The sequence below is a fragment of the Lathyrus oleraceus genome, chromosome 6 (genome assembly GCF_024323335.1).
Source record: "Lathyrus oleraceus cultivar Zhongwan6 chromosome 6, CAAS_Psat_ZW6_1.0, whole genome shotgun sequence".
Taxonomy (NCBI): Eukaryota; Viridiplantae; Streptophyta; class Magnoliopsida; order Fabales; family Fabaceae; genus Lathyrus; species Lathyrus oleraceus.
The window spans coordinates 53,699,811-53,771,899 of NC_066584.1; the positions used below are offsets into that span (position 1 = coordinate 53,699,811).

Consider the following 72,089-nt stretch of genomic DNA (forward strand, 5'->3'; position numbering starts at 1 on the left):
ACAACGGACGTGAGGGGTGCTAATACCTTCCCCTTGCGTAATCGACTCCCGAACCCGAATATGGTTGCGACGACCATTATTCTATTTTTTTAAAAGGTTTTATCGATATTTTCCTATTCCTTCATTGGGATAAATAAAGTTCGGTGGCGACTCTGTTTCGAACAACATTTTTTTCCGCGTCCTATCGCGAGGGATCGCATTATCATCATTTTTTGAGGTGCGACAGACTGGCGACTCTGCTGGGGACGTTTGCTCCAAGCTAGAGAGAGTCAAGCCTAACTTAGTCAATTTGCTATGAATGTTAGAATACCGCTTTCATTTGCTTTTGTATACCTTTATGTATTATTTATGTTATATAATTTATTCTGCTATTGTGTTGGGTGATCTATGGTACTTGGCATATGTTGTGAGATAAGCTCCGTACCCGAGCTTTGAGAAGAACTTAGAACCCGGAGTTGTGTAGTGTTGAACCGGGGGGTGTACACCTCATTGGGACAATACGAGAACTCCACCTAGAGTAGATCTGTTCAAGGTTTCCATCATAATATGGCTAGCCCATCATTGCGAGGAAACGTTGAACATGGTCCATGACTCTGGGAACCTCATCTTAAACTGAAGTCCGTCTTCGTGATTGGCGATCGTGTAGTATTGAACCGAGGGGTGTACACCCTGTTCGTACAATACGAGGATCCCACTTAGAATAGACCGATTCAGAACTTCCATTTCAATGTGGCTAGCCCATTATTGCGATGGAAGACTGAACTTGGTCCATGACTCTAAGTTCTTATCATGAAAATGGATAACCTTAGGAGCCATCCTTTGTGTGTGGGGTAGAGAACATAAAACCTCTTTATAGAGTGTACCACATGATACTCGTAATATCCTGGATCCTAATTATACCTGAATTACATTTCCTTTGCATACCTAAATACAAAATTCCATGCATTCTCATCTCATCAGCATGAATTGCATATCATTTTCATAAACAAAAAAAACTCATCCCATCCTTTGTCCATAACCCGCAGTTGAATTCCCGACATTCGTATCAGACTTGAAGTAGCTCTGAAAAGATTATGGATCTGTTGGAGCAAAACCACATTGCTTTGAGAGGAGACGTGGACTCAATGAAAAACCAGGTAGACCAACTTGTGGAGGCAATGATAGCTTTAGCAAAGAAGAAGGACAACATTCAGCAGACTGCAGTGGTTGAGAATGCGGTCTTAGCTCCAGTAAATGATCCTACCCAACCTCAACTTGCGCGAACCCCAGTTGATAACTCTGTTGTACAAGAACGTCATGTCGTTCGAGATAAGGGTTCCTCATATCATGATGATGTTGAGTATCATAGCTTTGCATTCTCTGTGCCAGATTCTCATGGGACAAGCCTTGTGGTTAATACTGAACAATCACAAGATGATGAGATTGCTAAAAGATGTTGCGTGCTAGAGAAAAGACTCAAGGCCATAGAAGGACAAGATACTGTTGAACAGAGTGCCTTAGACATGTGTTTGGTACCTGGCTTAGTTATACCCCCAAAATTTAAAGTACCGGAATTTGAGAAGTACAAAGGGGATAGTTGTCCAAAGCACCATTTGGTGATATTTTGTCGTAAAATGACCTCTCATGCCCACAATGATAAGCTAATGATTCACTGTTTTCAGGACAGTTTGACTGGGGCATCATTGAGTTGGTATATGAAGTTAGAAAGGAATCATGTTCAGTCATGGATAGACCTAGCTAATGCCTTTTTGAAGCAGTACAAATACAATTTGGACATGGCTCCCGATCGCATGCAGTTGAGAGCCTTATCTCAGGAAAGCAACGAATCCTTCAGAGGGTATGCCCAAAGATGGAGAGAGTTAGCAGCTCGCGTTGAACCACCACTCTTAGACAAAGAAGTGATGGAATTATTCAGGGATACCTTGCAAAGTCCTTACTTCGAAAGGATGATTAGCAGCGCAGCATCAGACTTCGCTCACTTGGTGTCAATTGGGGAACGCATCGAGCATGGCCTTAAAAGTGGAAAAATCCAATGCGCCTCAAATAGCCAGAGCATTGAGAGTGAATCTATTGCCAGTTCCCCAAAGGAAGAAGAGGTTGAAGTTAATGCAGTCTGGGAAATCCCACAAGCTCCATATCAGAGACCACCCTCTCCTTATGGTCAGTATCCTACAAGTCAAGGATCTCCTCAGTATCAACAACAGATTCCACCTCAGCAGCCATATAAACGACATAACACTCCACATCAGCAACGCCATCATGCTCAATAAAGGCCAAGGAAGCCAGAGAGACATATCGATCCGCTTCCAATGCCATACAGTCAAGTACTTCCATACTTGATCAAGAGAGGGTTGATAATGCCAAAAGAGCTAAAACAAGTAAGTCCTCCATATCCACCAGGCTTTGACGCCAACTCCCGATGTGACTTCCATGCTGGGGCACAAGGGCATTCAACTGAAAACTGTAAGATGCTCAAAAGCAAGGTACAAAATCTGCTTGATTCCAAAATGTTCTCATTTGCGCCTCGAGGCCTTCACATCAACAATACTCCTTCACCTAGCTATGCGGGTCCATCAGTCCAAACTGTGGAAGAGATTTCCGAGAATAGGTCTGAAAATGATTATCGTACTAGTCTCGATGAGGAGAAATGCCACTACTCTGAAGAAGGCTAGCCCAGCAGTGAACCAGGCACGAGAGAGATTCCTCTGCACTGGCAACCATTTGGCTATTCCGTGCACTTCATCTGTATTTTTCTTTGCATGTCAAGTACTTATCTGCTTTCAAGTATTGTTGATTTCCTTTAATGGTAATATTAATGAAATGATTATGCATGTTTTGAACGAATCCTTTCGTATCCACTCATTTTTTCCATTGATATAAAAATATTTCTCCCATTCACTTATCAAACTGTTGTTTTAGCAAAGATTGAAGGGAGAATGACGAAAACTAAATACCCATAATTGTTGATTGTATGCTTTCAGATAAAACCTTGCTGATGATGTACAGGCATTGTTTCAAATCCCCAAACACTGGAGAGATAAGGAGTTAATCCCTAGTCAACCACTTCGAGCCTAGAAGTAGGAGTTCTTTTGGATTTACAAACCCTTATGTTTAACCCGGGGTAGGGTAGTGTTCAGTTAATCTAACTACGCATTCAAATTACAAGATGAGATATCCCTTATGTGGATCAACTACATGCCATTCTTCGCACACATCCTGAACTGTCGAAGGAACCTTGAAAAATACCAAAATTATGTCGGTTGTTCTTCAATGACCAATGACTTGGCAGTCATAATCTTCCCAAAAAAAAATCAAAGAAAGAGCCCGCTAAGTCGAACACCCAAAAAGGAGACTTAGGCAAAAATTAGGGCGATCCCGGTGGACTAAAAAGCTTCAAAAAGCAGTCTAGGCAAAAGTTAGGGATCAAAGCAAAAATCAAAAGAGGTCATGAAAAACCTCAACAAAATAAAACAAGATTCAGTGACCACCATGTCAAGAATCAAAGGGTCACCAACGTCCTTGAAGAGCAAAATAGGGTGACTGCCATTTCAAGAGACCTTGAATCACCATCTTTATCCTTACACCTTCAAGAAGACGAATGTGTATGATGTATTAACTGAATGTAGGATTGGAGATCATCAGGAAGAAGGGGTGGGTTAAAATAAAATTCGAGCCTTACATCCTTTGTTTCAATAACCATGAACCAAGCCACGTTACAACCCCTAAAAAGACCTAATTGAGGTAGGGTTTATTCTGAAAGCATACTACAGCAAGGTTGCGTAAACTGACTCCTAAATATTTGCTAATCACCTGTATTAGCATCATATTCTCACTGTATCTTTCAGACACTAGCTAAATCAACAATGCGTTTGAACTAATGGTTCATTCGTCACACACTATCACATCACTTCAATAAATGATTTTTCAAACCTGCATGAACGTCGCATTAAAATTACCATTGATTAAATAAACAATTTTAACTGCAAGTAATGTACTTAACATCAAGGAAGCTTCAAAGGAGCAATCAGAGAAGAACTTGATCATTCGTCAATGCTGACCCAAATCAAAACTACTTCCTAACCCTATGGATCAGGGGCATGGTATCCAATGAATGTGAATTGGTCACTCAAAAGACAAACTCCAAGCATCAGTTGATCAAGGAGGCAAATAAAATAGTTAGTCCATCTGGGGCAAGCCTTTAAAAAGCTCAACTTGGGGCAAACTACTGAAAGACTCATACACTGGGGCAAACTGGTTCAAGCCATGGTATAATCATTCCCAAGATTTCCTTTCAAAGTTTAATCCCTGCACACTAGGGCCGACAAGTCGCAAAGAGCCTTAGGGCAGAGCAAGAGCATAATCATCATGCATTGATTACGTCGCTACGCTCACAAAATTATTTGTAAACCATCGAGGCATATCAGGCAAAGAAGTTGAGGTTCTCTCAAGAACAAATCCACAGTCTATCAGCAAATAATCAAACTTGGGGCACCAAAAGCATCCACATCTATCTTTTGATCATCGCATCGTCAAAATACAGAATGTCAGGAAGTCAAAACCTTTCACCAACCAAAGTCCAATCCAAATTGGCAATTACCAGAAAAAACAAAGTCCAATCCATATTGGCAACTACCAAAAATAAAAGTCCATTTTGTTGGCATCCTCCAAAACCAAAGTCCAATCCCTATTGGCATCTCCAAAACCAAAGTCCAATCCATATTGGCAACCACTGAAAGTCCACTTTGCTGGCATCTTCATAAACTCAAATCCAATCAACATTGGTACCCAGAAAGTCTCACCTTCAAAAGGGAGATCAATCCAAGAAATAACCAATATTCATCTTGCATTACCACATGCACTGCATACAATAAACACACATGACTTTCCTTCTAAATCAGGAATTTGCATATCCAAAAGCTTTCTTGCAAAAACGAGAAATTTCCATTAACATGCATCATACGCATACACAAAATCATAATTCTTTCCCATCAACCCTTTGATGGACATAACCTGATCTTTCTTTTCCATCAGCCCTCTGATGATGACCATTCTTTCCACCAACCCTTTGGTGATGCCACTCCATAGTGAGGTTTCTTTTCCACCAACCCTTTGGTGATGCCACTCCCTAGTGAGGTTTCTTTTCCACCAACCCTTTGGTGATGCCACTCCCTAGTGAGGTTTCTTTTCCACCAACCCTTTGGTGATGCCACTCCCTAGTGAGGTTTCTTTTCCACCAACCCTTTGGTGATGCCACTCCCTAGTGAGGTTTCTTTTCCACCAACCCTTTGGTGATGCCACTCCCTAGTGAGGTTTCTTTTTCACTAACCCTTTGGTGATGCCACTCCCTAGTGAGGTTTCTTTTCCACCAACCCTTTGGTGACGACATCATTTACTTTTCCGTCAACCCTTTGACGATGACAGTTGCCTTTCCATCAACTCTTTGGTGATGATATTCCCCAATAATCTAAAAAAATAAAACCCTACAAAAACATCCTAAATATCCCCAACAATTGCATTCCCACATGCATCACATGCATCATTCCATGCATAATTTTCCTGCCAATTAGGAAGATTCATCAAACACAATCCTATCAATCATCAGCATACCCATGCATAAGCACTCCCGTCAAAACGGAAATTTCATAAAAAATGAATAAAATTACTCGCATTCATACATACACATCATAAATATCCCCATCAATTGCATACTTGCATACATCTCATGCATCATCCCATGCATGATATTTCCACCCAAAGTGGAACATCATACAAACATCAAACTTAAAATATCAAGATCCAGGGTCGTCCATATGTATCCTAGACTTTCCTCATTTAGTTCAATAAAGTTATTACCCTGCATGTGCTCGTGGAATTATTTCCCAGCCAGTCTTTCTTCAACTTTGTGATTAATAATGATATTCCCCAACATCTTTGCTATCATTGCTCCCCAAGCAGAGGTTACCCTAAAAAGTCTCTTATGAGCTTTTCCACTGCAGAGCATTTATAGTAAATCTCTTCCAAAAGGAGTCTTTTCTAAAATATTTCCCCCAATAGATAAACATCTGAGATACTGCTTCATTTATATGGAGAATCTCAGTTGTCTGTTTGAGATGCTGCTTCATCAATATGAAGAGTCTCATTCAGTTTTTAGAGATACTGCTCTAGTATTCTCGAAGAGTCTCAGATTCAATTAAGGTATCATTCCCTTGTTCGGAATATCTTAATTCTATCATATGAGATGCTGCTTCGACTCGATACAGAGAATCTCATCTTTTGCTGTTTGAGATGCTGTCTCATCAATATGAGGAGTCTCATTCCAGTTTTTTTTCTTTTGAGATACTGCTCTAGTATCCTCGGAGAGTCTCAGATTCAATTAAGGTATCATTCCCTTGTTCGGAATATCTTAATTCTATCATATGAGATGCTGCTTCGACTCGATACAGAGAATCTCATCTTTTGCTGTTTGAGATGCTGTCTCATCAATATGAGGAGTCTCACTCCAGTTTTTCTTCTGAGATACTGCTCTAGGTATCCTCTGAGAATCTTAGATACGGTTGAGGTATCATTCCCTTGTCGGAATATCTCAATTATATCATATAAGGTACTGCTTCGTTGATCCTCAGAGAATCTCGTGCGTTCAAATTGAGACACTAATATGCTAATTATCAGAAAGTCTTAGATACAGTTGAGGTATCATTCTATTATTGGAATATCTCGATTATGACATCCAAGATACTGTTCTGACAATTCCCAGAGAGTCTTGACTGTTTCATTTTACCTTCTAATAACTTTTCTTACTGTATTTCTCACTGCATTTTCCTTCTGCATTTCTCCCTTGCATTCCAAAGGACAAAATTTGGATCTTCTTAGTATTTAATTACCTTCCACCACGAATGTATGAAGACCGTTGTCATTCTTACCTTCTAGTTCAAGATAATTAAATAGGGGCAGCTGTCATACCCCAATTTTGTCCGGACATATTTAATTTTTCATAGAATTAATTTCATTTTTTAATTTAGCATCATATGCATAACATGACATATATTTGTATCATGAATAAACACCTAAAATGTCTGCCAAAATGAATTTATTTGAGAATATAGAAAAATCGGTTGAATCGTTAAAATTTGAGGAAAGACTGTATTTTTTTAAATAATAGGTTTTGTGCTGACAATTTTAGTGTGATTGGCTTAATTTTCTGAATAAAATTGGTACTCGATTTCTTTTTTTAATTGGTCAAATATTTTTTTAGAATGATTTTAAACATTAGTTAGATTTTTAAAAAATATTAGTTAGTTTGTTTATAAATATTAATTAGTTTTTTTTAAATATTAGTTAGATTTTTCTAAAATATTAGTTAACTCTTTTTTAAATATTAATTAGTTTTTTTAAATATTAATTAGTATTTTTAGGATTTGTTATAATAATTATGATATGTATATATTATACATTGGATTCTAATCCATAAAAAACAAAATTCAAAATACCCCAACGTCTCTCATTCTCCTCCATCCACTGTCTGCTCCACTACCATTCCACTACAACTACCTCCTCTCTCTCGTACGAAAGAAAAAGAAAATGACAAAAAAAAAAAGGTAATAAAAGTCATTCACTATTCACTCAGTCTCACACTCTCACCCTCAAAAAACCCTAGCCGCAATTGCCTTCTCCCACTCTCACGCACCTCCGCCGCTCCCTCAATCCAGCGCCGCCGCTTCAATCCGTTACCTTCATAACCAAACCCTCCATCGAACACCTCACAACCTTCAACCATTTCATCTTCTGCTCGCCACCATCCTCCGCCGAAAACCCACCGGCGAATCCACGATCCCCACCGTCACCTTCATTTCCTCGAAACCCTCATCGTCCCTCAAACCTCGCTCGATTTCGAACCACCGTTAACCACCTCTCAGCCACCACAAAAAAAACCTTCGCCGCTAGCAACCATCATCAAACCCTCACCTTCAAATCGCGTCACCATCACCACCACAACCAAATACTCCTCCCTCAACCGACACACCACCATCATCAACCGCCGTCGATTCCATCGCCGCCCACGACAACACGAACCGGCCATTACTCCGACGAAGTTCGCGATTCAGATTGATGTTGAAACGGATTGGAGCACAAAGCCAAGGTGCAAGCGCGAGTTAAAGATTGTTGGTTCCCGAGAAAAGCGCAAGTCGACGCTGTAGATACGGTAACCCGCACGGCAGCAACATCAACAGCAAACTCGGCTCGTCATCGTGGTAACGATCTCAAAGCTTTCTTCAAACCTGTCCCTTATGTCATTTCGGTTTGGCTTTAAACCGTATAGTTGTGCTGGTTAGACCGCTACGAAATTTACTGTCATATACCTTGGTTTTGCTAGTAAAAAGCTGTTTGTCCTGTTGTATATCTGTTGTGGATGTTATGGTTTTCGATTCATGATTCTAAAATAATTACCTTAATGTACGTGACGGCGTGTGTGGGCTGTGTTTGTGTGCCGCTACAGTTTCATTTCAATTGCAATTTCATTGAAATCACAGGTTTTGAAAGCTAACACCATTAACCTGTTTTGATTACGTTAATTATTCTGGTTATGTGGGAAGTTGATGTTGAGAGTCGAGTATATTGGTTCCTTAATCTCCTTACAAGTTTGTTTAAATGTTATTCTGAATTGGGAAATCATAACAACATGTTTCTTCTTTAAGGTTAACATTTCAAAACCAGTTTTTGTAATGAATGAGCTTCGATTTTTGACGGATTTTTGACTGTTTGTGGTTTAGCTTTGGGATCATTGAGTTAATGTTGGCTGATTCGGGTTTATGTGCTATTTTAATTCAGTAAAAATGTTATGCTCAGAATATTGATGATTGTAAAGTTAGGAACATGAGTTTGCTCTGTTGATTGCATATTTCCTGGATTTCGGTTATGGAATTTTAGGGTTGTTTATGTTTTGGTGCCGGGAAAACGGTTTTGTTGTTGTATGAATTCTGACGCATCATGAGCCAAGGGTGGGGACTGGGTGTTGTATTACGAGTAACCTGTTTGTTGTTGCCTTTTCATTTTGCCTTTCATAGAAATATTTGGAAATGCTTGGAATTTGTTTGGAACAGTTGAAATGTATGTAACGTTTCTTGCTGAAATTTTTACAGTAAGTTGATTTTAGTGGCAATGTAGTATAACCATGCATAAATACATTAAACTGTAATTTTCTCTTTGAACTTAATTAATCGATTAAAATCTTTAATTAGTTTAATTTCTATTAATCAATTTTAATTAACTTAATTATTTAATTTAATTAGATAATTTTGATAATTAATTTTAATTAATTTAATTAATCAATTTAATAAATTTTAATAAATTAATTTTGTTTTTAAAAAAAATGGATTAATTTCTTCCAATTACAAACTTCAAATCATTTCAAGCTAAATTACTTCACAAATCATCTTTTCATAAATCATTTATAATTTCATTTCAATTTCAATTCATCATCCAACACAAAACCAATTTCAAAAAATGCACAAATCACAATTCTCGATTTAAATGTCGAGCCCATTTTTAAAACACCCTTGTAAGTCGATTGCTCTTCGCATCGCCATCAACCTCACATAGCTTACTCTTGGGCTTCCTTACAATGAGACCTATTTGATTATTGATTAATCGAGTAGATGAAATAATACACTAAAAAATCTTTCATTTCATTAATAAACACAAATTCAAATCATTTTTCTCAAACCATTCAATTTCAAAATCATTTCCTCTTAAAATATAACTTGGGATGAAAAGGAGGTAGGAAGCGTACGCTTCATTATTTCTCAATTACTCGAATAATTGGCGTACGCCATATTGCACGAGTTTTTGTCACCCGGTTAAATCTTAAAACTTACAAATTCAATTACTTTTCCAAATCAAATATAATTCCTAAACTCAATTTATTTCCAAACCATAACAATTTAAATCATTATTCCAAATTTCTTAATTCTAAATCTCCGATAATTAAGGATAGGAGGCGTACGCCTCGCTATCTTTCGATTATTCGAATAATTGGCGTACGCCACATTGCTCGAATCTTCGTCATCAAATTAAACCTTAAATCATGCGACTTCAAATCATAATGTTTCAAATCAATTACAAATCCTAATCCTTTTAACTCCACATTTCAGATGAAAAGGAGAATAGTAAGCATCCGCTTCATTATCTCTCGATTATTCGAATAATTGGCGTACGCCATATTGCTCGAATCTTCGTCATCAATTCAAAACCACAATCGAATAAACTCAAATCATCTTCAAATCCAAACCTACCAATTCAAAATACAAACTATCTACGCAAATCATATACAAACATCTAAACATATCTTTTACAATTTAAACCTCGGATGATAAGAGATGGGAGGCGTACGCCTCACAGTCTCTCGATTAATTGGATAATTGGCGTACGCCATATTGCACAAATTATCGACTTCCGACTAAAACACATTAAATAAACTTGGATAAGGGAATAGGTGGCGTACGCCTCATTATTCCTTGAATAAGCAAGTAGGGGGCGTACGCCTCACTACCGTGCATATTCAACATCCATAAACAAACTTTCAAAATAATTCGAACGAAAAGGGACTAGAAGGCGGACGCCTTATTATTCCTCGAAAGAATTGGACGATTGGTGAACACCACATTGCTCAACCTTTCGTCGTTCTCCAAAAACATCCTCAAAAAATCAAACTAACTTCTCGCCCCCGCGCGATCGAAACCAAATCAACACCCAAACACATCAATTCAACTTGTCACCCCCGCGTGACCAAAACCTCATCAAAAGAACACTGTCAATCCTTTCTAATGCGCATAACAAACCAGTGCTTAAGCCTCCCCCGAGAGTAGACAAGCCAGCGTTTAGCCTTTAGAACGCCGACCTACACAGTCGTTCATCAAAAACAAAACCAACCAAATATTCGTAGTTGCCCGAACTACGAATGCTCTGATTTCCTTATTGCACCATAAGGATACGTAGGCAGGAGATTGCTGTATCTTCGCGAGCACACTAATAAAAAACCTCCCATTTTCCCCTCTGAGGTCTTCATCCATATTTATTATCAATTTTAAATTACTCGAAGAAAGCGAATAACATTTAACTAACATTCAAATAGCAAATTAGACTAAAAGGTTCCCGTTGAGTACAACGGACGTGAGGGGTGCTAATACCTTCCCCTTGCGTAATCGACTCCCGAACCCGAATATGGTTGCGACGACCATTATTCTATTTTTTTAAAAGGTTTTATCGATATTTTCCTATTCCTTCATTGGGATAAATAAAGTTCGGTGGCGACTCTGTTCGAACTAAATTTTTCCGCGACCATCGCGAGGAATCGTATTTTTCGAGATGCGACAGTACCAAAAGTATTGGCCTCTAGGGCTTACACCAACAAAAACATCTATACGTCACCTGCTTCTAAGGAGGACGTGATGGGATTCGAACCGAGAAGGTGGTGAAAGTTCCATAGAGTCAAGGGACACCATACTGAGGATTGCTATTATATGAAAAAGAAAACTGAGAGGCTGGTCCAGAAAGGGAACCTGAAGAATATGTGATGCGAAACTCCTTCCATTTTGAAAGGAAATTCTAACTCGGGAGAGTGAGATGACGTTGGGAGCCCCTGGCCAGCAAAGCCAATGAGGTGCTTTAGAGAAAAGCTAGTAAAGTTGTGAGCTACATGCTCAACACCATAGCAAGAGGATTCGTCGGGGATGGGGAAACTAGATTCGCCCAAAGAAGGTACGCTCTCCAGGTCCTGAGTGTAGAAAACCTCTTTGAAGTCGAGACCCTCACGGAGAGACTCAGAGGGCCCCTAGCAGACATTGAACAAGCTAGTGGTGGACGCATTTCTATGCTTGTCAACAGAAAAGTGTTGCACCATCTTCCTGGTCAGATCCTGGTACACAGTGATGGAGAATATTGGAAAGCTCATGTACCAGCCTAAGGCTACATATTTGAACGTCACTGCCATGAGTTTTCACTTTAAAGAGTCTGAAGCACTGACTATTGCCATTTGATTGTTAATTAAAATTATATACTTCTATAGATCACTTTTTCCACCAAACGACGACAAAGGTGGTGGTTTGAAATTTTCGGGGACTTGATCTCCCCAAATTGCTTCTGAAAGAGGTTAAGGATCCAAAAGTTCCTCTTTTGCTTCCTTCTCCCTAGTGCTTTCTGTTTGTTGAAGTGTGTGACCACTCTCTTGCAAGGACTTATTCTGCTGGCATAAAATCTCTGCGATTGTTAAAAGTTGTGCCATGTCTGGTGGAGTGCGAGGTTCACTCCTACTGAGAGACGATCCAAACATGATGTTATTATGATGTAGATGGTGTTTTTCTGTGGCCTGGGAAAGTTTTACCGAGGCCCTACAGTGGGCACCAAATTTTCATTATAAACATTTTTGGATAATCTCTCTGAGGCGAGTCAGATGAGATCACAAATGCACTGTGAATTTGGTGTTACTTTGCCATCCCCTTTCTTCTTACTAGGGAGTCCTTTTTATACTCGTCTCACTTCCAAAGATCATTTAAGAAATGTCCCTTCAGTTTTCCTGATTAAATGATGATGATAATGTTTATCATTGTCGTCATTGTCATATAACATCTTTTTCATCACCTTTTGTAACGTCTCTGCAACCATGGAACTGCCACATAGCCGTTACGCCGACCACACACATTGCCGCCCCTCTGAGAACCATGGAACTCGAACTCTTACTTGTATCACATTTAGCAACTCGGTAACCATTTACTTTTCATAAATACCCGACATATCAACTCAGTCACAATGACTGATAACTCGACTATTTAGAATTTCTAGGGTGTATACTAACCATTCTTGTAAACTATGAAGATGATAAAGTAGAAGGGATAGTAGAAAACATGTGTTCACCATGGGAATATTATATGAAAGACTCATATAATATTTTCACAGCAAACACAAGTTCGCAACTCATTTAGATCCATGTTCACACAACCAGTTGCATGAGTGATAAGTAAAGAACCATAACCACTTACTAGTTGCACATGAAAAACCATTTATTAACAAACAACACAAAACAACATCAACAATATACAACACCATTTATCAACAATATACATACCTTTAACTGAAAAGATTTGTGGACAATTAAGATAAACCATCATGTGAACCACACCTATAGTATGCAAACTTGTAAAATGAAAGGAGGATGAAAGTGAGAAGAAAACTTCAAATTTGTGTTAAATTTGAATGAATGTCATTCTAGGTCGATCACACAAGTTTGCATCTTTCACTTCAGTTTCATCATCTCTTGTATTTTTCTTCATATCAACAAAAATCAATTGTAATCCTACAAACACCATGAAAAAAGTAGCATGTTAATGTAAACTAGCAGTACATTGTAAATCAATAAAAATTTATCAACATACATAACAATAACATCAACATAACAACAACACACATTAACAAGAGAGAATATAGAAAACTATTTGTCAATAACAACCAACAATAAAACAAGTGAAATCGAGGTAAATTATATGAAAATCATGTCAATTAATATTTGTCTACATTTATCAACAACAACAACAATATACAACAACGTACAAAAAAACATAAACTCTTGAACAAGAAGAAAATCATGTGAAACATAACAACAACATACACGAAAACGAGAGAGTAAGGAAGAAGAAGAATACTTTTATGTATGAAGCACAAGATTGAGGATATACTGTAGAATAGAAAAACTAATGACGAAAAAGAAGAGAGAAAATGTGTGATAGGGTTTTGCTGTGAGAGATATGGTGATACTGTCAAGAAGCGAGAGTTAATTCGCTTATATATGTGTAAACTATTTCACCAGGTCATATTCAAAAATCGTGATAAAATATAATGTATTTGACAACAGTTTACATTAACAACCGTGATTTTATGTATTTTAATATATATATATATATATATATATATATAATATATATATATATATATATATATATATATATATATATTAAGGACAATACTCAATGTAACAAAAAAGTAGAAAATTGTGTGAGTTGTGATTTGAACCCTGTCACTTTATGAATGTATAATCACGGTTAATTGTTTTGACCGTAATGCAATGTTTTTTTTTGTAATATATAGAAACCACATCCAAAAATGAGGTATTACCGCGGTTAATTGTCATATTGTTGTAATTTAGTATTACCAAATGTATATTTTATAGTAGTGATTCAAGGATAATTCACGAACATTATTGGAAACCTTTAAAATTGGAGTTTTCACTATTTTGTAAGTTGAATAGTATGAAATCATGTTTATTATCGAATATGCTAGTTGAAGGAATTTGATAAATCTTTGACATTAAACCGGCTATATATTTGTCATTCGCCCATTTTCTAGTGTGAATATTTTTCTTTTGACATCTTTTAATTAAATTGAAGAGTAGTTTACAATTTATATGTTCTTTTATATTCAAGATATCTCACATTTTTTAAAAAGAGAAATGTTTGTCGAAATAGATTAATCAATGTAATTTTTTTTTTAATTATGATACTTGTTGAGATTCCCTATCTATTTGTACTTTCGAAAGTTTTTCCTTTTTATTCAATAATTTATCTTAATCAAAAACATATTATAAAAACATTAAGTCATGTTATTTTAAAATGAATTAAGTAGTATTATTCTCATCATGTTAAAACAAGATGACCATGATCCTCTCAAGTGGGATTTAAACTAAAGTAAAGTGTAATTTTTCACCATTGAAGAATAAAGTGAAATATTTGAAAATTTTAGATGACAAGAGATTTTCAATGACAATAAATTGCACTTTACTTATAATCACACTCGAGAGAATCTATTCCCAATCAAGACCTAGCCTCTCACTTGCAATTTGGAAGAGGAGATCCACACAAGCACTTGTTGTGAATGAATGAAGACAAATCAAAAGTGTTGAAATATCCAACTTTTGGAATCTCACCACACAACATATTGTAGCTCACATTCAATGATGTTACATTTTCCATTCCTATAGGAAAATTCCCATATATCTTATTGTGACTCACATCCAATATTACAACCGTTTTAGACAACTGAATTCTTCCAAAATCAAAAGCAAAATGGTTCCCCGAAATGTCTATCACCGATGTCTTTTTATTGGAACCAAAAAGCATAGAAGCATCGCCTTCAAACTTATTATAAGCCAATTCAACAAGGTAAATATCCAACATGGCCAATGAAATTGGAAGTTTCCCGGAGAGTTTGTTGTAAGAGACATCCAAAGAAGCTACGTTGCTGTTATTGAAGTAACCATACGTTGGAGGGATTGAACCTGTTAACTTGTTGTTGTTAAAGAGAACACCAGAAAGACTAGGTAGTTTGTATAGTGAAGGAGGGAGTGTTCCAAAGAGGTTATTGTGTGAAAGATCCAAGTTAACTAGGTTTGTAAATTGGTCTGTGAAATTTGGTATTGGTCCTGTTACGCCGGTTGAGCTTATTGTGAGGTATTTGAGCTTGGTGAGTTTGGTTATGGAGTCTGGAATTGGTCCAGTGAGATTTGGTAAATCAAAGATAAATAATGCCTCTAAGTAAGGTATGTTACCGATGGATGGAGGAAATTGAGAAAAAAGGTTTGTGTCGTTTGAGATACTTAAATAACCGACACGTTCGTTGATTAAGGCAGAACAACCAACGCCGTACCAGTTGAAGTTGCAACAATCAGTGTGTGGTTTCCATGAGGAGAGAAGAGATGGATTGTTGAATTCTTTTTTGATTTGGAGAAGGATCCTTTCATCTTCTGGATGGCATCTTTTAGAGAGAGAAGAAGGAGTTTGAGAGAGGAATATGAATGTGAATAGAAGAAACAAGTTAGTAAAAGTGGACATTGATTGATGAGTGGGTTTTTGTTTGTTATTGGAGATTGGGATGAGAGAAATGGATGAGGGGTTTGTTGGTTTATATGCAGCTTGGATTTGGATACATATGTAACATTTTTATTGCAAAGTGAGATGATAGTAGTTTGATGGCTATTGGTTTTGCTTGCAAGTTGACATGCTATTATCATGAGATGTCTAGAAAAGTAGGAGTCAAAACAAGACAGCGGATCTAAGAATACGAATTCATCTGTTCTTTTCTATGTACTAAATCGGAGTTGACGAAAACTTTGATATTTATAATTGTATGAATACATCACATTATGTTCTTATTGAATTTGTTGAGAATTTGAGAGATGTTATGGACAATGATTCAGAACATAGGGTATAATGATGGTATATGATATATGGTGTATCTTTCTAGCCAATTATAAGGTGTTGAAGGTACAGTGGACTCACAACCTTGAGAGTCGCACTCGATCCACATCAAAAATGGATGTTCACCATTGGATATTATCCAACGATTCCTCGCATTCCACGTCGGGAAGCATGAGCATCTCCAATCGTCCCTCATATGTATGATATTCGACGCGAGATCTAAGGTATCTAACAATAACTTACTCTACTCTTTTGCTGCTCACTAACTGTCTTGGACGTTGGAGTGTTGATCTTGCAGGTTCACCCTCTCTCCGTTGTACCGGAAGCTTGCTCCATCACACCAAGACTCTATTTCATCACTTCACCATACATTTATGGTTCCTTAACGGGATAATGAGGTTGTATGTGGGAAACGACTTCTGATTCATACAAATTCGAAGATCAAATCTCTCTGATTCAAAAATTACAAAATATTACAGTGGGCTTACTTGATGAAGATGGGGACTATCAATCCAGTTTCCAAAGACACCGCAAGTTTTCCAACCTCAAGATATTTCCATTTCCTCTATGTTGCTCTAGTCGACAGAGAATCGTTTATTGAGAAAGAACTTCCACCGCGAAGCTCACCCAAATCGCTGACGGCGAACAAGAGGCAGGAAGATCACATACCTATTTTAGGATTTCGATGCAGCGAGAAGTGGATGAGACTCCTAATGTGACACTTCCACTAGTCGTAACGTCCACCATATCAAACCATTAAGTATTAGGAACCCACATTGATGATGGGAACTCTTGTGATCAAATGTACATTGGAATCTTTATGAGATTTGTGTATGCAATCGAGGTTTAAAGTGGCATGAAACCAAAAGTTTGTTAGCGTTCAGTGATTTCTCCACTCTTCCAAGTGGAACGATCGAGTTGTTAGTCTCTTTTGAGGAAGGGAAATACAAAAAAAATGTGAATGTGCATTTCCTCGTGATCCCTTGTAAAAGCGTTTGCAATGGCATCCTTAGAAGGTCATTCCTCACGATATTAGACATAATGACCTCTCTAATCCATTTGAAGATGAAATATCACAATGATGCAGACAAATCGGTTATTGTTTCGGTGATCTGCATGGAACTCACCTCATACATGAAGTCATACAATAAAACCTCCTTGGGACCGTCGTCTCATTAGAGAAAAGAAAGAAGAAGATATGCCAAGTTGTTAGTCCAATTTACTTTGACATGCGAGAAGGCGAAGCACGGCGAAATGATGAAGTCGGTGTATCGGCGAAAGTCAAAGTGGGAACATTAAGGTCGATTTTATGGGGACCTTTGAAATCATCCAGCTCGACAATAATTCTTCACAGTCGATTTTTATAGTGGCTTAATTACCGTCCATGGTGAAGAAGAGTTCATTGAGTGCCTTAAATCTAATGTCGACCTATTTGCAGTTTCTCCTGAAGAAATGCTTAGAATAAACCCTACATGACTTATCATTGGTTGAATATTGACCCCTTCATTCGCTTTATGGCTTAACGAAGGAAACGATAATCTCTTAAGAAGGTCGAAGCCACCAAGAAGATAGTCCAGGGCCTACTGGATGCCAATTTTTTTATCCGAAGTAAGAAATACTAAATGGTTGTCCAATGTTGTGCTGGTCAAGAAAGCGTCGGGGAAGTGGAGATTATCCATGGATTACACCGACCTATTTCATGACTATTCTAAAGATTCATACCCATTCCCAAACATAGAAAATCTATTAGACAATTCAGTTAGTTACAAGTTATTATCATTCATGTATGCATAATCCAACCTTAACCATATACTTATGTACGAGGCAGACAAAGACAAGATAACCTTCATGACTGAGGGAGCCAACTATAGCTATAATGTCATGCCTTTTGGCCTAAAAATGCAAGGGCAATATACCAGATAATGAGGAATATTATCTTCATGGAAAATATAAGCAAAAAATTAGAAGCCCGCGTGGATAACATGATCGTTAAGTATGGTAATAAAGAGCTTTATGATGACCACCTAGCTAGTATGTTTCAAAGGATTTGACAATACAATATGGGGCTCAACCTAGAGAAATGCACCTTTAGGGTCAAAGTCATCAAATTTTGAGGCTTCTACCTAATAGAGGGATGCATAGAAGTGAACCCAAATTAGTATTGAAATTAAATGGGATAATCACCACCCTAAACAAATTTATATCCAAGTCAGCTCAGCATGCATTGTCATTTTGCAAGTTATTGAAGAAAGAAGCATACTTTGAGTGGACCACGGAGTGAAAGAATACGTTCTTGTCTCTAAAAACGACCTTGTTGAACCCATCGATTTTGTCCAGGCCTTCGTAGTGGGCATTTTGTTCCTTTACTTAGACATATCTTCTGAAGCGGATAATGTTGTTCTCATACGAGAGGAAAATTCCACTTACAAGCAAGTGTGATATATATATATATATATATATATATATATATATATATATTATATATATATATATATATATATATATATATATATATATATATATATATATATATATATATATATATATATATATAGACACACACACACGAGAAACATGCTACTATGAGATAAAGAAAGCACCATATGCATTGGTAACCTTATCCCATTAGTTGGGACTTTACTTCTTTACTTCATGGCATATGTTATCATCGTTTGCACTAATCTGCCTCTAAAACAAGTCTTCCATATACTTGATCTAGTTGGACGGTTGCAAAAATGGTCTATCGAAGTGTTAAAGTTTGATGTCTCTTTCGAGCCTAAGAAAGGGTTGATATGCCAATTATTTGCATATTTCATAGCACAAATGACTCTAGGTGCACCTTAACCAACTCATACATGGGTCATGTTCACATATGGATCGTCAAGTGGCTGAGGGAGTGTGTTTGTAATGCCCCATACTTCTTTTAGGATTATTGAATAACCCCACAAATCAACACGAGTCTTTTCAACATGCTTTGGGAAACTTCCAAGAAGGTCACTCATCCAAATACTACTCCAAGTGAGTCATGCTTAACTAGGGATTTCTTATTTGTTAGGCTACCAAAAAGAAGATGCATCTTGTTAGTGTATGTAGTACCAATCAATCCTTATAAGCCTTCCTTCAACCATGCAGTCTCATACCTGCACACCCTCAAGATCCTCTCATTCCAATGTGAATTCGGGCGACCACTCCCTGCCCTCTTCAGCCTCGAGTGTTACAACCACTCCATGTCCTCTTCGACCTCGTGCATTACATGACCACCATCTTCTACTTGGTTCATCCCCAAACCACATCGTACTGGGAGAGGTATGCTCTGATACCATTTGTAATGCCACATACTCCTTTCAGGATTACCAACTAACTCCACAAACCAAAACGAGTTTTTTCTATATGCTTTATCCTCACTCACATGCTTTCTGGGAAACTTCCCAGAAGGTCACCCATCCAAATACTACTCCAAGTTAAGCATGTTTAACTATGGATTTCTTATTTGTTAGGCTACCGGAAAGAAGATGCATCTTGTTGGTATAAGAGGTACAAATCAATTCTTATAAGCCTTCCTTCAACCATGTAGTCACATACCTGCACATCCTCAGGATCCTCTCATTCCGATGTGAATTCAGGCAACCGTTCCCCGCTCTCTCCAGCCTCAGGTGTTACAACCACTCTCTTCCCTCTTCGAACTTGGGTCTTACAGTGTTCACCATCATATTGAAGAATGATACATGTTAATAATTGAAGTATCCCTACATTTAGAATTTCTCATTACCAACAATCAAGTTGAGTATGAAGCTTTCATCGTCGACCTCACTCTGCCAGCTGAGATGGAAGAAAATTATCAAGATACGAACAGTATCACAACTAGTGGTATCGCATATTAAGATAGAGCCTCAGGCTAAAGGCCCTTTGTTACAGTAATACGTCAACTTAACTAGGGAAAAGTTAGTGAAGTTCAAATCTCATGAAATCCTAGATGTACCAAGAGAGCAGAATACCATGACACATGTCCTTTCTAAACTCGCAAGCACCAAAACATATTGTGTCAACCATTCCTTCATCGAGAAAAATCTGAGAAATCCAAGACTCGAAACTCCTAAAGTGATAATGGCAATTATCGCAGACATCTCGTAACCCTATTGGATCTCTCCTATCACAGCGTGCATTGATCATGGTACAATTCCTATTGATCATGCTGAAGCAACTCTTGTGAAAAGAATTTTAGGTTCATATTCCGAAACGTCAAGCAACATTTCACGTCACTTGAGCATCCCGAAACAAACGTGCAAGCACAAGAAAAAAATTGGTTTAGGCTAAAGAGATTGATATGAAGGCTCGAATAAACTAAGGAAAACTAGGTGAAGGAACTCTGATGCGATCTTTAGGCCTATAAACTAGACATCATTCAACAACAAGTGAGACACACTTTCGAATCACTTACGAGACTGAAGTCGTCACCCGTATCGAGATAGGAGAAATGAGTTGGAGGAAGACATACCCATTACCAAAGGAAGGAAACGCACAAGCCATCAGGGAAGATGTAGAATTTTTGGAAAAAATGGAACCTTTGACGCCCTCATGAGTGTATTCGTGAAATAAACAATTGCAGTCAAGAACAACAAGCGAGTCTGGCCTGGAGAGTTCCATCCTGGTGATTTGGTGTTAATACAAGACGTTGGTGGAAAGAATGCAGGATACGGGAAACTTGCATTCAATTGAGAAGGATTATACATGATCAAGGCTAACACAGGAAATGAGGTGTACACTTTAGATACTCTTCATGGAGAATAAATCCCAAGGATGTGGAATGCTACTAGGCTCAAGCAATATTTTAGCTAAACCTTCCCTAGGTTGTACAAATGTGAAATGAAAAACTATTATGTGATGTAATACTTTGATATGAGTAATTAAATGGTTTTTTTGAATGATATGATTGTCTTTTCCAAGTGAAGAATAGGATGTATAATTATCAAGGTGAACAAAGCCATTTCTAGCATACCACTGTTGGTAGCTAGACATTCCACAACATATATGGTGGAGCCATAGATACGTTGACATTGAATCATGTTTTCACATGAGGTCAAGGAAGGGGAACTGAACTTTGGCAAGGGATAGTCCCCAAATACACCAAAGCAAAACGGACACCAAGCTCATTCACGCCGACGATACAATGATATAAAATCGTGAAAGATTATATGATGAAATAAAATCATATAAGGCCATATGATAAAATAAAATCATATAAGATCACACGATGAAAGAAAATCATTGAAGACCACAGAAAAAAATATAATTGTAAAAGACTACAATGAAATAAAGTTGTGCAAATCCAAATAATTAACAAAGGAAAATAAAGCACAAAGAAGGAAGCAAATCAAAGCCATCTAATGGAAGGAAGTAGATTAATTATAAAAGCAAAATCATGAGATATCCAAGAAATATTATTAAAAAAACCAAAACTGATAACAAATTATAACTATTAATTAACAAGAGCAACATGGCTCATCCTCATCACACACTAACTTCCCCTCCATGACTTCCTTCTACAGATCCAACTGTTCCTATGGAATCTCCAATCTAAGGAAGAACAAACCTGATTTAGGGCATTCTAAAAAGTAGCATGCGTAAAATGGATTTTTTTCGTTGAGAGAGGCATCGAGCTCTTTCATCACCTCCACCAGGCATTCCTCATAAGTTGTCACCTCCTTGGAACGACCAAAATTCTCTTTCTAGAGGGTTTTCTCATCCTTCTTAATCTTGTAGAAAGAAGAAGTCAGGGCTTCTCAAAATTCTCCCAATTTTAGTATTGCTTAAGGTTTTCTCCTTCTCTGACAATGAACCTTCTAGGCACGTGACTTTGCAGCAAGTTTAGAAGAAACACCATATGTCTCTATGGTCATTTAAAGTCCGACTAGCTATTCTCGGAGTTTGTTCCGCTCATAGACGATGACATCATATTGACCCTTTAGAACCTCTTTTTCCTTGGTAGGATTGTCGGGAGCTAGCACCTCGCCCCGACCAGCAGCTGTTATGAACATCAAGGTGGTACCCCAGTACATCTGCTAGGATGTCTCTACCATCAGTTTCAGCTTAGACGTATCCAGTAGGTTTCAAATGTAGCAGTAGTTCTCTTCCAGGAGGCAAGAATGCACTTCTTTGAAAAATTGGGGCCCATTGGTCGTGAAGAATTCGGGAAGGTTGAAGGAGGGAAGAGTAGATTGGTTATAACCCAAATTAATCCACCATAGGGAGGGATACAATGACTTGTACTTTTTTGCAGGATTTCCCACTTGAGCTTGACCTTTGCCAAAGTCTCTTTTGGTAGTTTTTCTAGCATAAGACATAGACCGGTCATGGGAATTTTTGCTCTAACTTTCTGAGGATGAATGCCCCTAGTCCAACCTATAAACTTGTTCGGGTTGAGCCAGATGTTTTTGATCAAGAAGCAAGGCATTCCATTCCCCTAAGCTTCTCATGTTGTTGTCTCTACTAGGGTTGCATAATAGTTAGGAGAAGGAGACAAAGGTGCGTTCTTTGACGCCCGAGGTTTCTTCCCTTAAAAATGTCACAAACCAACCCCAACAAGATAAATAAGAATGTAAGGAAAAATACTAAACGGATAATGAAGACAAACTAAAAGATAATCCAATCCTCTCACCAAAGAAATATTTTCTCTCCTGAGCAGTAGTTGCTTCTACAGTCGACCGAGTATCAATGCACCTCCTCTTTTTTGGTGGGCAGTGCATCCGAAGGACTGACCCCATCCTCGTAGCCCGAGCTTTCCTAGAACAAAAACAAATCTTCTTTCAACGACTCTTCTTTTGGGGCCAAAGATTTAGAGGCAAATGGATAACTTCTTGGAGTTCGAAAGAAGTTATCTCTTGCGCATAATTTTCTAAATTATGTTTCCACATTTTGTTGGATCCAAACAAGGGGGCCCGAATATGAGGGGCTATCTTCAAGAAGAATGCAGAACGAAGAATGTGCTTTTCGATTCCGGAGAGTGACCAAGAAGTAACGGTCCTTAAAAAATTTCCAACTTTCAAGATAAACATCAAACACCTTCATCGACTGACAGAGCAAGAGAAACCTTTGCTCTCATTCCTCTCGAGTAGAGCTATGTGTTACATTTAAGAGATTGAAGATTAATTTCAAAGTTGTCACTCCTCCTTAATACTCACATCATTATTGGAACATTTTTACAAAGACCTAAACTACCGAGTGTAATTAGGACCGAGAGATTCTCAAATGATTTAATACTTCCACATAAAAACCAATTACTATTAGTTATTAAACATGATCATAAATGTATAATGAGGTTTAATGACTTAAAAGTATTATAAAAAATATTAATAAAAATAATTAATTATGAATAAAGTTTGTAAATGTTAAGGGTTAAATATGTCTACGGTGATCTTAAATATCTCATATATTTTTTTAATCTTTCAAAAAAAAAATTCTAAAAATTTTCATTTACACGTTTAATCTTTCCTGTAATTTAGTAAATTTTTTTACAACTTAACAACATAATTAAGGACGATTTTAGCGATGATTTACTATTTAGTGATTAAATTAACGACGGTTTTAGAGACAGTTTATTACTTAGTGACTAAATTAGCAACAACTTTAACAAGAATGACCAAAAGTGTAGATGAAAATTTTAGAAAGATCATTTTTTAAAAGATAAAATTGAAATATGAAATATTTAGGAGGACCAAATACATATTTAACTCAAATATTAATTAATGTAATATTATAAAAATAATATAACTCTTATTTTGAAAAAAATATTTTGTTAAAGTGACTTTGAACGAAGGGAGTAATTAATATATCATATTTTCACTTTATTGTAATGAAACTTAATTATTTTTGAAACATACACTTTATTTTAACTTGAAGAAAAGCTCTTATTTTAAGCTAATCATTGAACTTATGAGTAATATATATACAACAACAATCGAGATAATCAGGTGCAGCACATTCCCCTCTTGTGTAACCCCTATCTTTGCATTCAGCATTACAATCATGAAATTCTGTACATTTTCCAATGCATTTCAGATGTACTACTCTTCTACATTCAATTTTGTGCATACCTAATGAAAAAAGTAATAATATTAGTTTACATAATATATATAAAGAAAGTAATAAATCTATTTGTTGATTGTCGACTTACCAAATGAAAGTATAAGAAACACAATCAAGGCTCCTATGAAAAGTTTTTCTTTTTGAGTCATTTCTTTGTATCTTCTTCGTTTAATGAATTGAATTTTGTAATGTTTGTGTTGATATATATACATATATATATTAAAAAAAAGGTATTTTATCAAAAAGAAAAAAAAGATAATAATCAGTAATGCACATGAACCAAAATATAATATATTTTTTAATTTGGTCTAAGAACATACCTTAAAATATATTTTCCTTATTTTGCTATCTTATAAATTTTCATTAATTTTGTCTTTTGTCTAAATTATATTATATATATATATATATATATATATATATATATATATATATATATATATATATATATATATATATATATATATATATATATATATATATATATATATATATATATATATATATATATATATTCCTAGCTATATGCGGCATCATACATCTATTATCTTTAATCATAAATGTTCAAATTGATTAATAAAAATATAAATTGTAAAAAAAAATGATTAATTTTTAATGTGTTGAATTTTTCTATAAAAAATCAGTCACACCGGATTTAATTTTAGATTTATTATTCAAAATCAATTTAAGATAAACCGCATCACATATATTGCATTTATTGTAATATTTGTTTTTTTTATCAATATACTATGTTATATTAATTTACTATTAGTCAAAATTTAATTTGGTTGAATACTATTTATTAGTTTTATTTATTTATTTATTTTAATAATTTATTTCTATAAAAAACATAATTGATTGTTCATATTTTTTAATTTTATTTTTAATATTACTCTAAATATATTATTTTATAATATTTTTATCATATTAATATTAATAAATTTTTTGTAAATTATAATTTATATACTTATAATAAATTTAAATAAATTAAATAAAATTGAATTGAATTGAGTTAAATATTTTAGTTAATTAACCATTTAAAATTGAACTAAATGTGGAGTAATTTTATTTTTAGGTCAAATAAATTTTTTCATTTTTGTAGTGCAAACACCCCTATCTTCACCTCTCTTAAGAAAAATACAAAAGTTAATAAATTTAATAAAAAATACCTTTTATTAAAGTTTATCATATATATAATTATAGAGAATTTAGATAAATTAAAATTAAAATAGTGAAAATTTGAAGTTACCTTTATAAAAACGGATAATATAGTTTATCATAGGAATTCTTATATTCTTAGATGGAGTAATCATAATATGAATAATAATTATAACAACAACAACTTAAGATTTATATTGCCTAAAAGAACATAGATATATTGGTTTAGTTTCTTTTCCCCATAAAAACCTTTTTTTAATCCTAAGTATGTGCTTCCAAATCTTAATAGACATTTTGAAAAAGGGCCAGAAGAAAATATGTATATAATATCAAGGACGATATTAAGAAAAATCACTCTCCCTTGAAGCTAACATATCTATTACTCCTCAAGAGTAATCCGAAGAAAATAAGACTAACTAAAGGTCCCGAAGTAGATTCAAATACAAAATTATTAGTTGAAGTAGAAATTTTCCATCTTCAACCAAAATTTATATCTTCAATACTCCTGATAGAACAATATTCAATTGACTATGAATAAACACTGGACGAGATATATACAACCATATTTTTTTATATAGTGATTGATCTTGAGTTTTGTTAATAATCATCACAAAACAAAAAATTATTGGAAATTTTCTTCTTTGGAATTTAAAATAAGGTTTAAAATCAAGAGTTTTGTTCCAATAATCATCACAAAACAAAAAAATTATTGGAAATTTTCTTTTTTAGAATTGATCTTGAGTTTTGTTCAATGCCTCTCTATGAATGTTTGCTCTTCAAAATAAGGTTTAAAACCCCAGATTTGTAAAGATGTTAAATTTACTTATCCATTTTTTTATTAATATTTATAATTTGTGAATCAGTCTTTTATTTTGAAATATGAAGAGTATTAAGTTGTTGAAAAATCTTCCTATAACCCCAAATTTTATATCCGGCATTCTCCATATTTTAATAATATTCAAGTTGCCTTTATGAGAAGTCAAGATAAAAAATTCAAACAAAATATCTCGTAGTTGAAACAAAAAATCTAGTATCGACCAAAATATTCAGTAATGTGTGAAATATTAGGTGCATCAGATATTTGAAAATATCTAGAATATTTGCGTAGTACCGATTTTTTTAAAAAAAAATCGGAAACTACCAAATATTTAGTCTATTATTGAAATTTTTGGTAGATATAAAAGAGTACGCAATTGAACGACTACGATTTTACTGACACTTTTATACGACTGTAATTGCATCGACTGTATTTTGTGGTCTAGAATGGCTCCAAAGTTGTATAAATATGGGTTATGTGTTGTTAACTTGCATAACATCATACAATGCCTCTTTCTCAGTTTTTGTTCAAGGCAGAAGTGTACTTCAACGAGATGAAAACTCCCATAAAGTTTCGGCTTCCAGAGGGTGCCACGTGTCTCGCCTCCTTCACATCCAAGCTGAACGAATTGTTGTCAGACACTAATAACAGAAATGTGAGAAAGATTGAATTTCGTGAAGATTGAATTGATAGTGATTATGGGGTGAAATACGTTGAAGACCGATGAAAATATGAAAGTTATGTGGAAAGCATATCACCGTAGGCTAACTAAGGGACCAATTGAGTTTGATGCGACAATCTGGACGACATAATCAAGATGTTGAAACGTCTAGAATCATCTAATAGTGCATATGTTTCATGTTCCTTATTGTTATTTTATGTTTGTTGTAATGCGTTAAATTATGTTCATCTTCCAAACAAGTAATAGACAATATATTATGTAATAAAAAGTATGATGCTAAATAGTTCGAGTCACAAAATATACAAATAATACAAATCTAAAATCAAATATCTAAATAGGTCCCCACGGGCTATGCGTGTTTCTTGCGCTGCCAGACTATAAACCTTGCCATATGGGTTCACCAAACCCATGAGGTTATCCATAATGAATGTCATCCTCTATAGGCGATGCGCGTCTGCACCATGTGGATGCAGTGGAGGTGGGGCCATATCATCAGAAGGTACCCCAACATCAGCATGAGAAGAGCCATCATGTGAAGATCCAACATGAGAAGGTCCAACAGCATCTCCATGTTACCTAGGTGGGATGATGCAATGGTGTGATACAGTAAAGTACCAATCAAATACACATCCATACACTGCGCATGAAACTGAACCTCCACTACACAATCTCTAATGACACGTGCAGAACTCATGATGTTACCATGAAATCAACTATCAATACCCTCATATGGAATTGGCGTAGAACTCATGATGTTACCATGAAATCAACTATCAATACCATGAACTCATGATGTTACCATGAAATCGGCTATCAATACCCTCATATGAAATCAGCTATCAGCTATCACTACACAATCCCTAATGACACGTGCAGAACTCATGATGTTATACATATCCATATTGGCGTAGGCATCTCTCAGGTAAGTGCCTAGCCACTAACTCTTCCCATCGCAGGTAACCAGAAAAAAGTATAGCTACATCGACCTCCTCATCCACTATATGACATGTGTAGGGTGTCCAGATGACATCATCTAAAATCATCACATTAATCATCCTCATGTACCCCACACCACCTTCCGAATATGCATGTGCACTCCTTCATCTCTTGGACTGTGGGGATCTAGCAGTGGTGTCAACAACTTTTCTGTCACAAATGGACGGGAAATGTTCATATATACAACACTACACACAATAACAAAGACTCATATAACCAAAAATAATATCATAAATAGAACTAACATAAAAAGAAAGACTCATACAACTAGCAAGTTGTCTGGTCTCAAAAGTAATCCCCTTCTCCAAGGGTAGAGTATAGAATCATCAATGCAGCACACCCTAATGCCCAATTGCAATACTCAAGGTTGTTAAACAGACACATGTACTCCACATCGACGTATATATGAGACTTATTTTCTAAAATAGTACATCCTCCAAGATGTAGCATGTATATCCTACAACTGCCTCATACATACCTCGATGCACTAGGTCGCCATACATATCCTGCAACCAAGATAAGTGAAAGTGAGCACCCCTCATAATTAATTTACATCACACCCGATTATTGAATTAATTAATATTAAATAATTTCCATCATTTTCGATCCCAAAAAATATTGAATCCAAGCCCAAGACCGAACCGAGTTGGACAGAGGCGACAATGGACGCATATGTGTTATGTTTCATGGTAGTGTGTTCTCACCCAACAACAAATTTGGGCACCCCTCATGGGTCAACCCAATTGACCAACTTGGAATATATAAATACTACTAAAGCATGCTCTTCATCCAATGTGGGGCTTTAATGAATCTTTTCAAATTCACTTCATACACATTATCTCATATTTGTGCTCATTTATTACCAACTTAATGCCATTAAATTCTTCGAAGTTCCCACTTCAAATTTTCAATCATCCCAATAATTTCAAGAGTGTATACCTTTGTGTAGTAGAGCAGTGCAAAATTATGTGTAGAAGAGTAGTTGACATGATTAATTATATTATTAGTATTGTGTGATTCTCGGGCGGGTGTAGATACCATTGGGTTCTGAAATTGAATCAATACATGTCCATTGTAATCTATGTATAGATGATTTTGTGCATTTGTTTACCTAAATTACCGGCCCGACCCTCACATTTGCTTCAATTTATTGCAGATTACTCGATTTACGGTCGGGATAAGCAGATCATGTCCATCCCTATATTACTGATAATATAATTAATCATGTCAACTACTCGGCTAAATAAGAATTTGAATTACTCGGCTACACAAATGTTTGCACCACAATAGCTTTTCAATAGGGATAATTATTTATTTGTATTTATTTATTACAAGACTAAGCTATATTATTATGGTTATTTGCTTTTTCATCATCATAATTCACAGCAGTAGTAATATTTAATTGTTAAAAGTTAAATTATAAAATCATTATATCTTTATTTCAAGAAGGAAGAAGATCAATATAGGGGAGAGAGAGAGAGAGAGAGAGAGAGAGAGAGAGAGAGAGAGAGAGAGAGAGAGAGAGAGAGAGAGAGAGAGAGAGAGAGAGAGAGAGAGAGAGAGAGAGAGAGAGAGAGAGAGAGAGAGAGAGAGAGAGAGAGAGAGAGAGAGAGAGAGAGAGAGAGAGGGAGAGAGAGAGGGAGAGAGAGAGAGAGAGAGGGAGAGAGAGAGAGAGAGAGAGAGAGAGAGAGAGAGAACACACCTGAATAGCCAAAGTGAGTAGATCGTTGAATAAGTAGCATTTTCTAGTGAGAGCTCTTCTATAGTTTCCTCTTCCAATGTGGAGCTCTCATGGAATAGCTTAAGACGGTGTCCATTGACTTTGAATTTTGTTATCAATGCATTTGTTTTTTATTAAAGAATCAAAGAACATTCTTCTATGGGTAAAAGTGTCGAATGTGAAAGTGAATGTGGTCTCCTTTTTGTCTCTTGGTGCAATATAGATCTCATTTTTTGCTACATTCAAAATCAAGGGGTTAAGTCTCCTTTGGGGCTGCCTAATTGATTTTCCCCATCCTTAATTAATATCGGATGCATACACATTGATGAGTTAATACTAGAAATGTGAGTTAAGGTTCATCCAATTGTCTTCTTATATTTCCTCAATACTTGTAACAACTTTTGTTCTTGTTCAAACTCAAATTTAGATGAAATTATTTCAGGCAATTTTTCATTAAATTCAAAAAATACAGAGAGTGCTTGGACGATAAAATATTGTCAGCAAGAACTACATTTACATCTGCAACATCAACTTTGTCAATAGAAATCTTATAAGAAATATCAGAAAAAATATCACATTGTAAAGCATTTTCAATTTCAATATAAACTGAATATAAGTAAGTATCAGTACAAATACCACAAGTATAAGTGTCATCAAAATCAGACAAAGAATGAATATCGACAAAAAGTGAATCAGGTGCGATAATTTCTCTTAAAGTTCGTTGAGCTTCAACCGTATTAGGATCTGGTCATGCAACAAACAAACACAACAATGCTGATAATTCATATAAAATAAATTATGAAAATAAAATATAATAAAATATGACTGAAAATCTAATAAAATGATTAAAATATAATGAAAAAACGATTATAAAAAAATCTAAAAATTATGAAAATATTACTAAAAATCAAATCAAATAAACCAACTAATCTACAATATTTTTTGGGATTTTTTTGAAAATATAAAAATAGAAGGAAAAAATTAATAAAATACAAAATAGAGAAATTTGTTATTTCCAGGTCGAATTCTCTTAGAAGTTTCTTCTAAAGGAGTATTGGTTTATTGATTTTTTTTCTTATTTTCTGGAAAATAAATTATGAGCAATTCGAAACAGTAGCTTACAGAGTGACCTGATGAGTTTGGATACTTACCAATATACTGCAACCCTGAAAATCAACAAACTCTAAACTAGAATTCCAAAATTGGCTAAAATCAACAGAGATTTTTCCGCAACGGTGTCAATTTGATTCGTTGTCGCACATTTTTGAGTTAATAAAACATAGTATACGTAAGCGACACTCGAATCGTATCGCAAGAACTCTTAATTAATTTAACCGATAGAAATGATAAAGGGGGAATTTTTTTTAATTTTAGAAAAATGAACGAAAATAGATAAACTGAATACAAATATGATGAGTGAGTTAATCTACTGTTTCGGTTTTCGTCTTATCACTGGTTACTAATTTTCCAATTCCCTAAGCGGATTCTATTCATATTCAATTACAATATTGATCAAACAAGCGCCACCGATATAATATGAATTATGTTCCTATTTGTTGAATTAAGCATATGAATAAAGATAAAGCGAATTAACGAAAAAATTAAGTTAAACATGATTAAATTAATGAACTTGCATCAATCGAATTTAATTCAATTTATTTTATAAGAAAACGAATTAAGAAAACGAGATTCATAGGCAGAATTGAAAAGGAGTCGAAATTGAATTGGAAATTATAATAACCTCAAAGTTTTGACGAAATCCGAAATCAGTAGATCAACCTTTGGTGGTTTAGCTCTACTTGAAATTCATAGTCGTTTATTCTAATTTCGTGTAAATTCAATACCCTAGAAGTAGCATTGGGTGTTTGATTAAATAATACAAGAAAAAATTGGTCTATAAGAGCATTCGACCCGAAAAACATAAGTTTGACGTAAAAACTAGTTTTTTATTAAGTCTGGTAAAAAAAAAATTTTACTCCTCTACACTCCAAATTGGATTTTAACTTCAAGATAAAACTTGTAGCTTTACCTCTTATCTTTCCAACGCATATTAGAATGCGGTGATCAGATACTTATAGCTCAAATTATAATCTACACGGTGAGAAGGTGTCAAATTACGACTTATTCAGAAAATAAGTAAAGAAAATAAAATAAAAAGCAAAATTAAATTAAACTTAGAAAACATACTAAAAACAATAAAAATAACAAGAGAAACTATATAATTGTTGTAGTACAAAGTAAAAGAGGGTGCAACAAAATACATTGATCAACTGCCTTAGTCATGATGTCAATTATTTGATCTTCACTTTTGCAATGTTCTATACAAAGCCTTCCATTGCTTACTTTCTCCCTAAGGAAATGGAACATCATCTCTATGCGCGTACTCCTTCCATGTGCAATTGGGTTCTTAGTCTAGTTGATAGCATGCATGTTTTTCAATCTACATAGTCATAGCTCCATGATTCCTTCCTTCAATTTCATCAATTAAGTTCATCATCCATACAACTTAACAAGCACAAAGGGAGGTTGCAAGGTACTCTGTCTCACGTGATGATAAAGCCATTATTGGTTCCTTTCTTGAGTTCTAATAAATGAGTGCACCACATAACATAAATACATAACCATTTGTGGTCTTTCTATCATCAACATCATCACACTAACTTGAGTCGGTGTATCCAACAAGTCTGCACTCATTTCCTTCATATGTTGTTAGGGAAAAAATTATATAGTTCAATGTGTCTCTACGGTACTTTAGTATCCTCTTTATGGTTGCAAGGTGTGATAATTTTGGCTTTTGCATGAAACTACTCACCATGCCTAAAATTTATGCTAGGTCATATCTTGTGTTACAAAGGTATCTCAATGATCCAATGAGTCCTCTATATTATGGTGGATCAGTATCACCCTCATCAAAATCCTTTATCAAGTGCAGTTTTGGCTCAGATAATGTTGATGCAAAGTTACAAGCCCCCATCTCAAGTATCTTGAGTATATCACTATCATATCATCTTTGGTCATTATTAATCCTCTACCACACTTCCAAAACTCAATTCCAAGGAAATATGAGATGTTTTCAAGGTCATACATTTCAAATTCCTTCATCAAGTCAAATGTGAAATCTCCAATCTCTTTCTTGCAGCTCTATGTGATTAACAAATCATCTACTACATAGAGACAGAGAATGATCAACCCATATTTGCTCATTCTGACATACACACCATGCTCAGTTGCACACTTCACGAATCCTACCTCTCTTAGGAAGCCATCAATCTTATTATCCAAACCCTTGGAGCTTGTTTAATGCAGTGCCTTATGCAATTTGTATACCTTCCTCTCATTGCCTTATTTCTAAAAAACAAATGGTTTGTGACACATATACCTCTTCATATAAGGAGACATTTAGGAATGCACGCTTCACATCCATCTGACACATGGACCAATTGTTCATATTGGCCAAAGCAATAACCAATTTAATTGTCTCAATCCTGGCAACTAGTGTAAAAATTGTATCAAAGTCAATATCTTGTCTTTGAAAGAACCTTTTGTCTACAAGTCTTGTTGTATGTCTGGTCACTTCTGTAACACCATAATTCCCCGACTTAACATTTAGTAAAATAATTCAATTTTAGCTTAACACTGAGACTGTCACGGATGTTTCACCAATCATAAAACCAACAAAATTTAACCATGTGAATTAAGCAATGAGAGTAATAAAGTTTGACATATAAAGTCTCAATAACGGATGAATAAAAAAGTGGTTCAACAACTCAAAACGAATGACGACATGTAACAATGAAATATAGACAACTCGTCCCCAGTGCTACATATAAGAGCAACTTCACTAAAGATCCGAACAATAAGTAACTAAAGAGGCCACAATGTCATCCTCTACCTGATTGTTTGTACTCCAGAGGAGCACAGTCACATAAAAAAACATACAGGGATGAGAATACGATCAAATATATTAATGGTGCAAAACATAGCGAGGGTAGCATATTCATACAAATCAACAAACACATCACATATTTAAAACAACTAAACAATTCACAATACTTTTATGTATGTAACGTGACCAACAATATTGACTCAATGCATGTGGTTCTGTAAGACCCCAATTTTGTCCCTAAGATCCCTCAAGGCATCATATCATATCATATCATTGCCTCAAGGATCATTGTGCACCTTTGCTTGCCTCCTAGTGGGTGGGTATCTTGTGAGTGTGGTTCTTGATCACCAAGCATGTTTAGCATTTGTATGTCATTGCTTTTCATTTGTTTACTAACCAAAAGTACAAAAATATTGTCATCTAACCTTGTTTCTTGCAGATGAAGCAAACTAGGTCAAAATAGTCAAATCATTCATTGAGTAATGGATGGTGGCCATTCTTGAAGAATTTGGACACCATGATCATTCATAAGAGTTCATATGAGTTGTGGTATCATTTGGTATCAAGATCTCAAGAGAAAGAGGCTTGAAATTCATCAGAACATGGCTCAGTCAACCAAAACCCTAGCAAAGTCAATTATGGTCAACTGTGCATTTAATCAGGAATTGGAAGGTGTGAGATGGTTGGAAAGGTCTCATTCATGTCCATATAAGCCTCATATAACATTTCAAACATCCACAGTGAAGGATTTGAGGTCAGACAAAAAGTTTCCCAAAATAGTAAGGACCTGTAATTTTCAACTGCCCAAAATGGAAAGTCATTCTCCTCAAAATTACATGTCCAAGCAAGCTTCAAATCAAACTTTGTCCAACATGAAAGTTGAAGATCTTGCTCTTGCCTTCCCAAAAAGTCCAAGAACACTCATTTCTCATTTATGGTTGGCAAGTTATGATCAAATCATTTTCAAGAATTTTGGAATTTCAAAGTGGCATAACTTTCAAACCATTTGGCCAATTTGGGTGATTCTTTTTTGAGCAAATCCCATTTGACATGAACTTTCATGATGCATCATCACATTTCATCAAAAATCATCATAGAAAAAGTCCATTTTTCAAGTGATCATTTTGCATTTTGGTGTGAAAATAGTCAATTTGAAAAATACATGTCATTTGCACTTCAAACCATTTCCAACACATTCTAAATGGAAAATGTGACTTGTTTTAGCTGCACTTTTACTGTTCCATTGGCTGCAATTGGAAAAGGGCATTTTGGCCACTTAACATGAAATTGCATTTCACTAATTCACATCATTCTTGCTAATCTTGTTTAACAAATTGGATTAGTACATCATATAAGAGCTTAATCATAACAGAAATTCCAAATCCACAATTCATTTTTCAGATCAAAATCCAAAAATTCTCCAAATTCTCTCATTTTCTTCTCAAGCTTTTTTCACTTGGATAATCAAAATTCTTGATTCTTTCTGCTTCTGGTTGCACTAATCTTCATTTGCAGGTATCATTAAGTTTCTGTTGAAGCCAATTGTGCAGAATCCAAGCCTAAATCGCAGCTGTTGAAGGAAGCACTTGTTCATGGCAGTTTGATGATTCTTGAAGCTGGAGCTGTGTTGAGCTAAAAGACCTACTTCATTCATCTTCCACATCATCAATCAACATCTATTTCACCAATTGGAGGCTCGAAAAGCGCAAGAACACGAACTGCACATTCATAAGGTGAGATTTCAAAACCTTCGATTCTTGAAATCAACATGTGGCTTAGGTAGATCGTGGAACATAGAGCTCACTGCAACTTAGATCACTTAATTTCATCAAGTATTGTTGAAGATATGTAGATCTGAACATTTGAATGTGAAACTTTCTTGGCTCGATCCGTGAAGCATGTTTAGAATTAGGTTAATTGCTTGTTAGATTAGTGATCTACATGATGTGGTGATTCGATTGGTATATGGCATGATAATTTTTGTGATGATTTGCTGTTGACCGGTATGAACATGAAGAACACGATGATGTGTTCAGTATTTTCGCTTCAGATTCGCGTTTTGATCTTTCTCCCCGTGTTCTGCATGTTGTTTTCTGTTTTTCTTCCATGCATTCGTCCACTTGGCATGTTTTGATTAGGGCTGCGTTTCTTTTAATGAAACACAGCGTTTTGCTGTGGCGCCAACATTCAAATGTTGTGCTGAATTACCAAAATGCCACGCCAGTCCAATTAATTCATTTTATTCTTACATGTTTATTTCATTTTATCAATCAAACTTCAAAAAATCATAAAAACCTCATGGATGATCCAAATTGTATGGGGATTTTTGCATTCATTTCCATTTTTCATCTAGTTTTTTATGAGCATGATATCACAAGTTGTGCACGGCTGTGTTTTATTTTGGTCTAATATCTTTGTTCATGTATGTTTCTTGCATATGTTTTGCCATTTCATTCATGAAATCTTGATGCTTGCTCCAAAATGTGTGCAATTTTACATGTGCATTCTAGACTCACTCCTGGTCATTTTGATATGTGGTTTGTAATTTTTGAGTTCCTGGATTGAGAGATATAATATGATCTTTGGAATGTTACATTTTGTGCCATGCCATGCTTTGTGCATCTTCTTGATTTTATTTTCTATGCTTGTTGAACATGATTTGCTCTGGATTTTTGCATGAGATTACATCTAGATGTTAACTTTACATGTGAAATTTTCTGGATTTTTTGAAGGCATTTCCTATTTTATTGGGATTTTATTTGCTGTTTAGTCATTTGTTGACTTTTTGTGATACATGTTCCCATTTGATTTGTGAAATTCTGGTTATTAATTGGATGGATTTGAAATTTGGCATGTGTATTGTAGACATCTTGAGGTTTACCATGGTTTTAGTCCCATTCATTTATCATGTTTTATCTCTGTTTTATGATTGGTTGAAGTGAATGCATATTTTGATGCCATGTATGAGCTTGTATGAACTTGTGTTGACTTTATGATTTTCATTGACTTACTTCCTCTGGTCCAAATGGCATGAAATTTGATATGTAGCTCATTGAATGTGTTATGTTTAAGCTTGAATTTTTTGAGGATTTATTGAGTTATTTTGGTATCGGTTTGATTGTGATCATTCTGTTTGCTCTAATGTGATTTCATGATGCATAGTTTGACATGTTTAGCTTATGAAATGGATTTGGTGCATAGTTTTGATGTGAGACCAGTTGGATTCTATTCTTGTTTGATAAATCTTGATTTTGATCAATTTTCACTTGCTGTTTTGAATTTTTCACCTCCTTTTGACCCTAGGCTTGTCCTAGTGGTCCTACTTCTCACATTTGAGTTGTTTTTTCAGGTTAAAGAAGCAATTTGCTTTAAGGAGTTTAATTCAAGTTGATTGAGTTTGGTTTATTTGATTATCATGAACTAACTTGGTTTGTTTTGTAGGATGCTAACTCATTTGCTTTGAGTTTGTGCTTTGCACATATGATTGATTGTGTTGACTGTTGGTTCATAAGTTGTCTGTTTTGACTTTGTGATTTGGATACTGATTATATTTGATTGATTTCAGGTACCATAGTCGCTTTAGTTCCTTTGAGAACTTGCTATTGTTTTGCTTTGCTTAAGCATTGAGGTAGACTCTCTTGCCTCCATGTAGTCTGGAAGACCTGGCTTGTTATTTAGCCAGGCAACTGTCTGAAGTCCTCCTTAAGAGGCGATGTTTGTGATTGTTTAACTTTGTCCCCAAGCAGGTAAAGACCTCATGTGAGGAGATTGGTAGACAAAAACGATATGTAGCCTATCTCCTACTATTCTGTGAGTCACTCACCTTGCTCACACCATATGTGTTGATGCATAGTGAGTAAAAAATCCAAGATCTATCGAGTCTAACTTGTGGAGAGAGTTCCATCTTTCTGAACTCCCACACCTTCTGATATTCAATGCTCTCCCTGACCAGGGATAAGAGTGATGAGGTACACCCCTCATATCCTTTCATCTGCTTCACCTTGGCTCTCAATGTCAAGGTTAAGAGCGCCATTGACCCTATTCCAGTTGACTTTTAAGTCTAACCCTTTGATTGAGCCTAATTGTTTGGTTATAGTGGGTGCTAAATGACTTTGTCTGGTTGATTGCTTGTTGCATTTGTACATGATTGCTTGCCTTTGTGCACTTATCATCATTGATTGTTCATTATTGCATGATCATCATTGAATATCTTTGTGATCCATGTTTGAGTTTACCCATTGAGGACAATTGTAAGACCATGTTCTTTGGCCTTTGTTCCTAGGATTTGGAAGGGATAGAGTGTAAGACCATTTCACTTGGTCACTCATGTCCATTGCTTAGTGCTTGTTTGTTTGTTGTATGTGAGGATGCAATTATAAGTCCATGTGGTTGGCATTTGTATTCCTATGATCATCCTTTGGAGGTTGGTATAAGTCCAGATAGATTGGCATCCGACATCCAAGTTTTGTTTTGTTTTAGGAGATTGGTGTAAACCCATTTATTGGTATCCGATATCCGCTTTTGCTTTGTGAGATTGGAGTAAGTCCATTGATGGCATCCGGTATCACTGTTTTGTTTTAGGAGATTGGTGTAAACCCATTTATTGGTATCCGATATCCGCTTTTGCTTTGTGAGATTGGAGTAAGTCCATTTATGGCATCCGGTATCACTGTTTTGTTTTATGAGATTGGTGTAAATTCATTTATTGGTATCCGATATCCGCTTTGTTTGTGAGATTGGTATAAGTCCATTGATGGCATCCGGTATCACCTTGCTTTTATTTTGCTTTGCTTTGTTGCCTATTCCTAAGGACACACTTGAATCATCTTCTATATGATTTCAAGAGGTGAACCTTTTAAAGAAGTTTTACATTCCATCATCCATACCCTCTTTGTCCTAAACCTTTTCACACTTTGCTTTCAAAAACTTTGACTTGTTGTGCAAACATCTTCATGTCTTTTCAAATTAGAAACCTGGACCATAAGTCCTTGATTTTTCAAACTTCACCTTTCATAACATTTCTTTGAATCAATCTTAATCATACCTTGACCATATTTTGTGGATACTCATAATCAATTAACTTCACCCATTCAATTGTTTTGGCTTTGTCCATTGTTAATATGTTTTCATGCATTAGCCATAGGTTTCAATTACCATAGTGGTTGATGTAAATCTTACCTTATCCTTAGTGAGTTGATTGTAAGTCTTCCATACTTATTATAGGGTTAACCCCTCACTAGTATGTTGAAGCCGTCCTCGCATGGTGGATTGTTGATTCGGGTTGAGTTTTCTCCCATTGGTAATGAAAAGCCTTAGTGCTTGTATTTTAAAATGAACTCACTAATTTTTGGAAATCTTTTAGCCGAACTACTGCGTTTTGATCCTTACCTTTGATGGAAGGTACGTAGGCAACGGGTTCATCCGTTCGAACACAAAAATAACTAACTTGTACATTCTTTTCTCATCATCCCATTCATGTTTGCACAATATGTCAAAACAAATAAATATTTCTTATACAACAAGTGTGAAAAGGGCTCCCTAGGAGTACCTAGGACGTGATGGGTGCCTAACACCTTCCCATTGCGTAATTTACCCCTTACCCAGATTCTCTGATCTTTTATTGGTTTTCTACGTGTAAAACTTCTTAGGTTTTTGTTCGCTTTTTAACCAGTCCTTAGGATAAATAAAAGTGCGGTGGCGACTCGATTCATTGTATACTTTGCTTATGGTTTAATCAATAAATCATATAGCGACGAATACACCGCTACAGAAAAGTGGCGACTCCACTGGGGAATGACGTTAGACCTTCCCTGGTGGTATTGCCTACTTTTCACCCTTGTTGTATAACATCTGTTTATGTGTTATTTGACATATTTTTGTACAATTTGGGATAACTGTATTGATTGTAATGTTTGAATTGCTTGATATACAATTGTTGCTTGCTTTGGTGATCTCTGTGAGATGAGTTCTATACCCGAACTCGAGTGCACTCTAGGATAGGAGAATGGCGTAGTCTTGTTGACTGGTGTGGAGTATTCCTTAGCCAGTTGACTTGCGAGTCCATTCACTTGGTGGAGGTCATGTTGGATTAATAATGTCACACAAGTTATTTGTGGTTAGGCATTATTCGTTCAATCATGTGCCTTAGAAGCCAAGGACCTTAGTTTACCAAACCCATCTTGGCCTATTTTTAGGACGTAGTGCGGAGGTCGTTCAGATGTAAGTTCTGATGCGATTGTTACGCGATACTACACTCATAAGAGTCTCTCTTGAGAATATTTTTGGAATACGAGTATTCGTTTCTCCGATAATATCCGAGAGATGGGACGATGATTATGGGAACCTCTGGTAGAACATGTCTGGCAGGTTTAAACCCTAGTACACTCCCTTTGGGTGGTTCTTAACCGAGACTCCATGCTCGTGACTCTCAGCAAACCCTTGATTCGTGGTTGAGTCGTTCAAACATCGTTAATATCAATGGAACTTGGGCGTTGATAAGGTGAAAACCATAATCCGCCAAAATGGATGATTGATATTAAGGATGTTAGAGTCGGTTCATGTACCGTTAATATCAATGGAACTTGGGTGTAGATAAGGTGAAAACCTAAATCCACCAAAATGGATGATTGATATTAGGGATACAATGAGCTTTCCCATGACCTTTGTTTGGTGTGACTTGCTTGATCCTTGAGTGTGATTGTTGCATTCATGCATTCATGCATTCATCTGCATCTCATGTCATCAAAAAAAAAAATTCAAGGAACTTAAAGGGGTTTATTTGCAAAATTTTCAGACATGGAAAGACCAAAAAGGCATACAAAGAAGTACAGCTTTAGACAGCCCGATGTGAAGGAGTTAAGGAATCTGACATCTTATGTATTAGATCCCTTGGGTTTCAAAGCTCGTTATGGGAAGCTTTTGCCTTTGCTGACTACTCAGGTTGACGAAGGGTTGATGAGTACTCTGGCTCAGTTTTACGATCCTCTGTATCACTGCTTCTCATTCCCGGACTTCCAGCTGTTGCCTACCTTGGAGGAGTATTCTCACCTTATTGGGATCCCGATTCTGGATCAGGTGCCGTTCAGTGGCTTAGAGAGTATCCCGACCGCTCGAGAGATTGCAGATTTGTTGCACATAGATGAAGCTTTGATTAAAGTTAATCTGACTACCAAAGGTGGAATTCAGGGTTTTCCTTCCGAGTTCCTCGTCGCCCAAGCTACCATCTATGGGAAGGCCATGAGTGAGGATGCCTTTGAGGCTTTATTTGTGTTGCTCATCTATGGATTGGTCTTATTCCCCAACTTCGACAAATTCGTGGACATGAACGCCATTAGGATCTTCTCAGTTCTTAATCCCGTTCCGACTTTGTTGGGTGATGCCTATGTCTCTTTGCATCTGAGGAATGCAAAGGGTGGAGGAGTTATTGTCTGCTGTCTACCTCTGCTGTACAAGTGGTTTATTTCACACTTGCCGCAGACTCTTGCCTTCAAGGAGAACAAGGGATGTCTACGGTGGTCTCAGAGACTCATGTCTCTCACTAATGATGATATCTCTTGGTATGATCGTGTGTATGATACCGTCCAGATCATTGATTATTGTGGTGAATTCCCTAATGTGCCTCTTCTCGGTACATGTGGTGGGATCAACTACAATCCCATTCTCGCACGTCGTCAGCTTGGGTTCCCCCTAAAGGATAAACCTCATAACATTCTGTTAGAAGGTGTGTTCTTTCAGGAGGGTAAAGATCCCCAAGGCCTAAAATCCAGATTTGTCCGCGCTTGGCGCAAGATCTGCAAGAAGAGTAGGAATGAATTGGGTCCGAAGAATTGCATTGCTTTGGAGCTCTATACCTCTTGGGTTAGACAGAGAGCTTCTGTATACCTCATGCCATACGACCACCCGAGACCTACACCGTTGAATGTGGCTGGGCCTTCAACCCTCCCTACCCAACGTGTAGAGGAGTTGAGAGAAGAAGACCTTTCACGTGCTTAGATCCGTGAAAGAGAAGAATTGCTTCAGCAGCTTAAGGAGAAAGACGCTCTGATTGAGTTTCTCGAGCATCGAGTAATCGATGATCCGAACGACACGTGGACTTCTTTGCTTCCTCAGTCTTCCAAATTCTGGAAGAGGAAGTATGATCAGCTTGCTAAGGAGAAAGCAGATATGGAACCGGCCTATGAGAGAGAGATCAAGAAGCTGTGTGTTTCTCGTCTTCCAGCATCCCGAGCTATTAGGGATCCATAGGATGTTATTTTCCTTTTCTCTTTGTAATTGAATCAAAAATGCTGTACTTCTTTGTCTCGATATATTGAATGAGATATTTTCCATAATGATAATAAATGCTTTAAAAATTCAAAAATTGCAAATAATACCCTAAGGGTTCCTTGAAAATAAACAAAGCATATGCATTAGCATTTCATGCATCATTTTGCATAAGCAGGTACCTTGTTTCTGGTCTTCTTGTTCTGACTCTGTGTTCTTCATTTATTTTGAAGACAAGCTGACTCACTGGTACTATACTCGAGCCAATTCCGCAAGAGTTATGGATCAGCTAGAGCAAGAGAACAGAGAACTGAAGGAAGAGGTTTCCAGACTTGGCGCTTTGATGGAGCAACTTCTTGCTGCTCAGAATCAACCTGCTCAACCGCCTGCAACTCCTGTTCAGAGGACTGTTGTCTCTGAGATTGTAGCTCCGCCCGTGCCAGCCGCCAGTGCTCATTTTGGGTCTCATGCAATGCCAGCCGGGTTCCCTTGGGGTATGCCTCCGGGTTTCATGCCGATATTCCTGCTCCAACTTTTGCTCACATGCCGGCATCTAGCCCGGTCCCTGTTGCTGCTCCTCCTGTCGTGCATGCCATGCCGAGGGTAGACGACACCATCTATCATTCCGAGCCGTCTGAGGGCCCGGATGTTAATGAAAAGATGGACGCTATGAATGACCAATTCCTTGAGCTGAGGAAGGAATTGAAGACCCTCAGAGGTAAAGATTTGTTCGGCAAGTCTGCTGCCGAGTTGTGCTTAGTTCCCGGAGTGAAGATTCCGATTAAATTCAAAGTGCCTGACTTTGAAAAATACAAAGGGAACACTTGTCCACTTGCTCACCTGATCATGTACGCCAGGAAGATGTCAACCCAAACTGATAATGATCAGCTTCTGATCCATTATTTTCAGGACAGCCTGTCTAGCGCTGCGCTCAGATGGTACATGAGTCTGGACAATGCTAATATCCGATCCTTCAACGACCTTGGTGAAGCCTTCGTCAAGCAGTATAAGTACAACGTTGATATGGCTCCTGACCGTGATCAGCTCAGGGTCATGTCCCAGAAGGAAAAGGAAACTTTCAAGGAGTACGCCCAGAGGTGGCGAGAGCTGGCTGCTCAAATTACTCCACCACTCGAGGAGAAAGAGATGACTAAGATCTTCCTGAAGACTCTTAGCTCATTTTATTACGAGCGAATGGTAGCAAGCGCTCCCTCTGATTTCACCGAGATGGTGAACATGGGGATGCGACTTGAAGAAGGAGTCCGTGAAGGACGTTTGGCGAAAGATGAGAGCTCTTCTTCTAAACGGTATGGGGCGTTTAAGAAGAAGGATGGGGAGGCACATGCTGTGCAATCCCATACCAAGCCCAGAAGACCCTCTGTTCAGAGGAAGACTGCACGGCGCAACAACAATCAGCACCAGGTGGCTCATATAGCACCTGTATTCAGAGACAGTGCTCAATACCAGCAACCTCAGTATCAGCAACAACAGCGTCCACAGCAACAGGCTTATCAGCCTCGTGGAAGTACAACCAACCAAGCTAATTTGAATTATGATAGGAAGAAGATCAACTTTGATCCAATTCCTATGTCATATGCAGAGCTTTATCCTTCCCTGTTGGAAAGGAAGTTGGTTTCTCCCAGGGATCCTCCTGCCGTGCCTGCAAATCCCCAATGGTGGTATAAACCAGACCAGCACTGCGTTTATCATTCCGGTGCTCCGGGTCACAACATCGAGAATTGCTATCCACTCAAGACTAAGGTGCAAGACCTTATGAGATGTGGAATTTTGAGCTTTGAAGATTCAGGCCTGAATGTCACCAAGAACCCATTGCCCGCGCATGGGAAATCTGTCAATATGGTCCAGGGTTGCCCTGGCAAGTACAAAGTTAAATATGTAAGTCATATCAGACAGTCATTGGTCGAATTACATCGGTTGCTGTGTCAGTACAGCCACATGGAGCATGACCACGACAGGTGCCGTATTTGTTCAGTTAACCGTTTGGGGTGCAATCAGGTACGAAGAGAGCTTCAAGAATTGTTGGATGAAGGTACCATTGAGATTCTCCAGAATCGCAATGTTGACGAAGATGAGCCGGAGGTGAACGTTATTTCACCAGTGTTCAAATTGCCCGAGCCTGTTGTTATTCGCTATGATAGCAGCAAGCCGAAGGCTTCTCCGTCTTTGGTGATTAAGCCTGCAGGCCCCGTGCCTTATTCTTCTGACAGAGCTGTGCCATTCAGATATAACCCTGTTGCTGTGCAAGATGGGGTAGAAGTGCCTTTGCCTTCAACGTCTGTAACTAATATTGCTGATGTGAGCGGGTTGACCCGTAGTGGTCGCGTGTTCTCTGCACCTCCCAATGCTCCTGTTGCTTCTGATACTGCTGAGCGTCCGGTTGGGACTGCTGTCAATGTTCAGAATCCGGCACTTGATGTTGCCAGACAACCCTCCTCCTCTGTACAAAAGGCTCCTACTTCTTCAGTTGGCCCGAGTGGCATTATGAATGAAGAATCTGATGAGATGCTGAGGCTCATCAAGAAGAGTGAGTACAATGTTGTAGACCAGCTTCTACAAACGCCTTCCAAAATTTCCGTATTATCTCTGCTGTTGAATTCAGAACCCCATAGGGAGGCTCTGCAGAAGGTTTTGGATTTGGCGTATGTTGATCACGACGTCACGATCGAGCAGTTTGATAGTATTGTTGCAAACATCACCGCTTGCAACACTTTGAGTTTTTGTGACGCTGATCTCCCTGAGGAGGGAAGAGACCACAACATGGCTTTACACATCTCCCTGAATTGTAAATCTGATGCCATGTCCAACGTGCTGGTGGATACTGGATCATCCTTAAATGTATTGCCAAAAACCACACTCTCCAAGTTGTCATATCAAGGTCCTCCTATGAGGCAGAGTGGGGTTGTTGTGAAGGCATTTGATGGGTCGCGCAAAACTGTGATTGGGGAAGTTGATCTCCCAATCAAGATCGGACCAAGTGATTTCCAAGTTAGCTTCCAGGTAATGGATATCCACCCATCGTATAGCTGTCTCCTCGGCAGACCATGGATTCACGAGGCTGGCGCCGTGACATCCACCCTACACCAGAAGCTGAAGTTTGTCAAGAACAAGAAACTGGTTGTGGTAGGGGGAGAAAGGGTCTCCTGGTTAGCCACTTGTCTTCTTTCTCGTACATTGACGCTGAGGATGAAGTTGGAACTCCGTTCCAAGCTTTATCTATTGATGAACCAATCGAGAAGAAGTCTCCTTCATTCACTTCCTACCGTGATACGAAGCTGGCCATTGAATATGGTGCAGTAGCTGGTTTAGGGAAGGTGATTGAGCTTGAAGACAACAGATCCCGGGCTGGCATTGGCTATCCGTCTGGGACATATAATGAGCAAGGTTTGTTCACGAGTGGAGGATTCATCCATGATGATCAACCTGAGGACGAGGCTGCTGCTATCTTGGAAGAGGATGCAGAGAATCTGAACAATTTCGTCATTCCTGGTGGTGTCTGCCACAATTGGGTCGCTGTAGATGTTCCTACAGTCATCCATAGATCAGAGTAATTGTTCACTTTGTTTAAAACCCTTCTCCCATGCCAAAAGGAGAAGTGATGACATTGTTGGCAGCATTTAATACAATGATGTTTCATTCAATTAATGCATTGTTAAACATTTGTTTTTCCTTTTGTTTTCACTTTTTGCTTTTTTGCATGAAATCAGTGGTCACAAAAAACCCATAAAAACAAGAATAAAAGCAAACATTTTTCATCTGCATAATGGTTTGCTTGTTTAAATTCTAAAGTTTTTCATTAACCAAAATCATTATGCAGGTTGATCTTAAAACCCATTGAACATAATGATCCAACGCCATCTCCCAATTTTGAATTCCCTGTATTCGAGGCAGAGGAAGATGATGTTGAAGGAATTCCTGATGAGATTACCCGTCTCCTTGAGCACGAGAAGAAGATCATTCAGCCGCACCTTGAAGATTTGGAAACAGTCAACTTGGGGTCTGAGGATTGTGTTTGTATGGTGAAGATTGGGGCACTTCTTGAAAAGTCTGTCAAGAAGGATTTGATCAGTTTGCTACGAGAATATTCCGATATCTTTGCTTGGTCATATGAAGACATGTCGGGTCTAGATACAGATATTGTGCAACATTTCCTGCCTTTGAAGCCTGAGTGCGTGCCTGTAAAGCAGAAGCTCAGAAGAACTCATCCAGATATGGCAGTGAAGATCAAAGAGGAAGTTCAGAAGCAAATTGATGCGGGGTTTCTGGTGACTTCTGTATATCCTCAATGGGTGGCCAATATTGTGCATGTTCCTAAGAAGGACGGAAAAGTCCGTATGTGCGTTGATTACAGAGATTTGAATAAAGCTAGTCCGAAAGATGATTTTCCTCTACCACACATTGATATGTTGGTAGATAATACAGCTAAATTCAAAGTCTTTTCCTTTATGGACAGATTTTCCGGATATAATCAAATCAAAATGGCACCCGAAGATATGGAGAAGACAACATTCATCACACCTTGGGGAACATTCTGTTATCGAGTGATGCCCTTCGATTTGAAGAACGCCGGAGCCACGTATCAACGAGCTATGACTACCTTGTTTCATGATATGATGCACAAGGAGATAGAGGTCTATGTTGATGATATGATTGCCAAGTCCCGAACGGAAGATGAGCATATTGAGCATTTGTTGAAGCTTTTTCAGCGTCTGAGGAAGTTCAGACTTCGCCTGAATCCGAACAAATGTACATTTGGTGTCCGTTCCGGCAAGTTGTTGGGTTTCACGGTAAGTGAGAGAGGTATTGAAGTTGATCCTGCAAAGGTCAAAGCAATACAAGAGATGCCTGCACCCAAAACTGAGAAGCAAGTCCGAGGTTTTCTTGGCCGCTTGAACTACATTTCCAGATTTATATCCCACATGACTGCCACATGTGCGCCGATATTCAAGCTCCTTCGGAAAGATCAATCTCATGATTGGACCGAGGATTGCCAGAAAGCTTTCGACAGTATCAAAGAGTATCTGTCTGAACCTCCGATCTTGTCTCCGCCTGTGGAAGGAAGACCTCTGATCATGTATTTGACTGTGCTTGAAGACTCGATGGGTTGTGTACTCGGTCAGCAAGATGAATCAGGGAAGAAGGAATCTGCTATATACTACCTCAGTAAGAAATTTACTGATTGTGAGTCTCGATACTCAATGCTTGAGAAGACGTGTTGTGCTTTAGCTTGGGCTGCTAAGCGGTTGCGCCAGTACATGATAAATCATACAACTTGGTTGATATCCAGAATGGATCCAATTAAGTATATCTTCGAGAAGCCTGCTTTAACTAGGAGGATTGCCCGTTGGTAGATGTTGTTGTCTGAGTATGATATTGAGTATCGAGCTCAGAAAGCTATCAAAGGTAGTATCTTGGCTGACCATTTAGCGCACCAGCCGATTGAAGATCATCAGTCTGTTCAGTATGACTTCCCTGATGAGGAAATTCTATATTTGAAAATGAAAGATTGTGATGAGCCTACACTTGATGAAGGTCCGGAACCTGGGTCCAGATGGACGATGGTGTTTGATGGCGCTGTAAATCAGTATGGAAATGGAATTGGGGCAGTAATCATTACTCCTCATGGCACACATATTCCGCTTACAGCAAGGCTAACTTTCAAATGCATGAATAATATGGCTGAGTATGAGGCCTGTATTATGGGACTTGAAGAATGTATTGATTTGAGAATCAAACATCTTGATGTATATGGTGATTCGGCCCTGGTTGTCAAGCAGATCAAGGGTGAATGGGAAACGAATCAGCCAAGTCTCATTCCATACAGAGATTACGCAAGAAGGATTTCAACTTTCTTTACAGAAGTTGACTTTCATCATATTCCTCGAGAGGATAATCGGATTGCAGATGCTCTTGCTACGCTCTCTTCCATGATTGTTGTCAAGTATTGGAATGAAGTCCCCAATATTGCCGTGATGCGCTTGGATAGACCAACTCACGTATTTGCAGTCGAAGAAGTCAATGATGACAAGCCTTGGTATTTTGATATCAAGAATTTCCTCCAGAACCAGGTCTACCCGCCTGGGGCATCTGTGAAAGATAGGAAAACTTTGAGAAGGTTGTCAGGCAGTTTCTACCTCAGTGGTGAAGTGCTGTATAAGAGAAATTTTGACATGGTTTTGCTCAGATGCGTGGATAGACACGAAGCAAACCTGTTGATGACTGAGGTCCATGAGGGTTCATTTGGTACTCATTCCAATGGACATGCCATGGCAAGAAAGATGTTGAGAGCAGGCTACTATTGGCTGACAATGGAGTCTGACTGCTGCAAATATATGAAGAAATGTCATAAGTGTCAGATTTATGCGGACAAGATTCATATTCCTCCGACACTTCTGAATGTGATTTCATCACCATGGCCTTTCTCTATGTGGGGAATCGACATGATTGGCATGATTGAGCCAAAAGCGTCCAACGGACACAGGTTTATTCTCGTAGCAATTGACTACTTCACCAAGTGGGTTGAGGCCGCTTCGTATGCGAATGTGACCAGACAGGTGGTTGTGAAGTTTATCAAGAACCAGCTGATTTGCCGTTTTGGTGTGCCAGATAAGATCATTACTGATAATGGATCTAATCTGAATAATAAGATGATGGATGAGTTGTGCGCTGAATTCAAGATTGCACACCATAATTCCTCTCCCTACAGACCCAAGATGAATGGGGCTGTTGAAGCTGCTAATAAGAATATCAAGAAGATCATCCAGAAGATGACAGTTACGTACAAAGATTGGCATGAGATGCTGCCATTTGCTTTGCATGGATATCGTACATCTGTACGCACTTCAACATGGGCGACCCCTTTTTCTCTTGTTTACGGCATGGAAGTTGTCCTCCCAGTAGAGGTGGAGATCCCATCAATGAGAATCTTGATGGAAGCCAAGTTGACTGATGCTGAATGGATTCAGAGTCGTTATGACCAGTTGAATCTGATTGAAGAGAAGCGATTGACTGCCATGTGTCATGGTCAGTTATATCAGCAGAGAATGAAGAAAGCATTCGATAAGAAGGTCAAACCTCGTGTGTTCCGAGAAGGTGACCTCGTGCTCAAGAAAGTCTTGTATTTCGTGCCCGATTCCAAGGGCAAGTGGACTCCAAACTACGAGGGTTCATATGTTGTTAAGAGAGCCTTTTCAGGCGGAGCTTTGATGCTTACAACAATGGATGGGGAGGATTTCACTCGTCCTGTGAATTCAGATGCAGTCAAGAAATACTTTGCCTAAAAAAAAGTATATGCAAATGAAAAACAGAATGGCTCGCTAAGTTGAAAACCCGAAAGGGCGGCTTAGGCAAAAATGAGCGTCTCGGTGGATAACCCGTAAGGGTGATCCAGGCAAAAATTAGAGACTTGAAAAAAGAGTATATTTGCATCCCGCTAGATTAAGTACCTCACCCTGGGGCAATCTAGGCAAAAGTTAGGGATTTGGCAAGTAACTGCATCCTGACAAGACTTTCTGTTCCGCAACCGTCTTTTCGTCAGAGGATTCTCGATTCGTCGTCGACTGAAGCTTCGCATACATCGAGATTCAAATTGGTAGAGAAAGGATCATTATGTTCAATGTAGCCCTCTTCCAATATATATCACTGATTTCAAATTTGTACAGATCTATGGAGTCTTGCCATTTGCAGGCTACCATTCCATCAAATAAATTTGAGCTTTATCCAGTTATTTGCATTCTTATTTGTTTCAATTCAACAAATGTTTTGCATGTTTTAATTGATAAAATATCATTGTTTTAAACAAATAAATTTTTCAAAATTGTTGTTTTAAACAAAGTGAATATTCACAATGACAAAAGGATACTCAGGGATGTCTCAGTGCTCTCCCGAGGGTGGTATGATTCCCAACAGGTAAGACCTTGGTTCATATTCCTGGCATGTGATTGTATCCTCTTTCTCCCGCTTTGCTGTTGGGGTTGTTCCATAAGCAGCGTTGTTGTTGGGGTTGTTCCCCAAGCAGAGATGTTGTTGAAGACTCAGTTTCTTCTCCAGCAGTGATCTCCCCAGCACGGTTGTTCTCCTTGTGGTAGATTCAGTGGTTGGTGGATTGATATCCCGGTACTTTACCGCTTTCCCCAGCATTATCGCAAGCAGAACTGTTGATGGGGTTGTTCCCCAGTATAGTCGCGAGCAGGGATGTTGTTGAAGACTTCGCGTTCTTCTCCAGCGGTAGTCTCTCCCCAGTGCAGTCGCTAGCGGAGTTGTTATGTCTCTCCTCAGCATGGTTGCTTTCCATTTTTTCCAGCTTAGTCTGCAGAATGGTTGTTGTGGCAGTTTCTGCCTGTTGAAAGCTCTCTCAATCCCCAGTAGGGTTGGTTGGTGGCTCTAGCATCCCAAAGGTTGGAATGATTTCCTGATTACTTTTGATCCTCAGTAGAGTGGCTTATTGCAGAATCTACTTGTGTGATCCGTCGGATGTATGTTCTCCCCGAGTAGAGTGGCTTGTTGCAGAATCTACTTGTGTGGTGCTTTCTCCTTCAGTGGTTTGTGCTCTGAAAGGATAGATAACAACTTTCCCCAGTAGAGTTGCTTGTACAGTTAGATTCTACTTGGATGATCCTCCTGCAGTGGGTTGTTCCCCAGAGTTGTTTGGAGTTGCTTTTACAGCAGTTCTTGGTTGAGCCATGAACTCTTGTTCCTCAGGATTCTCCTGATCCCCTGCAGTACCCGCAGATCTTTGCTTTACAGCATGTGGATCTCTAGTAGATTGGCTTTCCAGTTGGTTTTTTCCCTGGAAGTATAGTACCGGGCGTTTAATTCCTGGGCCTGTTTGTGTTAGATATGTCTGTTTTGTCAGCATTCATCAAACATAAATCACGCATATTCATGCATATTCATAAAAACATTCAGATATTCATGTTGCATTTTTTGCCATGTATCTCTTGTTTGTTGTCTCCTGCTTTGGGTGATATAGATCTCTTTATAGATCTTCCCAAGCAGATGTCGGGTGTTTAAATCTCTCCATATAGAGTCAGCCCATAAGCAAAAAGTGTCTGTATTTTCCTTCTGCAGTTCCCCACTGAGATTATCCTCGTGGATGGCGGTTTCTTCCGTTTCCTCCCAACACATATATTGGGATGGATTTTCCTATTGAGTTATATCCTCATAGGACGTGTTTTAATTTAGTCTGTCTTTTCGGATCAATCCCGAATCGGCGTTGTGTCAGCTGTTTCTTGTGCTTCCCTGTGGAAGAAATGAATGGTTTGCCCAGTAACCGACATCAATTCATTTATCCCCCAGCGGAGTTTTGTTGGGCCTCTACCCAATAACCGGTAGTTGTAAGTCTTATGTTCCTTGCTTCTTGGTGGAATTTGTGGTTATATACCTTTTATTCCTCAAGCAAGAGTTGTTGGTCTTCTACCCAGTAGTCGGTAGTCGTAAATCCTATTTGCATGCTCTCCAGCAGTTTGTGGTTTGTTATAAACCCTACTTTGTTTCCCGTGCGGATTTGTGATTCGTTCCATCCCCACGCGGAGTTGTTGGTCTTCTACCCAGTATTCGGTAGATGTAAACCCTAATTTATGGTTATTCCCACCAGAGTATGGCTATTACCCCGTATTCGGTAGTTGTAAGTCCTATCTTTTTTTCCCTAGCAGAGGTAACCTTTGTGGTTCGTTCTGGTTGATGGTGGATTTTCTGTTGTTGTAGTCTTTATCTCCAACAGAGTTTGCGTTTCCCTGTGGAATAAGTTGAATAAGTGCTCAGTATTTGGTCTTCATTCACCCTATCCCAGTGGAGTTTGTGGTCTTCTACCCCGTATTCGGTAGTTGTAAATCCCATGTTGTGATTGTTCTCCCCATCGGAGTTTGTGCCTTATGGTACGAGTGGATAATTGCCGGATGCTTGCAATTTTATCCCGCTGAGTTGTTGGTCTCTACCCAGTAGTCGGTAGTGGTAAACCTCTTGTTTCCTCAGCCAGAGTTTTGGTTTTCTACCCCGTATTCGGTAGTTGTAAACCCTAATTGCTCCCCTTTGCAGAGTTAACCTTGTTGTTCATCCTAACCGATGATGGTTACTCTTTGTGGTTATCTTCATTCGTTATTCGATGATTGATATTCCTCTTGGCTTGTGGATAATTGCCGGATGCTAGCAATCTATCCCCAGCAAGTTGTCTTCTGGATCATTGCCGTATGCTCGCAATGTCATCCCTTTTGAAGTTGCCAGTGGGTCTTTTCACCGTTTGCTAGTGATTTGTTCCCCGGATTATTGATTGTTTATCAATTTATCCCCAGCCAGTCCCTGTGGATAATTGTTGTTTATGCAATTCATCCTCAGCGGATCGCCTTTCATTTACCCGTTTGCTCGGTAATGAGTGTTGCTCATTTGATTGGTCATCATTATATACCTAGTTTTGGTATCCCGATGCCTTTCTTTTCGGTCGATTTATCCTTTGTTAACCCAGTAATCGGTTGTGGATAATCTTCCATGCGAGTGTGTTATCCATGTTCTGACGGTAATGGATAATATATCTCATGCACTCTTCAGTCGAAGCCTTTTGTGTTTCCTTAGTCGAGTAAGATTCTTTTTTCCCTTTGCGGAGTCGAATATTTGTTGTTTGGATAATTGCCGGATGCTTGCAATTTATCCTCTTTGAGCTGTCTTTCGTTTACCCGGATGCTTGGTATCGATTGTCTCTCCTTTGGTTAGTCACCTATTATATACTTCGGTATCTCTGGTGCCTTTTCCTTTTCAAGTATATTATTCACGGTCTGCCGGTAATGAATAATATATCTCTTGAGCTCTTTGGTTGGAATCCTTTGTTGATCTTCCCCAATAGAGTAAGATTCGTATTCTTTGTAGAATCGAATACCCATCCTTTAACCAGTTTGTGTTTTGGATGATAAGTGTTTTGGCATATATACCAATCCACGTTTTCGGTAGATCACCTATTATATACTTCGGTATCCTTGGTGTTTCTTACCATGCGAGTGTATTATCTACGGTCTGCCGGTAATAGATGATATATCTCATGCGAGTATTCTATCCACGTTCTGACGGTAATGGATATTATATCTCATGCACTCTTCGGGTTTGTGTCCCCAGTTGAGTAAGATTCATTTTTCCGTTGTGGATTCGAACGTCCATCCTAGAAGTCGATTTGCTTTTTCAGCCCTCCTTTCGGATGATGAGTGTCTTGGCATATATACCAATTCACGTCTTTGGTAGGTCACCTATTATATGCTCCGGTATCTCTGGTGTCTCTTCCTTTTCGAGTATATTATTCACGGTCTGCCGGTAATGAATAATATGTCTCATGCACTCTTGGATCAATCTTTTGATTGTTTTCTCCGCAGAGTAAGATTCATATTCCTTGTGGAATCGAATATCCATCCTATAAACAAGTCTGCTTTTTTAGCTTTCTTCAGGATGATGAGTGTCTTGGCATATATACCAATTCGCGCTTTGGTCGGTCACCTATTATATACCTCGGTATCCCTGGTGTTCCCTCCTTTTTGCTCCCTATTATGACCATGGTCCCCTGTGGAGTCAGATTTGCCTGAGTTGATGTACCTTTTTCAGGTCTTTCTCAGATGTTTGGATTGATTGATATCTCTCACCCTTATACCGGTCTTAGATATTCATTCTTCCTAAGTTTGTTGCCCTTATACCGGTGACATCTCATCCTTGGCTTCCCCTGGAAAGTCTTTTCTAGATTTCCCCAGCGGATTTGTGTTGCTATTTGTGTTGTTGTATTGGTGTTATCCCCAGTACGTGCATTTTGTGAGTCAGCTTGAGTCTTTCCAATGGAAGTGTTTTCCTTTGGAATTTCTTTCTCTCCCCAGTGTGAGTCCTTTGCTTCCCCAGTAAGGTCTCTAGTCCAGTCGTGATTTGTCCGCGCTGTGTCAGTTTTGTTTCCCCCAAATCAAAGTCGTGTCCTGCTCACGCATCTTTTTCGTTATTATTCCCTATAAGAATCCCCATAAGAGTCATGTTAGAGTCTCTGTTCCTGGTGAGTGTATTACTCCGATGGATCGTCTTTTCTTCTGTGTGAATTATATTCCCCACAGAGTTGTGTCTTTTGCATGCATACATTTGCATCATGAGGTCTCTTAGGGACCAAAATTTGTCTCATTACTGTTATTTAAGCCCATTCTACCGCGTCGAGATGAAGATTTCTAAACTTCACTTCTCCGGCTAGAATGACCTTAAATAGGAGCATCTGTAAGACCCCAATTCTGTCCCTAAGATCCCTCAAGGCATCATATCATATCATATCATTGCCTCAAGGATCATTGTGCACCTTTGCTTGCCTCCTAGTGGGTGGGTATCTTGTGAGTGTGGTTCTTGATCACCAAGCATGTTTAGCATTTGTATGTCATTGCTTTTCATTTGTTTACTAACCAAAAGTACAAAAATATTGTCATCTAACCTTGTTTCTTGCAGATGAAGCAAACTAGGTCAAAACAGTCAAATCATTCATTGAGTAATGGATGGTGGCCATTCTTGAAGAATTTGGACACCATGATCATTCATAAGAGTTCATATGAGTTGTGGTATCATTTGGTATCAAGATCTCAAGAGAAAGAGGCTTGAAATTCATCAGAACATGGCTCAGTCAACCAAAACCCTAGCAAAGTCAATCGTGGTCAACTGTGCATTTAATCAGGAATTGGAAGGTGTGAGATGGTTGGAAAGGTCTCATTCATGTCCATATAAGCCTCATATAACATTTCAAACATCCACAGTGAAGGATTTGAGGTCAGACAAAAAGTTTCCCAAAATAGTAAGGACCTGTAATTTTCAACTGCCCAAAATGGAAAGTCATTCTCCTCAAAATTACATGTCCAAGCAAGCTTCAAATCAAAATTTGTCCAACATGAAAGTTGAAGATCTTGCTCTTGCCTTCCCAAAAAGTCCAAGAAAACTCATTTCTCATTTATGGTTGGCAAGTTATGATCAAATTATTTTCAAGAATTTTGGAATTTCAAAGTGGCATAACTTTCAAACCATTTGGCCAATTTGGGTGATTCTTTTTTGAGCAAATCCCATTTGACATGAACTTTCATGATGCATCATCACATTTCATCAAAAATCATCATAGAAAAAGTCCATTTTTCAAGTGATCATTTTGCATTTTGGTGTGAAAAATAGTCAATTTGAAAAATACATGTCATTTGCACTTCAAACCATTTCCAACACATTCTAAATGGAAAATGTGACTTGTTTTAGCTGCACTTTTACTGTTCCATTGGCTGCAATTGGAAAAGGGCATTTTGGCCACTTAACATGAAATTGCATTTCACTAATTCACATCATTCTTGCTAATCTTGTTTAACAAATTGGATTAGTACATCATATAAGAGCTTAATCATAACAGAAATTCCAAATCCACAATTCATTTTTCAGATCAAAATCCAAAAATTCTCCAAATTCTCTCATTTTCTTCTCAAGCTTTTTTCACTTGGATAATCAAAATTCTTGATTCTTTCTGCTTCTGGTTGCACTAATCTTCATTTGCAGGTATCATTAAGTTTCTGTTGAAGCCAATTGTGCAGAATCCAAGCCTAAATCGCAGCTGTTGAAGGAAGCACTTGTTCATGGCAGTTTGATGATTCTTGAAGCTGGAGCTGTGTTGAGCTAAAAGACCTACTTCATTCATCTTCCACATCATCAATCAACATCTATTTCACCAATTGGAGGCTCGAAAAGCGCAAGAACACGAACTGCACATTCATAAGGTGAGATTTCAAAACCTTCGATTCTTGAAATCAACATGTGGCTTAGGTAGATCGTGGAACATAGAGCTCACTGCAACTTAGATCACTTAATTTCATCAAGTATTGTTGAAGATATGTAGATCTGAACATTTGAATGTGAAACTTTCTTGGCTCGATCCGTGAAGCATGTTTAGAATTAGGTTAATTGCTTGTTAGATTAGTGATCTACATGATGTGGTGATTCGATTGGTATATGGCATGATAATTTTTGTGATGATTTGCTGTTGACCGGTATGAACATGAAGAACACGATGATGTGTTCAGTATTTTCGCTTCAGATTCGCGTTTTGATCTTTCTCCCCGTGTTCTGCATGTTGTTTTCTGTTTTTCTTCCATGCATTCGTCCACTTGGCATGTTTTGATTAGGGCTGCGTTTCTTTTAATGAAACACAGCGTTTTGCTGTGGCGCCAACATTCAAATGTTGTGCTGAATTACCAAAATGCCACGCCAGTCCAATTAATTCATTTTATTCTTACATGTTTATTTCATTTTATCAATCAAACTTCAAAAAATCATAAAAACCTCATGGATGATCCAAATTGTATGGGGATTTTTGCATTCATTTCCATTTTTCATCTAGTTTTTTATGAGCATGATATCACAAGTTGTGCACGGCTGTGTTTTATTTTGGTCTAATATCTTTGTTCATGTATGTTTCTTGCATATGTTTTGCCATTTCATTCATGAAATCTTGATGCTTGCTCCAAAATGTGTGCAATTTTACATGTGCATTCTAGACTCACTCCTGGTCATTTTGATATGTGGTTTGTAATTTTTGAGTTCCTGGATTGAGAGATATAATATGATCTTTGGAATGTTACATTTTGTGCCATGCCATGCTTTGTGCATCTTCTTGATTTTATTTTCTATGCTTGTTGAACATGATTTGCTCTGGATTTTTGCATGACATTACATCTAGATGTTAACTTTACATGTGAAATTTTCTGGATTTTTTGAAGGCATTTCCTATTTGATTGGGATTTTATTTGCTGTTTAGTCATTTGTTGACTTTTTGTGATACATGTTCCCATTTGATTTGTGAAATTCTGGTTATTAATTGGATGGATTTGAAATTTGGCATGTGTATTGTAGACATCTTGAGGTTTACTATGGTTTTAGTCCCATTCATTTATCATGTTTTATCTCTGTTTTATGATTGGTTGAAGTGAATGCATATTTTGATGCCATGTATGAGCTTGTATGAACTTGTGTTGACTTTATGATTTTCATTGACTTACTTCCTCTGGTCCAAATGGCATGAAATTTGATATGTAGCTCATTGAATGTGTTCTGTTTAAGCTTGAATTTTTTGAGGATTTATTGAGTTATTTTGGTATCGGTTTGATTGTGATCATTCTGTTTGCTCTAATGTGATTTCAAGATGCATAGTTTGACATGTTTAGCTTATGAAATGGATTTGGTGCATAGTTTTGATGTGAGACCAGTTGGATTCTATTCTTATTTGATAAATCTTGATTTTGATCAATTTTCACTTGCTGTTTTGAATTTTTCACCTCCTTTTGACCCTAGGCTTGTCCTAGTGGTCCTACTTCTCACATTTGAGTTGTTTTTTCAGGTTAAAGAAGCAATTTGCTTTAAGGAGTTTAATTCAAGTTGATTGAGTTTGGTTTATTTGATTATCATGAACTAACTTGGTTTGTTTTGTAGGATGCTAACTCATTTGCTTTGAGTTTGTGCTTTGCACATATGATTGATTGTGTTGACTGTTGGTTCATAAGTTGTCTGTTTTGACTTTGTGATTTGGATACTGATTATATTTGATTGATTTCAGGTACCATAGTCGCTTTAGTTCCTTTGAGAACTTGCTATTGTTTTGCTTTGCTTAAGCATTGAGGTAGACTCTCTTGCCTCCATGTAGTCTGGAAGACCTGGCTTGTTATTTAGCCAGGCAACTGTCTGAAGTCCTCCTTAAGAGGCGATGTTTGTGATTGTTTAACTTTGTCCCCAAGCAGGTAAAGACCTCATGTGAGGAGATTGGTAGACAAAAACGATATGTAGCCTATCTCCTACTATTCTGTGAGTCACTCACCTTGCTCACACCATATTGTCGCATCCTGCGAAAAATCAACCGGCGAGACTCGATAAAAACACACAGAGCCGCCACTAAACGTTATTTATCCCAAGATAGGGAAAGGAAACGCTCAGAGAAACCTGGAAAGACATGGTCTCGCGACCAGAGAGAAAAGGTTCGGGAGTCGGTTACGCGAGGGGAAGGTATTAGCACCCCTCACGTCCTAGGTACTCCTAGGGATCCACGTCCTAGAATAAAGAAAAGGTTGCTAAACATCACACACACACACAGGGAACGCAGGTGGGGTTAGGAGGAACGAGCTCGATAAGGTATCGCACCTTATGCCTACATATCTTGTCTGGAACAAGAATCAGAGCCTCTGTAGTTCGGCTTACGCACGCCAAACAACACAAAACAAATAAACAAGCAAGGGTGGCAAACATGGAGCCCGACAACCACTGGATGGAATTACGTCAGCATCCGAACCAAAACACACTCAAAACGGCAAACGTGGAGCCCGACTGCCAATCACTGGGCTTACGTCGGCATCCGAACCAAAACACATAGTCAGATAACAAGTAAACGCACGCAAAAAAGAAAAAGGTTGCCCGGAGTGGTCTCGTACGACCACCTGCCTACATACCTCGTCTGGAACAAGGATCAGGGCGATGTAGTTCCCCTGAAAGGGACTAAATTGCTAACCAGAAACCGAGGGGAAAACACGACACTAGGGAGCTGAGACTCGAGCCTAATGTTGTCATGCAAAGTCACCCTAAGTTCGGTTTTCTATCCTACTTGCATAAGCAAACTAACCTAACCAGGAAAGAAGCTAGCACACAAGCATACAATCATATATCATCAAATGAGAACAGGTATCTCAAACAAGCATGTCAATCAGATATCCACATAACACGCACTATAGCCAAACAAGGGGCTCAATCAATCAGGTTTGACTGCCTAAGCAATCGTCTGTACAGGCTGTGTTTGCTCTTAACCTTGCCATCACGAGGCTAAGGTGAAGCAGATGATGGGATGAAGTGAGGATCAGACCTCACAGCTCTTATCCCTAACCAGGGAGAGCTGACAAATGAGCATGGGTCCAGAATAGGGGAACCCTTCTATACTCGATGACTCCGACACAACAGATCTTGGGCTTTTGATCTCAATGCTACAACCATGTAATGGGAGCAAGGAGAAGACTCACTGAATAGTGGGGGACAGGTTGCTTGCCCCTACCTTCCACCAATTGCCTTACTTGAAGGACTTTTCCTGCTTGGGCTTAAAAATAAACATACACAAGCATTGCCTCTTAAGGAGGACTTCAGTCAATTTGCCCGGCCCGGTAACAGCCGGGTCTCCAGACTACATGAAGCTTAGGAAGTTACCTCAATGCAAGTTGCTTATGCAAAGCAAAGCAAAGCAATAGTTCACAAGGAACTGAGCAACTAAAGTACCTGGAAACAATCAAACTCAGTCAGTACTCAATTAGACAAACTATACAGCAAACAATCAAACAGTTTAAACAATATAACACAAAGCAAGCTCAAGGCTTAAGCCCAAGCTCCAACACCTACAAAACAATGTTATGTTAGTGTACAAACATCCACAACATCAATTAAAATCAACTTGTATCATTCTCCATGTACATTGCTTTTTTTTATCCTGAAAAATCAAGCAAATATTAGCAACTAGACCATTAGGCCAAGCCTAGGGTCCAAAAGCAAGAAAAACTTAAAACAGCAAGGTATCCACCATCCAACATCAAATTATCATCAAACACAAGCAAACATCATTGGTCTCATGTTTATATCATCCATCATATTCAATTCATGCACAAAACAATCCATATGAGGTCAAATGAACCACCAAGCATACAAACAGAAGTATTGCATTCAAATCCCTATCAAAATAAATCCAAAAATTCTCAAATTAAATACACCTAAACAGGGGTCAATCAAGGTCTACCATGTCAAATTTGAGCTTAATTGGGCAAATGAAACCATGTCAATGAAAATCCACAAAAACAGACACAATTACATGCTTCAATTCACACCATCAATGCATACATCCAATTCAAAAATTCATATCTCATTGAAAACAAAAAAGAAATGGATGAGACCAAAACAGGGAGGTCACACAATGTGTCTAGTTCATGCATATCAAATTTCATGGCCATACAATACAATATGAGGATTTCCCAATCAATCTACCAACATGTATCACATGAGCTTGCAATTTCAACAACCAGAAATGAAAAATCATGATCAATTAGAAAAGGCAGTGAAAAATTCTACAAAAATTCATACAACATCCTAACATATCAACAATTCACCATGCCAAATTTCATTCAATTCTAACATGCATAGGTTATCCAATTAAATTCAACAAGTTGACATCAAGAGGTGTGACACAAATTGTCACACCTAAGTTCCAGAATTTGCTGCTCTCTGACCAGGTATCAAAAATTCATGAAATTTACATATAAATAATCCTCAATGAGTCAAGAACCACCACAAATTATTTTATGATATGAGTATTTCATGATCAAATTGCCAAAATGTATCAAAATGTGACATACATTAGAAAAGCCTATGCCAAATAAAATATTTGCCAAGCACAACTTTGACCAATAGGTCAAAAAAATCCTACACAAGTCAACAAAGTCAAGGAAAAAATCTCCATATTTTTAGGAATTTTTTACTATTTTTTATGAATTTTTTAATGTCTTTATAATTTTCTATAATTTAAATGAATTAATTAGAAAAACCAATGGCAAACTCGTAATTCTTCAGTGGCGGGAGCGGGAAACTCCCAGTTTGAAAATTCAAACGCTTCCACGGATCAAACACAACTTCTTCTTCGTCTCCAAGCCAGAATTTCCCAGAAAATTGCAAAAATGGACGAACATCAAAGCTTCATGAAAATTGGCATGGCTATAGTCAAACGAACCGTCTAAACTCCTACAATCCGAATATGAAACTCATTTGTCCTAATTGTTCTTCTATCAAACAAATCGATTGAGTTAGGGTTTACATTCATACTTTCATTTCAAGATTTCTCACACTACAGGCAACTATTCTCAAAACCACAAACATATCCATGACCTACGTGAAACACTCTTTCTAACGCACATCATTATCGAACAAATGGTGAGATTCGAAATTCACTCAAACCTGTAATGGCAGTCGTGATGCGCGCGGCTTTGAGCTCCAATTCTCCAAAGCAGTTGCACTAGAAGGATATAGAAGGTGATAGGAGATGCTAGCTTCAATTGCCACGGCTTCTAGTATCCACAATTTGCATTTGCCATTGATGATGAGCTATGGAACAGTCACGATTTGGCTTTCCTCTCCTTCCAAACTACCAAAACAGATGGTGAGGATGATGATACCAATCCAAATCAAAAAGAATCTTGAGATTTCGTTGAAGGATGATGAAGAATTGTGGATTTGAAGGTGTTTGTGTTCTTGATGAAAATGGAGAGAATGAAGAGTTTCTAGATCCAACTTTGGTAATTGTGAAAATCTGTTATGATTAACCAATGATTATGAATATATATGTGCACTTAATCCAAGCTCTAATCACATAATTAGTAATTTGGAAATGTTAAGTGAAATTGGTTATTAACAAGTGAGGGCATAATTGTAACTTCCACATGACAGCACATGCCAGCTCAAATTTGGTTCCAACAAGTCCAAAATACCATATGTAATGTGTAGAAACAATTCTCATTTCAATTGGTCATGTATTTTGCGATTTCACCCTTTGATGGCATAATGTCCAATTTCAACCATTGCACTTTTCAAACCAAAACTCAATTTGCAAAGCCTAGCCATGAAATGAGGATTCAAACACATTCTAAATGCCATTCCTGAGGTGTTGGAAAAAGTCCCATCTCAAAATTCCAAATATTTTGAAAGTTGGACAATTTTGCCCCTGATCCAATTCAGCTGTCCAGTTGAAAAGTGACTTTTTGCCTTGGCCATTTTTGGGAAAATCCAATGATGCACCCTCAAAGTACATGTCAAATGGAGTTTGTGCATATAAAGAACTTGCAATTTGGACAAAGTATGTGGTAGTTATGGCCTCCTGATTACGGGTCTTTTCTGAAATTCACTGAGCCATATTTTGCAAACCGCACATTGGATTTTCAAGTCCTTGGACTTTTTGGAAAGGTGAGAGCAAGATCTACAACTTTCATGTTGAACAAATTTTCATTTGAAGCTTCCTTGGACACGTGGCTTTGAGGTCAAAAACTTTCCATTTTTGGAAACTTCAATTACAAGTCACTGTCTATTGTTGGCAGTTTTTGTCCTGACTTGATTTTCTCCATTCTTAAGCTTTGAGATGTCATATAACACTTGTTCCAACATGAATGAAGTGTCTTCAACTCATTTCCATCTCCAAATCCACCTGATCATGTACAGTTGACCACAGTTGACTTTTCATCTGATAGATGAATCTGGCAATGCATAGATCAATTTGAACCCCAACTTCCAACTGAAATGGCTCAAAGGTGAAACCCCAGCCTCAATAAGCACAACATAATCACAAAATGAACCTCATATCCATCACAAACCCCATCTCCTGATCCAGCCCTGATTGGCCCAATACAACTGATTAGGGTTGACCAGTGGTCAAAACCCTAATCTCAAGGAATCTTCTTCAATCTACTGGCATCTTCTGATGATATCCAACCATGATGATGATGATATATCACTTCAATCAAGATGAAGACCAGCATCCATTGAGAATCATAAAACCCTAATTCACAGCCCAATCCTCAGATGGCCCATGATCAATCAGTAAAACCCTGGCTTGCACCTTCTGACTTCCTCATCCTCTGATCAAGACTTGAGAGGATAGCTTGCATAATGTAACCACATGATATGCAATATGAAATGCCTAATGTCCTAAAATAAAATGCAAATATGTTAATGCTAGTCCCAAGAGAGGAGGGCAAATTTTGAGGTGTTACAGCTGCCCCTATTCAATCCACTGTGAACCTGTCGATACGAAATAGCCTCGGCTTTCGGATGATCAGGATGAAGAGTGATTGAATACCAAGAACAGACGAACAATTTGCACTCTGATGAGATAATAATTAACAACGCCTGTCAGCATCGGCGAAGAAACAAACTCGAAACCGTCGACCTGGATACCAAAATAAATGGTAGCACAGGGATAACCATGGTCTGAGCACCACACATCCACTCAGGATTATCATTCTCTTTTTTTTCTTTTTCTTTTTTTTTCTTTTCTTGAACCCCGAAATTTCCTCTGCGCAAACGATCCTCAGATCTCTGCATTTGAACCCCGGAAAATGCCTCAGCACTCCTTCTTTGCCAAAATAATGAACCCCATCTCCAGTTTGAACCCCAGTCGCCTGACGATAACTCTCGATCGCCAGAATGAACCCCATTCTCCAGAAAATGTCGCAACATCTCCCTTTCTCCGCTTGAACCCCGTCTCCAGAAAATGTATCCACATTTCCTTTTCTCCATTTGAACCCCAGAAAATGCCTCAGCATCTCCTTTTCTCCAATCTCTCGTGATAATTCCGCTGGCAACGTCGGAAATAACACTCAACCACTCTGAGGGCGACATGTCAGAGGGTAAACCTTCACAAAGGAAGGTAGCATGTGTATCTCTTCCTCAGAAGACACCTATAACAACCTCCATTGGCATCCGCCAAGGCCTAAGGTGACACATGAATAGAAGACACTCCTAAGGACCTCATCCCGGATACAATCTTCAACTCCAATCTCCATTTGAACCCCAGAAAATGCCGCAACACTTCCTTTTCTCCAGTTGAACCCCGAAATTGCGCTGACCGCAAAACGTCCTTTAACTTTATTTCCATCTCTGTCCGACGGAAACATTTCCTCCAATATCGCACTATTGGGGAACCCTGCTGCTCTGCCGTTCTGATGCTAGACTCCTCAGAGTAACATCTCCCACCGGGCACTGGCTGATGACCGGGAGAAAACTCGACGTTTACTGAACATCGAATCAATGATGTTTACCGACACCAAAGAAAACTCGACCAGACACTTACTGATGACTGGGAGAAAACCCGACGTTTACTGAACATCGGACGATGATGTTTACTGACACCAAACAATGACGTTGACAAGACATCAGACAACGATGTTTACAGGACATCAAACCATGATGTTTACAGGACATCAAACAATGATGTTTACAGGACATCAAACAAGACTCGACCAGACATTAACCAATGACTAGGAGAAACTCGACGTTTACTGAACATCGGACGATGATGTTGACAGACACCAAACAAAGCTTGACCAGACACTTACTGATGACTGGGAAATACTGCTGTCTGAAACTCACAATGCTGAACTCCTCGGAGTATCGTCTTCACTGACCGGCAAAACCAATCCTCAAGCGGTAACCACGGCTCGAATCGCGCTGATCGCGTAACGTCCTCTGACTTTATTTCCATCTCTGTCCGACGGAAACATTTCCTCCAATATCGCACTACTGGGGAACGTTGCTAACCTGACGTTATGATGCTAACCTCTTCAGAGTAACATCTTCACCTTCGGTGAACCCAAATCTTCAAGCGGTAACCGCGACTTAGGTTGTGTTGAATGCATCCTCTTTCCATCTCTGTCCGACGGAAGAATTCTTCTCCAGTGTCGTACCACTGGGACAATACCTTTGATCAAATCATGAGGCTATACTACTCGGAGTAACACCTTCACTTTCTGGCAAAACACCTCTCAAACGGTAACCACAGCTTGAGACTAGCTTATGCTTGCAATGATGCATGATTGATTTTTTTTTTTTTTTGTAATGCTCCATAATTATGGAAATGCTACGCGATTATTCATTTTTCTATGCAATATGCCATGTTATTTTTTCCATGATGAATGCATAAAAAACAAAAACATCCCCCTCAAGGGACCCTTCTGGGGAACACGAGAATCTTTGCTGAGGAACTCGTCACCACTCGGATTTCCGCCCTGCTGGGGAATAACACTGCTGCTGGGAATAAGGCAACCCTTGCTGGGGAAGAACCTCTTTTGCACCCAATCCACTCGAGAAACTGCTGGGGATAAGCACCACCAACACTCTGTGGGGATACACCAACCTTTGACTTGTTGGGGATATCAATCCTGACTCCGCTTCGGGAAAACCCTCACAGATACCCGTGGACTTCGCTGGGGAAACACTCACAGAGACTCTGCTAGGGGAATAGCAACCTCCAGGCTCAACTGGGGAAGCACTAAACCATCACCTGCTGGAGATAACCATCTTGACCCTGCTAGGGAACCGCATACTACTCCGCTGGGGATTACCCATGCAATCCATAGGTAGCATCAACTCAGCTGGGGATGCAGAAATTCGTCCACTATGGGAACCCGTTCAATCCACTGGTGGGATGAACACTGTTGGAGATATATTTCTTTGAAAAAGACCCGCTCCACTCGGGGAACTACTGGAGATATATTTCTTTGAAAAAGACCCGCTCCACTCGGGGAATAGCAACCTTCAGACCTGGCTGCTGAGGAAACACCATTTTGAACCTGCCGGAGATAACCACCATGACTCGGCTGGAGAAAGTCCACAGACCTTGGATCTGCAGGGGAGCTAAACCTCTAATTCTGCTTGGGGACCTAGCTGGGAAATGAGAAAAGTAGGTACAGAACACCCATCGACTCATCGAACCATGGTATCCACCTCCCAATCTCGTATCAGCTTTCCGCTTTTGAGAATTCCCAGACTCATCTGGACCTTTTCTGCTCCATCATCTTGTATTCCAAAATCGCCCCGCGCTCGACGAGAGACGTACTCCTGAGATTATACAGAAATTTCAATCTTCCGACTTTGAAGAGTCTTCTTGATTATTTCCAAAGGTCGTCGGACGTCTCGCGTCGTCTCTTCCTACCGTCCTCCTCTGGGGAATTTCTACAAACTTTCAAGTCTTCCGACTTTGAAGAGTCTTCTTGATTATTTCAAGGATCGTCGTACGTCTCAACGTCTCTTCGTCGTTCTTTCGTTCCTGAGCAAACTCCCTGGGGACCTGTTACAAAGCTTCCATATCACAACCTGCAAGTGAGTGAAAATAACTAACAGTACCTGCAAAACAGATCGTCAGATAAAACCGTGCCCCAGGCGTGTCAAGATTTCAACACTTGGGTCACCCGACCTTCCAAATAAGATTTCAAGCCTTCAATCTTATAAACATGCATTGGAAAGAGACCTGTATGTTTTAAAATGCAAGATTCTTTATCAAAAATTTCTGGATGTTTTTGCAATCAAAGCAGTTATGAAAAACAAAAACAAAATTATTTGACTGAATATGCATTTTATTGATTGGAAAAGTGTGTGGCTCAAAGGAGCAATACAAAAGGAAGCAATTCCTGAAAAGAGGTAATTGCGCTCAAAAGGAAAAATCTATCCTAATGGCAATGTGAAACCGCGATCTCATCGAGTTCCAACTCGGTTACACCCCATATGTCCTCAGACTCTCCATGCTTTCTGCCTTCTGAACAAGACGATTCCAACCGATCCCTACCGGGTATTATCCATGATGCCTTAACCAAAGCGCAAACGATCATGCTAGACGCAGTTGTTCGTTTCAATCCCTCTTTTGCCTGGACCGCCCTTTCGGGTTTTCAGTCCACCGGGATACCCCTTTTTGCCCAAGTCGCCTTTCCAGGTTTTCGACTTGCCGGGTGTACAATTTTCATTTATATCCCTAATTTTTGCCCGAACCCTTCTTCTGTTTTTGGTTCGCCGGGATGCCCATTTTTGCCTGGACTATTTTATTCTTTTCATCCAGCGGGTCAATTATACGAAGTATTTTTTAACTGCGTCCGCATTCACAGGGGATGGAAAATCCTCGCCATCCATGGTCGTCAGCAACAAGGCTCTGCCAGAGAAAACCTTCTTGACCACGAATGGACCTTCATAATTCGGCGTCCTTTGCCCCTACGATCGTTTTGATGAGGAAGGATCCTTTTCAGCACTATATCACCTACGTGATATACCCGAGGTCGTACCTTTTTGTCAAAAGCACGCTTCATCCGTTGCTGGTATAACTGCCCATGACAGATGGCAGCTAGCCTCTTTTCCTCTATCAGGCTCAACTCTTCATACCGGGTCCTTACCCATTCAGCCTCTTGCAATTTCACGTCCATCAGGACTCTTAAAGAGGGAATCTGAACCTCAACAGGTAATACAACCTCCATTCCATATACCAATGAGAGAGGAGTTGCCCCAGTAGACACACCGAAGATCAATACCCAGGATACCAGTTTCCTACTCAATCACACCGTCGTTGGTGTATTTAACGTTATCCGGGCAACAAAATCTTATTCTCCTTAACCTTCCCATCAGACATCAGAATCCGTTCGGATTCAGGGTCAGGCCCCTCCTCCGGGATCGGTTACTCTCAATCTTTCGATCAGAGCACCTCGCGATGTCCTCATCAGGGAACTCAAACTTCATCGGTTGATAACCTCAACGGGTTGCTGGGCTATGTAATCAGACAATACACCCTTTGATTGCTTTCTGAGAGTATACTGATCAGTCAACATTCTTTTGCACTCTCGCAACCTGTCCGGCCGATGCTGGATCCTCAAACCCATACTTGATCGGATCCATCTTGGAAACCCACAAAGTGGTATGAACCAGCATATACTGTCTCAGTCAGCGAGCAGCTTATGCCAAAGTACATCAAGTTTTCTCGAACAGTGAATGTATTGTTTCACAGTCGGTAAACTTTTTGCTAAGGTAAATTGCATGCTCTTTTCGACAAGACGCGTCATGCTGACCCAATACACCTCGTAGACCCCTCGAAGGCTGTCAAGTACAGATTAACAGTCTCTTTCCATAGGAGGCATCGGAATCAGAGGCTCCTGCAACTTATTCTTTTATTTTTCAATGCCCCTTGGCAATCATTAGTTCACCTGACCGTTTGATTTCTTTTTTTTTTCAACATCTTGAATATAGGTTCGCACGTGGCTGTTAGATGAGATGTGAACCATGACAGGTAGCTCAATCTTTCTAAGAAACCACGAACCCCTCCTTTATGTTCTCGGTTCAGGCGTTTCTCTTATTGTTCTTTTTTTTTGTGTTTTTTTTTTTTTTTTTTTTTTTTTTTTTTTTTTGCAGGATGAACCTCGATTCCTCCCTTACGATGAACCCCAACAGCTTACCGGACCGCACTCTGATAGTGCACTCACTTGAATTCAACCTCAGTTTGAATTGTCTCGACTGGTCAAACGACTTGCCCCCAGTCTGCCAGATGCGCCACTTCCGTATGGGACTTTGCTATCATGTCATCAACATAGCAATTCAATTTCATGATGAATCATATCATGAAACAAAGTCACCATGGCTCTCCAATACAGGCACTGGCGTTCTGCTTCTCTAGAGGACAGTCTTCTCTCCATGGTAGCTTGTGCGCGACGGCATCGGTATCCGACCCTGGCATACCCTGACATGACCAGGTGAAGGCATCCACATGCTCTTTCAACAAGGCTACCATTCAGCTCTCAATTCGCCTCTGAAGCGGCCCTAATTTTCACTTCCTTTCTGACCTCGGCGGTGCTTGGAATAACAACCTCAATCCGCTCTGCATGCGGCTGAATCACCTTCTCCTCTTGTTTTGACAACCTGGCTAATTCCAGCAGATCACAATCTTCTTCGCCTTTTTCTTCGGCATGATAGATCGGTTTGTCGAAGTCATATGAGGTGTAACCAAATTGTTATCAACGAGATCCGGAGAATTATTTTTCGACTTTGGGACGAGACAAATCAAAAAAGAAAAATGAAAATAAACATTGCCATTTTTATTTGTTTTTAAACTGCAAAAATAAATGAAAAACAGGGAACACCGCTTTTTGACTGAAAAACATCCATTTATTAATGATGCAGAAATGCAAATTTAAACATGAGGTGGCCCTTACAATGGACCATTACGTGTCGGGCAACACGTATGGCTTTCATGCAAATAAAACTAAAAACAGGAAATCATTACTCTTCAGGACGAGTGACAGTGCTGATCTGTTTAAGCCTTCCAGCTTCCTGGTACGCACGGCTTTATCCAACCACTGAACTTGCAGTCACTGTCAGTCTCTCCACCTACCGCACAGGCGCGATCTGAATTTTCAGCAATTGCACCCACCATCGTCTGTCCATGCGCCGGCATGGGATTGGCATCAGCATTCAATGACAATGTAAAATTGAGGGCCTTGGAATCCACCAGGTCTTGGACTACGTGCTTAAAAGCTTTGCAGTCCTCTACACTGTGCCCGGGAGCACCCGAATGGAATTCACATTTGACATTTTCATCAAAATTGGTTGGCCTTTGATCAGGTCCCATAGGTGCCAAAGTCCTCAACTGTACCAGCCCCATATCTTTCAGCTTTTTCAATAGGAAAGAATATGTCACAGGCGGCCTGTCAAAATGCCGATCACTCATCCTCCTCCTGACTGGATATCCTACCCTCGGAGACCTCCGCTGAAATGGCTGACGCTGCTGTTGCTGTTGTGCAGGCTGATTGTCAGCAGGAATAGTTACCGCAGCGGTGTGCTGGTAGTAACGACCCCTACCGTGTCCTCTCTGGGCGTACACAGCACTCGATTCACCCTCATCCTTGTGCTGGTCATTACCAAAAGATTTCTTCGGTCCAGACGACGAAGCGTTTCCTTGCATGTTCCCCATCTTCAGCCAGTCTTCAATCCTCCTCACCTTTTCGGCAATTACTTTCTGCCCCAAGGCGAACTCTTGCCTGACATTGATCAGCTCTCCCATCTTCTCTTTCAGTTCGAGGATGTCAGCGTTGGGAGGATCCATCAGTCTGGGAGTATTGCGTCTGGTGAAGTATCTGTGAGGACGAGTTGAGTGCAAAGGGATGACTCTACGAGCGCGAGCAATGATTCCTGCAAAACAGCAAACAGGTTAATATGCATGAATGCAACGTCTATCCATATGAGGAAGCTTCTGTCTTTTGATTCTGGTTTCATCGAGACAGATAAAATTTTTGACAATAGCATTCTGACATCAGGATGTCTCTCAACCAGATTCTCAATCAATAATACTCCCCATATGGCTAGACGTAGGTTAGGTGCAGATGAATGCAAAATGAGAATGATGCAGATGTATGCAATGCATTGTGCCATCCTCCAAGTCATCTGATCCTCGGTACTGAATCTGGCCTCTGGACTGATCATTACCATCTGAGGAACAAATAACCACCAATCAGACCCACGGGTTCCGAAATAAACGGACGACAGATACATCATCATCATCACCATCACCAATCTCTGAGCAGATACCCGTCATCATCTGAATCGGCCCAGGGAATCCTGAAATAAACGGATCCCCACTGATAAATATCTCGGCCCGGGGAATCCTGAAATAAACGGATCCCCGCTGATAAATCACGGACAGCACTCTGGCGTCACGGCAATAAATGACCATAAATCCGACTCATAAATATGTCTCTGATGCACGGAACCAAAAGTCACCATCTGAGTCCATCTGATTATGCATATGACAGAATCACCCTCCCCTCACAGGTAAATTCTAAACAGGTCATCCTAAGGCGGATAATAGTCTCGACAATCGGGCAGAGATACTCAATGGGTTTGCCCTTTCGGGTGTGCCATTGTAGCTCTCTTAAAATCGTCTAAACCAAAGATCCGGGAATGATCGGTCACCAGAGTCAACAACTCAGATGGAGTAACTCAAACAAAGCGGAATATCCACAGAGATGAGCACTACCAAATGAGCCTCGTCCGGCTTGTGGTACATCACGCCGCCAGGCACATGTTGACTTAACATGAAAGAGGCGACATGAGACCACACTAGTCCTAGGTGTATACTCGGGCCTGGGTTTTAGCCCCACTCAGAACACCCACCCCAAACAGAGGAACCACCTGCATAGAGGACGGCAACAACATGATAATATGATGCATGCAGACATTAATGCAAATATATACACAGTCAGAATAATAAATGCAATAAATAAACAACACACAATAAGCAACCCAAACCAATCCTAAAACGTTAGGAAGGACTCGCTTAGGGAAGAAGGACCAGCACAGGTCAACATCGAAAATCCCCAGCAGAGTCGCCAGCTGTCGCATCCTGCGAAAAATCAACCGGCGAGACTCGAAAATAAAAACACACAGAGCCGCCACTAAACGTTATTTATCCCAAGATAGGGAAAGGAAACGCTCAGAGAAACCTGGAAAGACATGGTCTCGCGACCAGAGAGAAAAGGTTCGGGAGTCGGTTACGCGAGGGGAAGGTATTAGCACCCCTCACGTCCTAGGTACTCCTAGGGATCCACGTCCTAGAATAAAGAAAAGGTTGCTAAACATCACACACACACACAGGGAACGCAGGTGGGGTTAGGAGGAACGAGCTCGATAAGGTATCGCACCTTATGCCTACATATCTTGTCTGGAACAAGAATCAGAGCCTCTGTAGTTCGGCTTACGCACGCCAAACAACACAAAACAAATAAACAAGCAAGGGTGGCAAACATGGAGCCCGACAACCACTGGATGGAATTACGTCAGCATCCGAACCAAAACACACTCAAAACGGAAAACGTGGAGCCCGACTGCCAATCACTGGGCTTACGTCGGCATCCGAACCAAAACACATAGTCAGATAACAAGTAAACGCACGCAAAAAAGAAAAAGGTTGCCCGGAGTGGTCTCGTACGACCACCTGCCTACATACCTCGTCTGGAACAAGGATCAGGGCGATGTAGTTCCCCTGAAAGGGACTAAATTGCTAACCAGAAACCGAGGGGAAAACACGACACTAGGGAGCTGAGACTCGAGCCTAATGTTGTCATGCAAAGTCACCCTAAGTTCGGTTTTCTATCCTACTTGCATAAGCAAACTAACCTAACCAGGAAAGAAGCTAGCACACAAGCATACAATCATATATCATCAAATGAGAACAGGTATCTCAAACAAGCATGTCAATCAGATATCCACATAACACGCACTATAGCCAAACAAGGGGCTCAATCAATCAGGTTTGACTGCCTAAGCAATCGTCTGTACAGGCTGTGTTTGCTCTTAACCTTGCCATCACGAGGCTAAGGTGAAGCAGATGATGGGATGAAGTGAGGATCAGACCTCACAGCTCTTATCCCTAACCAGGGAGAGCTGACAAATGAGCATGGGTCCAGAATAGGGGAACCCTTCTATACTCGATGACTCTGACACAACAGATCTTGGGCTTTTGATCTCAATGCTACAACCATGTAATGGGAGCAAGGAGAAGACTCACTGAATAGTGGGGGACAGGTTGCTTGCCCCTACCTTCCACCAATTGCCTTACTTGAAGGACTTTTCCTGCTTGGGCTTAAAAATAAACATACACAAGCATTGCCTCTTAAGGAGGACTTCAGTCAATTTGC

At 38.8% G+C, this 72,089-nt stretch overlaps 1 protein-coding gene and 1 long non-coding RNA gene across 2 annotated transcripts; both read right to left on the reverse strand.

The window, feature by feature from the left end:
• Positions 1-14,750: 14,750 nt before the first annotated feature.
• On the reverse strand, positions 14,751-15,979 carry LOC127097266 (polygalacturonase inhibitor). Its single transcript, XM_051035770.1, has one exon. The coding sequence runs from the start codon at positions 15,870-15,872 to the stop codon at positions 14,871-14,873; it is 1,002 nt and encodes a 333-aa protein (XP_050891727.1). The 5' UTR covers positions 15,873-15,979; the 3' UTR covers positions 14,751-14,870.
• An 8,076-nt stretch (positions 15,980-24,055) lies between these two features.
• On the reverse strand, positions 24,056-24,514 carry LOC127093259 (uncharacterized). The gene is made up of 2 exons (XR_007792504.1): positions 24,409-24,514; positions 24,056-24,328 (listed from the first exon to the last, which is right to left on the reverse strand). It is a non-coding gene; the product is annotated as an uncharacterized LOC127093259 (long non-coding RNA).
• Between the last annotated feature and the right edge of the window lie 47,575 nt (positions 24,515-72,089).

Excerpts from the sequence above, each read along its gene's own strand:
- LOC127097266 (XM_051035770.1), bottom strand. The coding sequence starts at position 15,872 with ATGTCCACTTTTACTAACTTGTTTCTTCTATTCACATTCATATTCCTC.